The sequence below is a fragment of the Oncorhynchus mykiss genome, chromosome 14 (genome assembly GCF_057628025.1).
Source record: "Oncorhynchus mykiss isolate SJ-2025 chromosome 14, ASM5762802v1, whole genome shotgun sequence".
In the NCBI taxonomy this organism is placed as follows: Eukaryota; Metazoa; Chordata; class Actinopteri; order Salmoniformes; family Salmonidae; genus Oncorhynchus; species Oncorhynchus mykiss.
This window is the reverse complement of record NC_143035.1, coordinates 43466220-43538308: the sequence shown is the minus strand read 5'-3', so window position 1 is coordinate 43538308 and position 72089 is coordinate 43466220. Positions and strand designations below refer to the sequence as shown.

Sequence of the window (72089 nt, the reverse complement as noted above, 5' to 3'; positions counted from 1 at the left end):
AGATTCAATGTGGAGGATATATACAGGGTGTACCGGTACAGAGTCAATGTGTAGGCTATTTACAGGGGGTACTGAGTCAATGTGGAGGCAATATACAGGAGGTACCGGTACAGAGTCAATTTGGAGGCTATATACAGGGTGTACCGGTACAGAGTCAATGTGGAGGCTGTATACAGGGGGTACCGGTACAGAGTCAATGTGGAGGCTATATACAGGGGGTACCGGTACAGAGTCAATGTGAAGGCTATATACAGGATGTTACGGTACAGAGTCAATGTGGAGGCTATATACAGGGGGTATGGGTACAGTGTCTATGTGGAGGCTATATACAGGGTGTTACGGTACAGAGTCAATGTGGAGGCTATATACAGGGGGTACTGAGTCAATGTGGAGGCTATATACAGGGTGAACCGGTACAGAGTCAATGTGGAGGCTATATCTTGGAGGTACCGGTAAAGAGTCAATGTGAAAGCTATATACAGGGTGTACCGGTACAGAGTCAATGTGGAGACTTTATACAGGGTGTACCGGTACAGAGTCAATGTGGAGGCTATATACAGGGGGTACCGGTACAGAGTCAATGTGGAGGCTATATACAGGCGGTACCGGTACAGATTCAATGTGGAGGCTATATACAGAGGGTACCAGTACAGAGTTAATGTGGAGGCTATATACATAGGGTACGGTTACAGAGTCAATGTGGAGGCCATATACAGAGGGTACCGGTACAGAGTCAATGTGGATGCTATATACAGTGGGGAACTGGTACAGAGTCAATGTGGAGGATATATACAGGGGGTACCGGTACGGAGTCAATGTGGAGCTTATATACAGGGGGTACCGGTAGAGAGTCAATGTGGAGGCTATATACAGGGGGTACCGGTAGAGAGTCAATGTGTAGGCTATATACAGGGGGGAACTGATACAGAGGTAATTGAGTTAATATGTACAGTTGAAGTCGGACGTTTGCAGACACTTAGGGTTGGAGTCATTAAAACATGTTTTTCAACCACTCCACAAATGTCTTGTTAACAAACTATGGTTTTGGCAAGTCGGTTAGGACATCTACTTTGTGCACACAAGTAATTTTTCAACAATTGTTTACAGACAGATTATTTCACTTGTAATTCACTGTATCACAATTCCAGTGGGTCAGAAGTTTACATACACTGAATTGACTGTGCCTTTAAAAAGCTTGGAAAACTCCAGAAAATGATGTCACGGCTATAGAAGCTTCTGATAGGCTAATTGACATCATTTGAGTCAATTGGAGGTGTATCTGTGGATGCATTTCAAGGCTTACCTTCAAACTCAGTGCCTCTTTGCTTGAAATAATGGGAAAATCTAAAGAAATCAGCCAAGACCTCAGAAAATAAATTATAGACCTCCAGAGGTCTGGCTCATCCTTGGGAGCAATTTCCAAATGCCTGAAGGTACCACGTTCACCTGTACAAACAATAGTGCGAAAGTATAAACACCATGGGCCCATGCAGCCGTCATACCGCTCAGGAAGGAGACGCGTTCTGTCTCCTTGAGATGAATGTTCTTTGGTGCGAAAAGTGCATATCAATCCCAGAACAACAGCAAAGGACCTTTTGAAGATGCTGGAGGAAACAGGTACAAAAGTATCTATATCCACAGTAAAATAAGTCCTATATCAACATAACCTGAAAGCCCATTCAGCAAGGAAAAAGCCACTGCTCCAAAACCGCCATAAAAAAGCCTGACATCGTTTTGCAACTGCACATGGGGACAAAGATCGTACTTTTTGGGGAAATGTCCTCTGGTCTGATGAAACAAAAATAGAACTGTTTGGCCACAAAGACCATCATCGTGTTTGCCGAAGAACACCATCTCAACCGTGACGCACGGGGATGGCAGCATCATGTTGTGGGGGTGCTTTGCTGCAGGATGGACTGGTGCACTTCACAAAATAGATGGCATCATGAGGTAGGAAAATTATGTGGATATATTGAAGCAACATCTGAAGACATCAGTCAGGAAGTTAAAGCTTGGTTGCAAATGGATCTTCCAAATGGACAATGACCCCAAGCATACTTCCAAAGTTGAGGCAAAATGGCTTTAGGACAACAAAGTCAAGATATTGGAGTGGCCATCACAAAGACCTGATCTCCATCCTATAGAAAATGTGTGGGCAGATCTAAAAAAGCGTGTTCAAGCAAGGAGGCCTACAAACCTGACTCAGTTACACCAGCTCTGTCAGGAGGAATGGGCCAAAATTCACCCAACTTATTGTGGGAAGCTTGTGGAAGGCTACCTGAAACGTTTGACCCAAGTTAAACAACTTAAAGGCACTGCTACCAAATACTAATTGAGTGTATGTAAACTTCTGACCAACTGGGAATGTGATGAAAGAAATAAAAGCTGAAATAAATCACTCTCTTTACTAATATTCTGACATTTCACATTCTTAAAATAAAGTGGTGATCCTAACTGACCTAAGTAAGGGAAATGTTACAAGGATTAAATGTCAGGAATTGTGAAAAACTGAGTTTAAATGTGTTTGGCTACCTGGGGTACATCCTTCTGTAGTGCCTTGCGGTCAGAGGCGGAGCAGTTGCCATAACAGGTAGTGATGCAACCCAACAGGATGCTCTCGTCAGGATGCTGTCGAACCTTTTGACAGCATGACAAATCTTTTCAGTCTTCTGAGGGAGAATAGGTTTTGTCGTGCCCTTTTCATGACTGTCTTGGTGTGCTTGGATCCTGTTAGTTTGTTGGTGATGTGGACAACAAGGTACTTGAAGCTCTCACCCTGCTCCTCTACAGCCCAGTCGATGAGAATGGGGGCGTGCTCGGTCCTCCTTTTCCTGTAGTCCTGATGTGTGACTGATGTGGTGTATTCCTCAATGTCATCGGAAGAATCCCGGAACATGTTCCAGTCTGTGATAGGAAAACAGTCCTGTAGTTTGGCATCTGCTTCATCTGACAACTTTTTTATAGACCGAGTCACTGGTGCTTCCTGCTTTAATTTTTACTTGTAAGCAGGAATCAGGAGGATAGAGCTGTGTTTGGATATACCAAATGGAGGGTGAGGGAGAGCTTTGTACGCGTCTCTGTGAAGTACAGGAGATCTAGAATTATTTTCCCCTCTGGTTGCACATTTAACATGTTGATGGAAATTTAGTAGAGCTGATTTAAGTTTCCCTGCATTAAAGTCTCCGGCCACTAGGAGTGCTGCCTTTGCTTGAGTGGTTTCCTGTTTGCTTATTTCCTTATACAGCTGACTGAGTGCGATCTTTGTGCCAGCATCTGTCTGTGGTGGTACATAAACAGCCATGAAAAGAATAGCTGAAAACTCTCTAGGCAAGTAGTATGGCATGCAATTTATCATAATATACTCTGCTTCAGGCGAGCAAGATCTAGAGACTTCCTTAGATTTCGTGCACCAGCTGTTGTTTACAAATATGCACAGACCTCCCCCCAGAAGCTATTTTTGCCGTAAGATACGGTTGCAGAAACATTATGTACAAAATAAGTTACAAATAACACGAAAAAAACGCATAATAGCACAATTGGTTGGGCGCCCGTAAAACTGCTGCCATTTCTTCTGGTGCCATTTTGTAGCAAGAACAGAGAGAACAGAGAGAGACTACAGACAATAGAGAGACTAGAGAGAGACAAGAGAGAATTGCACGACTGAAATGACTGCAACACTTAACAAAGAGTTAAGTGGAATAAGTTAGTCCTAAATATTTCTAAAACTAAAAGCATTGTATTTGGGACAAATCATTCACTTAACTCCAAACCTTAACTAAATCGTGTGTAATAAATAATGTGGAAATTAAGAAAATTGAGGTGACTAATGGTTGGAGTTACCCTAGATTGCAAACTGTCATGGTCAAAACATATTGATACAACAGTAGCTAAGATGGGGAGAAGTCTGTCCATGATAAGGTGCTGCTCTACCTTTTTAACAGCACAATCAACAAGGCAGGTCCTACAGGCCCTAGTTTCTACCTTCTTAACAGCACTATCAACAAGGCAGGTCTTACAGGCCCTAGTTTCTACCTTCTTAACAACACTATCAACAAGGCAGGTCCTACAGGCCCTAGTTTCTACCTTCTTAACAGCACTATCAACAAGGCAGGTCCTACAGGCCCTAGTTTCTACCTTCTTAACAACACTATCAACAAGGCAGGTCCTACAGGTCCTAGTTTCTACCTTCTTAACAAAATTGCTACATGGAACTCTATTCCACATCAGGTAACTGATGCAGCAGTAAAATTTGAATTTGAAAAACAGATTAAAAAAAACACCTTATGGAACAGCAGGGACTGTGAAGCAACACAAATGTAGGCACAGACACATGTATACACACACACGATAACATATGCACTATACACAAACACATGCAGATGGGTTTAGTGGATTTGGTGGAGTAGGGGCCTGAGGGTATACGGTCTGTAAATCTGCCTTGACAGGAACTAATGGGGATCCATAAGAAACCCCAGGTAGTGTAGCTGCTGGCTTGGCAGAAACTAAGGGGGATCCATAATAAACCCCAAGAAGAGGGCTCTTGCCTTGGCAAGAACTAATGGGGATCCATATTAAACCCCAGGAAGAGTAGCTGCTGGCTTGGCAGAAACTAATGGGGATCGATCATAAACCCCAGGAACAGTGGCTCTTGCCTTGGCAGGAACTAATGGGGATCCATAACAAATACAAATACAGAAACTAGAGACACTGGAGAGAACAGAGAGAATACATAGGCTAGAGAGAACAGAGAGAAACTAGAGAGAATAGAGACACAAGAGAGAATAGAGAGAGACTAGAGAGAATAGAGAGATTTGAGTTATTGGAGAGAGACAAGAAAAAATAGAGACTAGAGAGAGATTAGAGAGAATAGAGAGACTAGAGAGACTAGAGAGAATATAGATAATAGAGAGAGACTATAGAGAATCGAGAGACTAGAGAGAATGGAGAGAATAGAGAGAATAGAGCGAGAGAATATAGATAATAGAGAGAGAATAGAGAGAATAGAGAGAATAGAGACACTAGAGAGAACAGAGAGAAAAGAGAGACTAGAGAGAAAAGAGAGAATAGAGAGAATAGAGAGACTTTAGAGAATAGAGACTAGAGAGTGACTAGAGAGACTAGAGAGCGACGAGAGACTAGAGAGACTAGAGAGAAAAGAGAGACTTGAGAAAATAGAGAGAAAAGAGAGACTAGAGAGACTAGAGCAAGACAAGAGAGAAAATAGAGAATAGAGAGAATAGAGAGAATAGAGTGAGAGAATATAGATAATAGAAAACTATAGAGAACAGAGAGACTAGAGAGAACAGAGAGACTAGAGAGAGACTAGAGAGAATAGAGAGAATAGAGAGAATAGAGAGAAAAGAGAGAATAGAGAGACTAGAGAGACTAGAGAGAATAGAGAGAATGGAGAGACTAGAGAGACTAGAGAGACTAGAGAGAATAGAAAGAATAGAGAGACTAGAGAGAATCGAGAGAATCGAGAGAATAGAGAGAATAGAGAGACTAGAGAGAATAGAGAGAATAGAGAGACTAGAGAGACTAGAGAGACTAGAGGGACTAGAGAGACTAGAGAGGCTAGAGAGACTAGAGGGACTAGAGAATCTAGAGAGAATAGAGAGACTAGAGAGAATAGAGAGAATAGAGAGACTTGAGAGAATAGAGACTAGAGAGAATATAGAGAATATAGAGAATATAGAGACTAGAGAGACTAGAGTGAATAGAGAGAATAGAGAGACAAGAGAGAATAGAGAGACTAGAGAGACTAGAGAGAATAGAGAGACTAAATACAAGAGAGAATAAAGAGACTAGATGGACTAGAGAGAATAGAGAGACTAAAGATAATAGAGAGACTAGAGATAACAGAGAGACTATGGAGAATAGAGAGAATAGAGAGAATAGAGATACTAGAGAGAGACTAGAGAGAATTGAGAGACTAGAGAGAATATAGAGAATAGAGAGACTAGAGAGAATAGAGAGACTAGAGAGAATAGAGAGACTAGAGAGAATAGAGAGAACAGAGAGAATAGAGAGAATAGAGAGACTAGAGAGAATAGAGAGAATAGAGAGACTAGAGAGAGACTAGAGAGAATAGATATACTAGAGAGAGACTAGAGAAAATCGAGAGGCTAGATAGAATAGAGAGAAAAGAGAGACTACAGAGAATAGAGAGACTAGAGAGAATAGAGAGACTAGAGAAAGACAAGAGATAATAAAGACACTAGAGAGCGTAGAGAGAATAGAGAGACTAGAGAGAACAGAGAGACTAGAGAGAGACTAGAGAGAATAGAGATACTAGAGAGAGAATAGAGAGAATTGAGAGACTAGAGAGAATATAGAGAATAGAGAGACTAGAGAGAATAGAGAGACTAGAGAGACTAGAGAGAATAGAGAGAAAAGAGAGACTGGAGAGACTAGAGAGACTAGAGAGAATCAAGAGAATAGAGAGACCAGAGTGAATAGAGAGACTAGAGAGAATCGAGAGAATAGAGAGAATAGACAGACTAGAGAGAATAGAGAGAATAGAGAGAATATAGAGACTAGAGAGACTAGAGAGAATAGAGAGAATAGAGAGGAGAGAGAGAATAGAGAGACTAGAGAGAATAGAGAGAAAAGAGAGACAAGAGAGACTAGAGAGACTAGAGAGGCTAGAGAGACTAGAGAGACTAGAGAATCTAGAGAGAATAGAGAGAATAGAGAGACTCGAGAGACTAGAGGGACTAGAGAGACTAGAGAGGCTAGAGAGACTAGAGGGACTAGAGAATCTAGAGAGAATAGAGAGACTAGAGAGAATAGAGAGAATAGAGAGACTTGAGAGAATAGAGACTAGAGAGAATATAGAGAATATAGAGAATATAGAGACTAGAGAGACTAGAGTGAATAGAGAGAATAGAGAGACAAGAGAGAATAGAGAGACTAGAGAGACTAGAGAGAATAGAGAGACTAGATACAAGAGAGAATAAAGAGACTAGATGGACTAGAGAGAATAGAGAGACTATAGATAATAGAGAGACTAGAGATAACAGAGAGACTATGGAGAATAGAGAGAATAGAGAGAGACTAGAGAGAATAGAGATACTAGAGAGAGACTAGAGAGAATTGAGAGACTAGAGAGAATATAGAGAATAGAGAGACTAGAGAGAATAGAGAGACTAGAGAGAATAGAGAGACTAGAGAGAATAGAGAGAACAGAGAGAATAGAGAGAATAGAGAGACTAGAGAGAATAGAGAGAATAGAGAGACTAGAGAGAGACTAGAGAGAATAGATATACTAGAGAGAGACTAGAGAAAATCGAGAGGCTAGATAGAATAGAGAGAAAAGAGAGACTACAGAGAATAGAGAGACTAGAGAGAATAGAGAGACTAGAGAAATACAAGAGATAATAAAGACACTAGAGAGCGTAGAGAGAATAGAGAGACTAGAGAGAACAGAGAGACTAGAGAGAGACTAGAGAGAATAGAGTGAGAGAATATAGATAATAGAAAACTATAGAGAACAGAGAGACTAGAGAGAACAGAGAGACTAGAGAGAGACTAGAGAGAATAGAGAGAATAGAGAGAATAGAGAGAAAAGAGAGAATAGAGAGACTAGAGAGACTAGAGAGAATAGAGAGAATGGAGAGACTAGAGAGACTAGAGAGACTAGAGAGAATAGAAAGAATAGAGAGACTAGAGAGAATCGAGAGAATCGAGAGAATAGAGAGAATAGAGAGACTAGAGAGAATAGAGAGAATAGAGAGACTAGAGAGACTAGAGAGACTAGAGGGACTAGAGAGACTAGAGAGGCTAGAGAGACTAGAGGGACTAGAGAATCTAGAGAGAATAGAGAGACTAGAGAGAATAGAGAGAATAGAGAGACTTGAGAGAATAGAGACTAGAGAGAATATAGAGAATATAGAGAATATAGAGACTAGAGAGACTAGAGTGAATAGAGAGAATAGAGAGACAAGAGAGAATAGAGAGACTAGAGAGACTAGAGAGAATAGAGAGACTAAATACAAGAGAGAATAAAGAGACTAGATGGACTAGAGAGAATAGAGAGACTAAAGATAATAGAGAGACTAGAGATAACAGAGAGACTATGGAGAATAGAGAGAATAGAGAGAATAGAGATACTAGAGAGAGACTAGAGAGAATTGAGAGACTAGAGAGAATATAGAGAATAGAGAGACTAGAGAGAATAGAGAGACTAGAGAGAATAGAGAGACTAGAGAGAATAGAGAGAACAGAGAGAATAGAGAGAATAGAGAGACTAGAGAGAATAGAGAGAATAGAGAGACTAGAGAGAGACTAGAGAGAATAGATATACTAGAGAGAGACTAGAGAAAATCGAGAGGCTAGATAGAATAGAGAGAAAAGAGAGACTACAGAGAATAGAGAGACTAGAGAGAATAGAGAGACTAGAGAAAGACAAGAGATAATAAAGACACTAGAGAGCGTAGAGAGAATAGAGAGACTAGAGAGAACAGAGAGACTAGAGAGAGACTAGAGAGAATAGAGATACTAGAGAGAGAATAGAGAGAATTGAGAGACTAGAGAGAATATAGAGAATAGAGAGACTAGAGAGAATAGAGAGACTAGAGAGACTAGAGAGAATAGAGAGAAAAGAGAGACTGGAGAGACTAGAGAGACTAGAGAGAATCAAGAGAATAGAGAGACCAGAGTGAATAGAGAGACTAGAGAGAATCGAGAGAATAGAGAGAATAGACAGACTAGAGAGAATAGAGAGAATAGAGAGAATATAGAGACTAGAGAGACTAGAGAGAATAGAGAGAATAGAGAGGAGAGAGAGAATAGAGAGACTAGAGAGAATAGAGAGAAAAGAGAGACAAGAGAGACTAGAGAGACTAGAGAGGCTAGAGAGACTAGAGAGACTAGAGAATCTAGAGAGAATAGAGAGAATAGAGAGACTCGAGAGACTAGAGGGACTAGAGAGACTAGAGAGGCTAGAGAGACTAGAGGGACTAGAGAATCTAGAGAGAATAGAGAGACTAGAGAGAATAGAGAGAATAGAGAGACTTGAGAGAATAGAGACTAGAGAGAATATAGAGAATATAGAGAATATAGAGACTAGAGAGACTAGAGTGAATAGAGAGAATAGAGAGACAAGAGAGAATAGAGAGACTAGAGAGACTAGAGAGAATAGAGAGACTAGATACAAGAGAGAATAAAGAGACTAGATGGACTAGAGAGAATAGAGAGACTATAGATAATAGAGAGACTAGAGATAACAGAGAGACTATGGAGAATAGAGAGAATAGAGAGAGACTAGAGAGAATAGAGATACTAGAGAGAGACTAGAGAGAATTGAGAGACTAGAGAGAATATAGAGAATAGAGAGACTAGAGAGAATAGAGAGACTAGAGAGAATAGAGAGACTAGAGAGAATAGAGAGAACAGAGAGAATAGAGAGAATAGAGAGACTAGAGAGAATAGAGAGAATAGAGAGACTAGAGAGAGACTAGAGAGAATAGATATACTAGAGAGAGACTAGAGAAAATCGAGAGGCTAGATAGAATAGAGAGAAAAGAGAGACTACAGAGAATAGAGAGACTAGAGAGAATAGAGAGACTAGAGAAATACAAGAGATAATAAAGACACTAGAGAGCGTAGAGAGAATAGAGAGACTAGAGAGAACAGAGAGACTAGAGAGAGACTAGAGAGAATAGAGATACTAGAGAGAGAATAGAGAGAATTGAGAGACTAGAGAGAATATAGAGAATAGAGAGAATAGAGAGACTAGAGAGAATAGAAAGAATAGAGAGACCAGAGAGAAGAGAGAGACTAGAGAGAATCGAGAGAATAGAGAGAATAGAGAGAATAGAGAGAATAGAGAGACTAGAGAATGGAGAGATTAGAGAGAATAGAGAGACTCGAGCAATTCAAGAGAGAATACAGAAACTAGAGAGAGACTAGAGAGAATAGAGGGAGACACTAGAGAGAATAGAAAGAATTGAAAGAAACGAGAAACTAGAGAGAGACTGGAGATAATAGAGAGACTATAGAAAATAGAAAGACTAGAGAGAATATAGAGAATAGAGAGAATAGTGGGAATAGAGAGACTAGAGAGAATAGAGAGACTAGAGAAAGACAATATATAATAAAGACACTAGAGAGAATAGAGAGAATAGAGAGACTAGAGAGAACAGAGAGACTAGAGAGAATAGAGCGAAAAGAGAGAATAGAGAGACTAGAGAGAATAGAGAGAATGGAGAGACTTGAGAGACTAGAGAGACTAGAGAGAATATAAAGAATAGAGAGACTAGAGAGAATAGAGAGACTAGAGGGAATCGAGAGAATAGAGAGAATAGAGAGACTGGAGAGAATAGAGAGAATAGAGAGACAAGAGAGACTAGAAAGACTAGAGAGAATAGAGAGAATAGAGAGAGAGAATAGAGAGACTAGAGAGACTAGAGAGAATATAGAGAATAGAGAGGAGAGAGAGAATAGAGAGACTAGAGAGACTAGAGAGAATAGAGAGAATATAGAGACAAGAGAGACTAGAGAGACTAGAGAGGCTAGAGAGACTAGAGAGACTAGAGAATCTAGAGAGAATAGAGAGACTAGAGAGAATAGAGAGACTTGAGAGAATAGAGACTATAGAGAATAGAGAATATAGAGAATATAGAGACTAGAGAGACTAGAGCGAATAGAGAGAATAGAGAGACAAGAGAGACTAGAGAGACTAGAGAGTCTAGAGAGAATGGAGAGACTAGAGAGAATAGAGAGACTCGAGCAATACAAGAGATATCAAAGAGACTAGAGAGACTAGAGAGACTAGAGAGAATAGAGAGACTAGAGATAATAGAGAGACTAGAGATAACAGAGAGACAATAGAGAATAGAAAGACTAGAGAGAATATAGAGAATAGAGAGACTAGAGAGAATAGAGAGAATATAGAGACTAGAGAGATTAGAGAGAATGGAGAGAATAAAGAGAGACTCGAGAGAATATAGATACTAGAGAGAGACTAGAGAGAATAGAGAGACTAGAGAGACTAGATAGAATGGAGAGACTAGAGAGAATAGAGAGACTCGAGCAATACAAGAGATATCAAAGAGACTAGAGAGACTAGAGAGACTAGAGAGAATAGAGAGACTAGAGATAATAGAGAGACTAGAGATAACAGAGAGACAATAGAGAATAGAAAGACTAGAGAGAATATAGAGAATAGAGAGACTAGAGAGAATAGAGAGAATATAGAGACTAGAGAGATTAGAGAGAATGGAGAGAATAAAGAGAGACTCGAGAGAATATAGATACTAGAGAGAGACTAGAGAGAATTGAGAGACTAGAGAGAATATAGAGAATAGAGAGAATTGAGAGAATTGAGAGACTAGAGAGAATAGAGAGACCAGAGAGAATAGAGAGAACAGAGAGATTAGAGAGAATAGAGAGACTAGAGAGAATAGAGAGAATAGAGAGACTAGAGAGATTAGAGAGACTAGAGAGACTAGAGAGACTAGAGAGAATAGAGAAAATAGAGAGACTTGAGAGACTAGAGAGACTAGAGAGACTAGAGAGAATAGAGAGACTATAGAGACTAGAGAGAATAGAGAGACAAGAGAGACTAGAGAGACTAGAGAGACTAGATAGGCTAGAGAGAATAGAGAGAATAGAGAGACTAGAGAGACTAGAGAGACTAGAGAGAATAGAGAGACTAGAGATAATAGAGAGACTAGAGAGAACAGAGAGACAATAGAGAATAGAAAGACTAGAGAGAATATAGAGAATAGAGAGACTAGAGAGAATAGAGAGAATATAGAGACTAGAGAGATTAGAGAGAATGGAGAGAATAAAGAGAGACTCGAGAGAATATAGATACTAGAGAGAGACTAGAGAGAATTGAGAGACTAGAGAGAATATAGAGAATAGAGAGAATAGAGAGAATTGAGAGACTAGAGAGAATAGAGAGACCAGAGAGAATAGAGAGAACAGAGAGATTAGAGAGAATAGAGAGACTAGAGAGAATAGAGAGAATAGAGAGACTAGAGAGATTAGAGAGACTAGAGAGACAAGAGAGACTAGAGAGAATAGAGAAAATAGAGAGACTTGAGAGACTAGAGAGACTAGAGAGACTAGAGAGAATAGAGATAATATAGAGAATAGAGAGACTATAGAGACTAGAGAGAATAGAGAGACAAGAGAGACAAGAGAGACTAGAGAGACTAGATAGGCTAGAGAGAATAGAGAGAATAGAGAGACTAGAGAGACTAGAGAGTATAGAGATAATAGAGAGACTTGAGAGAATAGAGACTAGAGAGAATAGAGAGACTTGAGAGAATAGAGACTAGAGAGAATAGATATAATATAGAGAATATAGAGACTAGAGAGACTAGAGCGAATAGAGAGAATAGAGAGACTAGAGAGAATGGAGAGACTAAAGAGAATAGAGAGACTCGAGCAATACAAGAGAGAATAAAGAGACTAGAGAGACTAGAGATAATATATATATATAGAGAGAGAGAGAGAGACTAGAGAGAATAGAGAGAATAGAAAGAATAGAGAGACTAGAGATAATAGAGAGACTATAGAGAATAGAAAGACTAGAGAGTATATAGAGAATAGAGAGACTAGAGAGAATAGAGAGAATAGAGAGATTAGTGAGAATGGAGAGAATAGAGAGACTTGCATTACAAGAGAGAATACAGAGACTGGAGAGAGACTAGAGAGAATAGACAGAGAGACTAGAGAGACTAGAGAGAATAGAGAGACTATAGAAAAGAGAAACAATAGAGCAGGAGAATAGAGACTAGAGAGAATAGAGATAGTAGAGAGATCCTAGAGAGAATCGAGAGACTAGATAGGATAGAGAGAATAGAGCGAGAGAATATAGAGAATAGAGAGAATAGAGAGAATAGAGAGACTAGAGAGAATAGAGAGAATAGAGCGAGAGAATATAGAGAATAGAGAGACTAGAGAGAATATAGAGAAAATAGAGACTAGAGAGGACAGAGAGACTAGAGAAAGACAAGAGATAATAAAGACACTAGAGAGAATTGAGAGAATTGAGAGACTAGAGAGAATATAGAGAATAGAGCGAGAGAATATAGAGAATAGAGAGACTAGAGAGAATATAGAGAAAATAGAGACTAGAGAGGATAGAGAGACTAGAGAAAGACAAGAGATAATAAAGACACTAGAGAGAATTGAGAGAATTGAGAGACTAGAGAGAATATAGAGAATAGAGAGAATAGAGAGACTCGAGCAATTCAAGACAGAATAGAGAGAATAGAGAGACAAGAGAGAATAGAGAGACTAGAGAGAATAGAGAGAATAGAGCGAGAGAATATAGAGAATAGAGAGACTAGAGAGAATATAGAGAAAATAGAGACTAGAGAGGATAGAGAGACTAGAGAAAGACAAGAGATAATAAAGACACTAGAGAGAATTGAGAGAATTGAGAGACTAGATAGAATAGAGAGACTAGAGAAAATAGAGAGACTAGAGAGACTAGAGAGAATAGAGAGAATAGAGAGACTAGAGAATGGAGAGATTAGAGAGAATAGAGAGACTCGAGCAATTCAAGAGAGAATACAGAAACTAGAGAGAGACTAGAGAGAATATAGAAAATATAAAGACTAGAGAGAATTTAGAGAATAGAGAGACTAGAGAGAATATAGAGAATAGAGAGTCTAGAGAGATTGGAGAGAATGGAGAGAATAGAGAGACTCGAGCAATACAAGAGAGAATAAAGAGACTAGCGAGAGACTAGAGAGAATAGAGGGAGACACTAGAGAGAATAGAAAGAATTGAAAGAAACGAGAAACTAGAGAGAGACTGGTGATAATAGAGAGACTATAGAAAATAGAAAGACTAGAGAGAATATAGAGAATAGAGAGAATAGTGGGAATAGAGAGACTAGAGAGAATAGAGAGAATAGAGAGACTATAGAAAATAGAAAGACTAGAGAGAATATAGAGAATAGAGAGAATAGAGGGAATAGAGAGACTAGAGAGAATAGAGAGACTATAGAAAATAGAAAGACTAGAGAGAATATAGAGAATATAGAGAATAGAGAGACTCAAGAGAATAGAGAGACTATAGAAAATAGAACGAATAGAGCGATAGAATAGAGAGACTAGAGAGAGACTAGAGAGAATAGAGATACTAGGGAGAGACTAGAGAGAATCGGGAGACTAGATAGAATAGAGGTGAATAGAGAGAATAGAGCGAGAGAATATAGAGAATAGAGAGACTAGAGAGAATAGAGAGAATATAGAGACTAGAGAGAATGTAGAGAATAGAGAGACTAGAGAGACTAGAGAGAATAGAGAGAATATAGAGACTAGAGACAATAGATAGAATAGAGAGACTAGAGGGAACAGAGAGACTAGAGAGAATAGAGAGAATAGAGAGAAAGGAGAGACTAGATAGAATAGAGAGACTCAAGTAATACAAGAGAGAATAAAGAGACTAGAGAGACTAGAGAGAAACTAGAGAGAATAGAGAGAGAGACTAGAGAGACTGGAGAGACTATAGAAAATAGAAAGACTAGAGAGAATAGAGAGAATATAGAGACTAGAGAGAATAGAGAGAATAGAGAGACTAGAGAGATTAGAGAGAATGAGAGAATAGAGAGAGACTCGAGAGAATATAGATACTAGAGAGAGACTAGAGAGAATTGAGAGACTAGAGAGAATATAGAGAATGGAGAGAATAGAGAGAATAGAGAGAATAGAGAGAATAGAGAGACTAGAGAGAATAGAGAGAACAGAAAGATTAGAGAGAATAGAGAGACTAGAGAGAATAGAGAGAATAGAGAGACTAGAGAGATTAGAGAGACTAGAGAGACTAGAGAGAATAGAGAGACTAGAGAGACTAGAGAGAATAGAGAAAATAGAGAGACTTGAGAGACTAGAGAGACTAGAGAGACTAGAGAGAATAGAGAGAATATAGAGAATAGAGAGACTAGAGAGAATAGAGAGAATAGAGAGACAAGAGAGACTAGAGAGACTAGATAGGCTAGAGAGAATAGAGAGAATAGAGAGACTAGAGAGAATAGAGATAATAGAGAGACTTGAGAGAATAGAGACTAGAGAGAATAAAGAGACGTGAGAGAATAGAGACTAGATCGAATAGAGAGAATAGAGAGACTAGAGAGAATGGAGAGACTAAAGAGAATAGAAAGACTAGAGAGTATATAGAGAATAGAGAGACTAGAGAGAATAGAGAGAATAGAGAGACTAGAGAGATTAGAGAGAATGGAGAGAATAGAGAGACTAGAGAGATTAGAGAGACTAGAGAGACTAGAGAGAATAGAGAGACTAGAGAGACTAGAGAGAATAGAGAAAATAGAGAGACTTTAGAGACTAGAGAGACTAGAGAGACTAGAGAGAATAGAGAGAATATAGAGAATAGAGAGACTAGAGAGAATAGAGAGAAAAGAGAGACTAGAGAGACTAGAGAGAATAGAGAGAATATAGAGAATAGAGAGACTAGAGAGAATAGAGATAATAGAGAGACTTGAGAGAATAGAGACTAGAGAGAATAAAGAGACTTGAGAGAATAGAGACTAGAGAGAATGGAGAGAATATAGAGAATATAGAGACTAGAGAGACTAGAGCGAATAGAGAGAATAGAGAGACTAGAGAGAATGGAGAGACTAAAGAGAATAGAGAGACTCGAGCAATACAAGAGAGAAGAAAGAGACTAGAGAGAATATATATATATATATAGAGAGAGAGAGACTATAGAGAATAGAGAGAATAGAAAGAATAGAGAGACTAGAGATAATAGAGAGACTATAGAGAATAGAAAGACTAGAGAGTATATAGAGAATTGAGAGACTAGAGAGAATAGAGAGAATAGAGAGACTAGAGAGAATAGAGAGACTAGAGAGACTAGAGATAATAGAGAGAATAGAGAGACTAGAGAGAATAGAGAGAATAGAGAGACTAGAGAGACTAGAGAGAATAGAGAGAATAGAGAGACATTAGAGTCTAGAGAGAATGGAGAGACTAGAGAGAATAGAGAGACTAGAGAGAATATAGAGAATAGAGAGAATAGAGAGACTCGAGCAATTCAAGAGAGAATACAGAGACTAGAGAGAGAATAGAGAGAATAGAGAGACTAGAGAGACTAGAGAGAATAGAGAGAATATAGTGACTAGAGAAAATAGAGAGAATAGAGAGACTAGAGAGAACAGAGAGACTAGAGAGAATAGAGAGAATAGAGAGAATAGAGAGAATGGAGAGACTAGAAGGAATAGAGAGACTCAAGTAATACAAGAGAGAATAAAGAGACTAGAGAGACTAGAGAGAATAGAGAGAATAGAGAGACTAGAGAGAATAGAGAGAATAGAGAGACTAGAGAATGGAGAGATTAGAGAGAATAGAGAGACTCGAGCAATTCAAGAGAGAATACAGAAACTAGAGAGAGACTAGAGAGAATATAGATAATATAAAGACTAGAGAGAATTTAGAGAAGAGAGAAAATAGAGAGACTAGAGAGAATAGAGAGAATAGAGAGACTAGAGAGATTGGAGAGAATGGAGAGAATAGAGAGACTCGAGCAATACAAGAGAGAATAAAGAGACTAGAGAGAGACTAGAGAGAATAGAGGGAGACACTAGAGAGAATAGAAAGAATAGAAAGAAACGAGAAACTAGAGAGAGACTAGTGATAATAGAGAGACTATAGAAAATAGAAAGACTAGAGAGAATATAGAGAATAGAGAGAATAGTGGAAATAGAGAGACTAGAGAGAATAGAGAGAATAGAGAGACTATAGGAAATAGAAAGACTAGAGAGAATTTAGAGAATAGAGAGAATAGAGGGAATAGAGAGACTAGAGAGAATAGAGAGACTATAGAAAATAGAAAGACTAGAGAGAATATAGAGAATATAGAGAATAGAGAGAATAAAGAGACTCAAGAGAATAGAGAGACTATAGAAAATAGAACGAATAGAGCGATAGAATAGAGAGACTAGAGAGAGACTAGAGAGAATAGAGATACTAGGGAGAGACTAGAGAGAATCGGGAGACTAGATAGAATAGAGAGAATAGAGAGAATAGAGCGAGATAATATAGAGAATAGAGAGACTAGAGAGAATAGAGAGAATAGATAGACTAGAGAGAATATAGAGAATAGAGAGACTAGAGAGACTAGAGAGAATAGAGAGAATATAGAGACTAGAGACAATAGAGAGAATAGAGAGACTAGAGAGAACAGAGAGACTAGAGAGAATAGAGAGAATAGAGAGAATGGAGAGACTAGATAGAATAGAGAGACTCAAGTAATACAAGAGAGAATAAAGAGACTAGAGAGACTAGAGAGAGACTAGAGAGAATAGAGAGAGAGACTAGAGAGACTGGAGAGACTATAGAAAATAGAAAGACTAGAGAGAATAGAGAGAATATAGAGAATAGAGAGAATAGAGAGACTAGAGAGAATAGAGAGACTAGAGAGAATAGAGAGACTATAGAAAATAGAAAGAATAGAGAGAATATAGAGAATAGAGAGAATAGAGAGACTAAAGAGAATAGAGATAATAGAGAGACTAGAGTGAATAGAGAGACTATAGAAAATAGAAAGAATAGAAAGAATAGAGAGAATATATTGAGACTAGAGAGAGATAATGGAGAGACTAGAGATAATAGAGAGACTAGAGATAATAGAGAGACTAGATATAATAGAGAGACTAGAGAGAATAGAGAGACTAGAGAGAGATAATAGAGAGACTAGAGATAATAGAGAGACAAGAGCGAATAGAGAGAGATTCGAGAGAATAGAGATACATGAGATAGTGGAGAGAGACTATAGAGAATATAGAGACTAGAGAGAATAGAGAGACTAGAGAGACTAGAGAGAATAGAGAGACTATAGAAAATCGAAAGAATAGATAGAGAGAATAGATAGAGACTAGAGAGAGATAATGGAGAGACTAGAGATAATAGAGAGACTAGATATAATAGAGAGACTATAGAGAATAGAGAGACTAGAGAGAGAAAATAGAGAGACTAGAGATAATAGAGAGACTAGAGAGAATAGATAGATACTAGAGAGAGAGACTAGAGAGAATAGAGAGAGATTCGAGAGAATAGAGAGACTTGAGAGAGACTAGTGAGAATAGAGAGAGACTAGAGAGAATAGAGAGACTAGAGAGAGACTAGAGAGAATAGAGAGACTAGAGCGAGACTAGAGAGACTAGATTGTATAGAGAGAATATAGATAATGGAGAGAGACTAGAGTGAGACTAGAGAGAATAGAGAGAGTATAGATAGACTAGAGAGAATAGAGAGACAGAGAGAGACTAGAGAGACTAGAGGGAATAGAGAGACTGAAAGAATAGAGAGAGACTAAAGAGATTATAGACTAGAGAGAATAGAGATATATGAGATAATGGAGAGAGACTAGAGAGAATAGAGAGACTATAGAAAATCAAAAGAATAGATAGAGAGAATAGATAGAGACTAGAGAGAGATAATGGAGAGACTAGAGATAATAGAGAGACTAGATATAATAGAGAGACTATAGAGAATAGAGAGACTAGAGAGAGAAAATAGAGAGACTAGAGATAATAGAGAGACTAGAGAGAATAGATAGATACTAGAGAGAGAGACTAGAGAGAATAGAGAGAGATTCGAGAGAATAGAGAGACTTGAGAGAGACTAGTGAGAATAGAGAGAGACTAGAGAGAATAGAGAGACTAGAGAGAGACTAGAGAGAATAGAGAGACTAGAGCGAGACTAGAGAGACTAGATTGTATAGAGAGAATATAGATAATGGAGAGAGACTAGAGTGAGACTAGAGAGAATAGAGAGAGTATAGATAGACTAGAGAGAATAGAGAGACAGAGAGAGACTAGAGAGACTAGAGGGAATAGAGAGACTGAAAGAATAGAGAGAGACTAAAGAGATTATAGACTAGAGAGAATAGAGATATATGAGATAATGGAGAGAGACTAGAAGGAATAGAGAGACTAGAAAGAGACTAGAGAGAATAGAGAGACTAAAGAGAATTGAAAGAGACTTGAGAGAGAATAGAGAGACAAGAAAGACTAGAGAGAATAGAGTGAGACTAGGGATAGACTAGAGATTAGAGAGAGACTAAAGAGACTAGATTGTATAGAGAGACAGAGAGCGACTAGAGCAAATAGAGAGACCAGCGAGACTAGAGAGACTTGTGAGAATAGAGAGAAATTAGAGATAAATAAGAGACTTGAGAGAATAGTGAGAGAATGGAGAGAATAGAGAGAGATTAAAGATAAATGAGAGACTAGAGAGAATAGTGAGAGAATAGAGACTCAAGAGAATTGAGAGCGATTGGAGATAAAGGAGAGACTAGAGAGAATAGCGAGAGAATAGAGAGAATAGAGAGAGATTGGTGATAAAGGAGAGACTAGAGTGAATAGAGACACTAGAGAGACTGGAGAGAGACTTGAGATAATAGAGAGACTAGAGAGAATCAAGAGAGACTAGAGATAATAGAGAGACTAGGGAGAGTAGAGACTAGAGATGAATGAGAGACTAGAGAGAATAGAGAGAGATAAAGGAGGCACTAGAGTGAATAGAGACACTAGAGAGAATGAAGAGAGACTTGAGATAATAGAGAGACTAGAGAGAATCAAGAGAGACTAGAGATAATAGAGAGACTACGGAGAGTAGAGACTAGAGATGAATCGGAGACTAGAGATAATAGAGACTTGAGAGAGACTAGATAGAATAGAGAGAGATTAGAGATAAATGAGAGACTAGAGAGAAGAGAGGCTAGAGTGAATAGAGACACTAGAGAGAATAGAGAGACTAGAGAGATTCAAGAGAGACTAGAGATAGTAGAAAGACTATGGAGAATAGAGACTAGAGATGAATGAGAGACAAGAGAAAATAGAGAGACTTGAGACTAGATAGAATAGATAGAGACTAGAGAGAGACTAGAGAGAATAGAGAGAGATTATAGATACTAGAGAGACCAGAGATTACAGAGACACTATAGATATTAGAGAGAGATAATAGAGAGACTGAAATAATAGAGAGACTAAAGAGAATAAAGAGATTATAGACTAGAGCGAATAGAGAGACTAGAGAGAGACTAGAGCGAGTAGAGAGACTAGCGAGACTTGAGAGACTGGAGAGATAACAGAGAAGAGAGAGACTAGAGAGAGACTAGAGAGAGACTGGAGAGAGACTAGAGAGAGACTATATATAGTAGAAAGACTGCAGAGATTAGATAATAGAGAGACTAGAGAGACTGGAGAGATAACAGAGAATAGAGAGACTAGAGAGAGACTAGAGCGAGTAGAGAGACTGGAGAGATAACAGAGAATAGAGAGACTAGAGAGAGACGAGCGACAAGAGAGACTAGCGAGACTTGAGAGACTGGAGAGATAACAGAGAAGAGAGAGACTGGAGAGAGACTAGAGAGAGACTATATATAATAGAAAGACTGCAGAGATTAGATCATAGAGAGACTTGAGAAACTAGAGAAATAACAGAGAATAGAGAGACTTGAGAGAGACTAGAGGGAGACTATATATAATAGAGACTGCAGATATTAGATAATAGAGAGACTAGAGAGCGACTAGAGGTAGCAGAGAGACTGGAGAAATAACAGAGAATAGAGAGACTTGAGAGAGACTAGAGGGAGACTATATATAATAGAGACTGCAGATATTAGATAATAGAGAGACTAGAGAGCGACTAGAGGTAGCAGAGAGACTGGAGAAATAACAGAGAATAGAGAGACTTGAGAGAGACTAGAGGGAGACTATATATAATAGAGACTGCAGATATTAGATAATAGAGAGACTAGAGAGCGACTAGAGGTAGCAGAGAGACTGGATAGAATAGAGAGAGAATAGAGAGAGACTAGAGAGAGAGAATAGAGAGACTGGAGTGAGACTACAGAGACTAGAGAGAGACTAGAGAGAGACTATATTTTAATGATTGACTGCATAGATTAGATAATAGAGAGTCTAGAGAGCGACTAGAGATAATAGAGAGACTGGAGAGAATAGCGAGAGACTAGAGAAAGAGAGAATAGAGAGACTAGAGAGAGAGAGAATAGAGAGACTAGAGAGAGAGAGAATAGAGAGACTAGAGAGAGAGAGAGAATAGAGAGACTGGAGAGAGAGAGAATAGAGAGACTAGAGAGAGAGAGAATGGAGAGACTCGAAAAAATAGAGACTGGAGTGAGACTACAGAGACTAGAGAGACTAGAGAGACTAGAGAGACGAGCGAGACTAGAGAGGCTTGAGTGAAAAGAGTGAGACTAGAGAGTGACTAGAGAGACGAGCGAGACTAGATTGGCTAGAGTGATAAGAGAGAGACTATAGAGAGACTATAGAGAATAAAGAGTTTCGAGAGAGTAGAGAGTCTAGTTAACTTCACTAGGGTAGGGGGCAGCATTCGGAATTTTGGATGAAAAGCGTGCCCAAATTAACCTGCCTGCTCCTCTGGCCTAGAAGCTAGGGTATGCATATAATTAGTAGATTTGGATTGAAAACACTCTAAAGTTTCCAAAACTGTTCAAATAATATCTGTGAGTATTACAGAACTGATATGGCAGGCGAAAACCTGAGGAAAATCCAACCAGGAAGTACTATTATTTTGAAAGGCTGTTTTTCCATTGAAAGCCTATCCACCATACAAAGACTTAGGACCCCGTTCACGATCTCTATGGCTTCCTCTACACGTGACCAGTCTTTAGGCATTGTTTCAGACTTTTACTCTGAAAAATGAGGGAGATACAGCACTTTCAATCAGTGGCCAGTGGAAATTTCCAGACATCAAGACATCAGCCATGCACCTGATCGGGAACGCGCCTTTCTTGTTTCTCTTTTTCTATTGACGAGCTTGTACGGTTGAAATATTATTGATTATTTATGACAAAAACAAGGATTGATTTTAAACATCGTTTGGCATGTTTCTACTAACTTTTACTGTACTTTTTAAAACTTTCCGTCTGGACTTAATGCTATTTCTGACTTGTGAGCCCTCTCCTTAGCTGGAAAATGGCTGTATGGGTTTCTGTGGCTAGGTGCTGACCTAACATAATCGCAAAGTGTGCTTTCGCCGCAAAGCCTTTTTGAAATCTGACACAGCGGATGCATTAAAGAGAAGTTTATCTTTATTTGTATGTTTAAAACTTGTATTGTTTATCAATGTTTATGATGAGTATTTCTGTAATTTAATGTGGCTCTCTGCACTTTCATCGGATATTTGTTTGAGCAATGCATTTCTGAACATAACGCGCCAATGTAAACTGAGACTAAAGAGATTATAGACTGGAGAGACTATAGAGAGACTAGAAGGAATAAAGAAATTAGAGAGTCTAGAGAGAGACTAGAGATTAGAGAGAATAAAGAGATTAGAGAGACTAGAAAGAGACTAGAGAGAATAAAGAGATTTAGAGAGACTAGAAAGAGACTAGAGAGACTAGAGAGAATAAAGAGATTAGAGAGACTAGAAAGAGACTAGAGACTAGAGAGAATAAAGAGATTAGAGAGACTAGAGTGACTAGAAAGAGACTAGAGACTAGAGAGAATAAAGAGATTAGAGAGACTAGAAAGAGACTAGAGAGACTAGAGAGAATAAAGAGATTTAGAGCGACTAGAAAGAGACTAGAGAGACTAGAGAGAATAAAGAGATTAGAGAGACTAGAAAGAGACTAGAGAGACTAGAGAGAATAAAGAGATTTAGAGAGACTAGAAAGAGACTAGAGAGACTAGAGAGAATAAAGAGATTAGAGAGACTAGAAAGAGACTAGAGACTAGAGAGAATAACGAGATTAGAGAGACTAGAGAGACTAGAGCGAATAAAGAGATTAGAGAGACTAGAAAGAGGCTAGAGAGACTAGAGAGAATAAAGAGATTAGAGAGACTAGAAAGAGACTAGAGACGAGAGAGAATAAAGAGATTAGAGAGACTAGAAAGAGACTAGAGAGAATACAAAGATTAGAGAGACTAGGAAGAGACTAGAGAGACTAGAGAGAATAAAGAGATTAGAGAGACTAGAGAGAATAAAGAGATTAGAGAGCCTAGAAAGAGACTAGAGAGACTAGAGAGAATAAACAGATTAGAGAGACTAGAAAGAGACTAGAGAGACTAGAGAGAATAAAGAGATTAGAGAGATACTTGAGAGATTACAGGAAGACGATCCAGTGATTCTGAGAACAGAATTGATGGTTTCTAACAGCCACTATAAACCACACCCCCAAACTCACACAGGAAGTTCTATCTGAGATCAACTTGAGACAGAGAAAGTGAGTGAGAGAGCGAGAGCGAGAGCGAGAGAGAGGCAGACCGAGACAGAGAGCGAGAAAGGTAGAAAGAGGCAGACAGAGGCAGAGAGCGAGAGAGAGAGAGAGCTAGGGAGCGAAAGAGCGAGAGAGAGAAGGCTAGGGAGCGAAAGAGCGAGAGAGAGCCGCACACAGTACACACTGATAGAAACAGAGAGAAAGAGGTTGAAAGTGAGACATTGAGACAGTGTAGTGTTACTGATTGGAAGAAAAGAAGAAGAACGGAGAAACAGACTGACACAAAGTTAGACCAGGAGGGCAGAGAGAGACAGAGAGAGAGACAGATAGAGAGGCAACATGTGTCTGGTGTGATAAGTTCTACTCTTTCCCTCTAAATAGACTGAGAGACGAACCTTGAGGACAGGCTGAGGTGAGATACAACACTAACAACTATACCATTACGTGTGTGTGTGGGGGGGGGGGGGGGGGGAATAACGGACTGCTTTAGCTGTGTAGTCATGTCTCAGGGTGTAGTCAGGTGTAGTCAGGGTGTAGTCAGGTGTAGATAGGGCATAGTCAGGTATGGTCAGGGTGTAGTCAGGGTGTAGTCAGGTGTAGACAGGGTGTGGTCAGGGTGTAGTCAGGTATGGTCAAGGTGTAGTCAGGGTGTGGTCAGGGTGTAGTCAGGTGTAGACAGGGTGTGGTCAGGGTGTAGTCAGGTATGGTCAAGGTGTAGTCAGGGTGTGGTCAGGGTGTAGTCAGGTATAGACAGGGTGTTGTCAAGGTGGAGTCAAGGTGTAGTCAGGTATAGTCAGGTGTAGTCAGGTATAGTCATGCCTCTGGGTGAAGTCAGATATAGTCAGGATGTAGTCAGGTGTCGTAAGGGGGTAGTCAAGGTGTAGTCAGAGTAGTCAGGTGTAGACAGGGTGTTGTCAAGGTGGAGTCAGGGTGTAGTCAGGTAAGGTCAGGGTGTAGTCAGGTATAGTCATGCCTCGGGGTGTAGTCAGGTGTAGTCAGGTATTGTCGGGGTGTAGTCGGGTGTAGGCAGGGTGTAGTCAGGTAAAGTCAAGGTGTAGTCAGGTATAGTCATGTCACAGGGTGTAGTCATGACTCAGGGTGTAGTCAGGTATAGTCAGGGTGTAGTCAGGTATAATCAGGGTGTAGTCAGGTATAGTCATGCCTCAGGGTGTAGTTAGGTATTTTCAGGGTGTAGCCAGGTGTAGTCAGGGTGTAGTCAGGTATAGTCAGGGTGTAGTCAGGTATAGTCATGCCTCAGGGTGTAGTTAGGTATTTTCAGGGTGTAGCCAGGTGTAGTCAGGGTGTAGACATGTATAATCAGGGTGTAGTCAGGTATAGTCATGCCTCAGGATGTAGTACGGTGTAGTCATGCGTCAAGGTGTAGTCAGGTATAGTCAAGGTGTAGTCAGGTGTAGTAATGCCTCAGGGTGTAATCAGGGTGTAATCAGGTGTAGTCAGGTGTAGTCATGCCTCAGGGTGTAATCAGGTATAGTCATGCCTCAGGGTGTAGTCAGGTGTAGTCATGCCTCAGGATGTAGTCAGGATGCAGTCGGGTATAGTTAGGGTGTAGTCAGGTGTACATATGCCTCAGGGTGTAGTTAGGTGCAGTCAGGATGTAGTTAGGTGTAGTCAGGATGCGGTCGGTATAGTCAGGGTGTAGTCGGGTGTAGTTTAGGTGTAGTCAGGATGTAGTCAGGTGTTGTCAGGTGTAGTCATGCCTTAGGGTGTAGTCCGGTGTAGTCATGACTCATCGTGTAGTCAGGGTACAGTCAGGTGTAGTCAGGGTGTAGTCAGGTGTAGTAATGCCTTGATGTATAGTCAGGTGTAGTCAGGGTGTTGTCAGGTGTAGTCATGCCTTAGGGTATAGTCTGGTGTAGTCATGACTCATCTTGTAGTAAGGCTACAGTTAGCTGTAGTCAGGTTGTAGTCAGATTTAGTAATGCCTTGGGGTGTAGTCAGGTGTAGTCATGACTCATCGTGTAGTCAGGGTACAGTCAGTTGTAGTCAGGGTGTAGTCAGGTTTAGTAATACCTTGGGGTGTAGTCAGGTGTAGTCAGGGTGTAGTCAGGTTTAGTCAGGGTGTTGTCAGGTGTAGTCATGACTCAGGGTTTAGGCAGGTGTAGTCAGGGTGTAGTCATGCCTCAAGGTGTAGTCCTGTGTAGTCCGGTAGAGTCAGGGTGTAGTCAGGTGTAGTTATGCCTCAAGGTGTAGTGCTGTGTAGTCAGGTATAGTCATGCCTCAGGGTTTAGTCAGGGGGTGGTTAGGGTGTAGTCAGGGTAGATCTCATGTTTTCCTCACTGGTTGGAATGTCTGATAAGTAGAGGTGTGTGTGTGTGTGTGTGTGTGTGTGTGTGTGTGTGTGTGTGTGTGTGTGTGTGTGTGTGTGTGTGTGTGTGTGTGTGTGTTTGTGTGTGTGTGTGTGTTTAGCATGGTGAAAGAGTTGAACGAGGGGAACTTTAGCAGTGTAGTGTCAGGACATCACTTTTCTGCTTTGAGAATGGGAGGTTGTCCTCTCTCTCTCTCACACACACACACACACACACACACACACACACACACACACACACACACACACACACTTGGCAGTAGTTGGTCCAGGCAGGGCCAGCAGACAGACATCACTAGTCTTCAGAGAGATGAGTCAGGGGGAAGAGTTTCCACTCAGTACAGGGGTGTGTGTGTGTGTGTGTGTGTGTGTGTGTGTGTGTGTGTGTGTGTGTGTGTGTGTGGGTGTGTGTGTGTGTGTGTGTGTGTGTGTGTGTGTGTGTGTGTGTGTGTGTGTGTGTGTGTGTGTGTGTGTGTGTGTGTGTGTGTGTGTGTGTGTGTGCGTGCCAGGTCACCCATGATACAAGTCAGTATTCGACGTCCATCCATGTCTGAGGACGTCAGACGATGAAGTGGAAACCGGCCACTAGGGGAAACAGTGAACGCTGTTACCTTCATGTAGGTTTCGATTTTGCTAGAGTGTTGTGGACAGGGATGACATTTGGGAGAAAGCATTTACCTTTGATTCCAAAAGTTACATGTTTGAATCCCAAGCTGATCTTATAGTTACACTTTGGTATTTGACGTGATTGGACGAAAATGCATTTTGACCCATTAATTCCATGTGGTTACAGAGTTAAAACATAAAAAAATGTAAGGGTTAAGTTAAGGAATTAATTCAGTGGTTAAGTTTAGGTATTAATTCAGACTTAGGTTTAGGTATGAATTCAGAGTGGTTAAGTGAAGGTATTAATTCAGACTTAGGTTTAGGTATGAATTCAGAGTGGTTAAGTGAATGTATTAATTCAGACTTAGGTTTAGCCACTCTGAATTCATACCTAAACCTAAGTCTGAATTAATACCTTCGAGTAACCACTCTGAATTCATACCTAAACCTAAGTCTGAATTAATACCTTCACGTAACCACTCTGAATTCATACCTAAACCTAAGTCTGAATTAATACCTTCACTTAACCACTCTGAATTCATACCTAGTTCATAGTGGTTAAGTTAAGGAATGAATTCAATGGTTAAGTTTAGGTATTAATTCAGACTTAGGTTTAGGTATGAATTCAGAGTGGTTACGTGAAGGTATTAATTCAGACTTAGGTTTAGGTATGAATTCAGAGTGGTTACGTGAAGGTATTAATTCAGACTTAGGTTTAGGTATGAATTCAGAGTGGTTACGTGAAGGTATTAATTCAGACTTAGGTTTAGGCATGAATTCAGAGTGGTTAAGGTTCGCTATTAATTCATAGTGGTTAAGTTAAGGAATTAATTCAATGTTTAAGTTTAGGTATTAATTCAGACTTAGGTTTAGGTATGAATTCAGAGTGGTTACACGAAGGTATTAATTCAGACATAGGTTTAGGTATGAATTCAGAGTGGTTAAGGTTAGCTATTAATTCATAGTGGTTAAGTTAAGGAACGAATTCAATGGTTAAGTTTAGGTATTAATTCAGACTTAGGTTTAGGTATGAATTCAGAGTGGTTACGTGAAGGTATTAATTCAGACTTAGGTTTAGGTATGAATTCAGAGTGGTTACGTGAAGGTATTAATTCAGACTTAGGTTTAGGTATGAATTCAGAGTGGTTACGTGAAGGTATTAATTCAGACTTAGGTTTAGGTATGAATTCAGAGTGGTTAAGGTTCGCTATTAATTCATAGTGGTTAAGTTAAGGAATGAATTCAATGTTTAAGTTTAGGTATTAATTCAGACTTAGGTTTAGGTATGAATTCAGAGTGGTTACACGAAGGTATTAATTCAGACATAGGTTTAGGTGTGAATTCAGAGTGGTTAAGGTTAGCTATTAATTCATAGTGGTTAAGTTAAGGAACGAATTCAATGGTTAAGTTTAGGTATTAATTCAGACTTAGGTTTAGGTATGAATTCAGAGTGGTTACGTGAAGGTATTAATTCAGACTTAGGTTTAGGTATGAATTCAGAGTGGTTACGTGAATGTATTAATGCAGACTTAGGTTTAGGTATGAATTCAGAGTGGTTAAGGTTAGGTATTAAATGAGAGTGGATAAGGTTAGGTATTAATTTAAAGGGTTACGTTTAGTTATTCATTCAGAGTTTGTAAGTTTAGGTATTAATTCAGAGTGGATAAGTTTAGGTATTAAATGAGAGTGGATAAGTTTAGGTATTAAATGAGAGTGGATAAGGTTAGGTATTAATTCAGAGTGGATAAGGTTAGGTATTAATTCAGAGTGGATAAGTTTAGGTATTAAATGAGAGTGGTTAAGGTTAGGTATTAATTCAGAGTGGTTAAGGTTAGGTATTAATTCAGAGTGGATAAGGTTAGGTATTAATTCAGAGTGGTTAAGGTTAGGTATTAATTCAGAGTGGATAAGTTTAGGTATTAAATGAGAGTGGTTAAGGTTAGGTATTAATTCAGAGTGGTTAAGGTTAGGTATTAATTCAGAGTGGATAAGTTTAGGGATTAAATGAGAGTGGTTAGGTTTAGGTATTCATTTTGAGTGGTTAAGGTTAGGGCTATGGTTTGAGGAAAGCATAAACCTAAATATTTTTTTTAAATGTGCTGTTTCCATTCAGTCTCCCTTCTTGCTAGAAATGTGTAAACTGCTGTGTTGCAGTGGACTAAGCAGCATGCTCTTGTTTTGAGCATTGTGGGTTTAAATCCCAGAAACGCTGAATCAGCTCCACCACGCACTGGGTCGAAGGTCACCAGAGGAGAGGAGAGAAAGAGAGAGCGAGAGAGCAGCAGAGAGAGGAGAGAGAGAGAGAGAGAAAGGGAGAAGTGCTCTGAGATGATTAGAGATGTGAGAAGCAGGGAAGAGAGGAGCTGGGACAGGGAACATGGTTAAAGGAGACGGGAGCAGAGTGGACGAGGACAGAGGGGAGTATTTGTGCAAATATTTGAGAAATGTTAATGACTTTATGTGGAGAATAGACAGAGGTCAGACAGACCGATAGACATTGGCTAGAAAACTGGCCAATTATAGAGGGGGAAGAGATGACAGTAGTCTGGACAGTGTTTGTCACGAACGTTTGTATAGACGGACCAAGGCGCAGCGTATGTTGAGTTCCACATAATATTTAATAGTGAAACTTAGCAAAATAAACAATAAACAAACAAACGAAACAACAAATCGTGACAACAGAGGTGCTACATACACTTACTCAAAACATAAACAATATCCCATAACGCACAGGTGGAAAAAATGCTACTTTAGTATGATCTCCAATTAGAGACAACGATAGCCAGCTGCCTGTAATTGTGAATCATACCAAAACCCCAACATATAAAAAACAACCTAGAACCCCACATAGAAAATATAAACTAGACTAACCCCCCAGTCACGCCCTGACCTACTCCACCATAGAAAATAAAGGCTCTCTATGGTCAGGACGTGACAGTAACCCCCCCCCCAAAGGTGCGTACTCCGGCCACAAAACCTGAAACCAAAAGGGAGGGTTAGGGGATGTGTCTAGTGTTGGTGGCGGCTCTGGTGCGGGACAAAGAACCTACTCATCCTGCAGATCCAGCCATGGACCCAGGCTGAACACTGTGCCCGGGCTGAACCTAGGTGCAGAAAAAGACTCCTGCCATGAAGCGGGACTAGACGGCGTGTCTAGACTGGGCATCGGGGCAGAGAAGGGCTCCTGCCATGGAGCTGGACTGGACGCTGTGCCTGGATTGGGCACCTGCGCAGAGGAAGACTCCGGTCTTGGAGCGGGACTGGACGCCGTGCCTGGATTGGGCACCTGTGCAGAGGAAGACTCCGGCCTTGGAGCTGGACTGGACGCCGTGCCTGGACTGGACATCGGCGCAGAGGAAGACTCCTGTCTTGGAGCTGGACTGGACGCCGTGCCTGGATTGGGCAACTGCGCAGAGGAAGACTCCGGCCTTGGAGCTGGACTGGACGCCGTGCCTGGACTGGACATCGGCGCAGAGGAAAGCTCCTGCCATGGGGCAGGAGGTTCTGGACCGTTTATCGTCGCAGTACGTTCCGGACTGTTGACCATCTCTGGAGGTTCAGGACCGTGGACCGTCGTTGGAGGTTCTGGACTGTGAAACGTTGCCGGAAGCTCTTGACTGGGAACTGTCGCCGGAAGCTCTGAACTGGGAACTGTCGATGGAAGCTCTGGACAGGGAACTGTCGCCGGAAGCCCTGGACTGGGGATCGTCGCAGGAAGCCTGGTACGTGGCGCCGGTACTGGTGATACCGGACTGGTGACACGCACCTCAGGGCGAGCACAAGTAGCAGGCACAGGACGCACCGGACTGGGGAGGCGCACTAGAGGCCTGATGCGTGGGCCGGTACAGGTGGCACCGGTCTAGTGACACGCACTTCAGGGGGAGTGCAGGGAGAAGGAACAGGACATACTGGACTGGGGACACGCACTTCATGGAAAGTGCGAGGATCAGGCACAGGACGTACCTGACTGGGAAGACGCACTTGAGAGAGAGTGTGAGGAGCTGGCACAGGACGTACTGGGCTGTGAAGGCGCACTGGAGACCTGGTGCGTATAGCCGGCACACATTGTACCGGAACGATGACACTCTCCTCAAAGCGAGTGCGGAGAGCTGGCACAGGTGGCATCGGATGGCTAACACGCTCCTCAGGGCGACTGTCTTGCCTCTCCAGCCAAACCAACAGCTCTCTCCTCAACTTTCGCCAACCACTCCTCGCTCAATCTATCCCAATATTCCTCCTCGGTCTCTGACTCACCCCTCAGCATCGCCGACCACCCGTGTGCCCCCCCCCTCCCCCCCAAAATGTGGGCTGTCTTTTGGGCTTGCGTCATGGCCGCAAACCCTGGCATCATCGCATGGCGCTACAGAGCGTGATGCAGACAGCCCAGTACATCACTGGGGCCCAGCTCCCTGCCATCCAGGACCTCTATATCAGGTGGTGTGGACAGCCCAGTACATCACTGGGGCCCAGCTCCCTGCCATCCAGGACCTCTATATCAGGTGGTGGTGAGGACAGCACAGTACATCACTGGGGCCCAGCTCCCTGACATCCAGGACCTCTATATTAGGTGGTGGTGAGGACAGCCCAGTACATCACTGGGGCCGAGCTCCCTGACATCCAGGTCCTCTATATCAGGTGGTGGTGAGGACAGCACAGTACATCACTGGGGCCCAGCTCCCTGCCATCCAGGACCTCTGTATCAGAGGGTGGTGAGGACAGCCCAGTACATCACTGAGGCCCAGCTCAACCCTCACGCTCTGTAAGGGACACAACCCTCACTCTCTGTAAGGGACTCAACCCTCACCCTCTGTAAGGGACTAAAACCCTCACCCTCTGTAAGTGACTCAACCCTCGTCTTCTGTAAGGACTCAACCCTCACCCTCTGTACGGGACTCACCCTCTGTAAGGACTCAACCCTCACCCTCTGTAAGGACTCAACCCTCACCCTATGTAAGGACTCAACTCTCACCCTCTGTAAAGGACTCAACCTCACCCTCTGTAAGGAACTCGACTCTCACCCTCTGTAAGGGCCTCAACCCTCACCCTCTGTAAGGGACTCACCCTCTGTAAGGACTCAACTCTCACCCTCTGTAAGGAACTCAACCCCCGCCCTCTGTAAGGAACTCACCTCTCACCCTCTGTAAGGGACTCAACCATCACCCTCTGTAAGGGACTCAAACCTCACCGTCTGTAAGGGACTCAACCTTCACCCTCTGTAAGGGACTTGACCCTCGACCTCTGTAAGGGACTCAACCCTCACCCTCTGTAAGGGACTCAACCATCACCCTCTGTAAGGGACTCAAACATCACCCTATGTAAGGGTCTCAACCTTCACCCTCTGTAAGGGACTCAACCCTCACCCTCTGGATTCGACTCAACCTTCACCCTCTGTAAGGGACTCAACCTCACCCTCTGTAAGGACTCAACCCTCACCCTCTGTAAGGGACTCAACCCTCACCCTCTGGAAGGGACTCAACCCTCACCCTATGTAAGGGACTCAACTCTCACCCTCTGTAAGGGACTCAACCCTCGCCCTCTGTAAGGACTCAACTCTCACCCTCTGTAAGGGACTCAACCCTCACCCTCTGTAAGGGACTCAACACACACCCTCTGTAATGGACTAAAACCCTCACCCTCTGTAAGGGACTCAACCCTCGCCCTCTGTAAGGACTCAAACCTCACCCTCTGTAAGGGACTCAACCGTAACCCTCTACAAGGGACTCCACCCTCACCCTATATAAGGGTCTCAAACCTCACCCTCTATAAGGGTTCTCAACCCTCACCCTGTAAGGGACTCAACACACACCCTCTGTAATGGACTAAAATCCTCACCCTCTGTAAGGGTCTCAACCTTAACCCTCTGTAAGGGACTCAACCCTCAGCCTCTGTAAGGAACTCAACCCCCCTGCCTCTGTAAGGGTCTCAACCCTCAGCCTCTGTAAGGAACTCAACCCTCAGCCTCTGTAAGGGTCTCAACCCTCACGCTCCGTAAGGGTCTCAACCCTCACGCTCTGTAAGGGTCTCAACCCTCACCCTCTGTAAGGGTCTCAACCCTCACCCTCTGTAAGGGACTCAACCTTCACCCTCTGTAAGGGACTCAACCTCACCCTCTGTAAGGGACTCAACCCTCAGCCTCTGTAAGGGACTCAACCCTCAGCCTCTGTAAGGAACTCAACCCTCAGCCTCTGTAAGGGTCTCAACCCTCACGCTCTGTAAGGGTCTCAACCCTCACGCTCTGTAAGGGTCTCAACCCTCACCCTCTGTAAGGGTCTCAACCCTCACCCTCTGTAAGGGACTCAACCTTTACCCTCTGTAAGGGACTCAACCTCACCCTCTGTAAGGGACTCAACCCTCAGCCTCTGTAAGGACGCAACCCTCACCCTCTGTAAGGGACTCAACCCTCACCCTCTGTAAGGACTCAACTCTCACCCTCTGTAAGGAACTCAACCCCCGCCCTCTGTAAGGAACTCACCTCTCACCCTCTGTAAGGGACTCAACCCTCACCCTCTGTAAGGGACTTAACCCTCACCCTCTGTATGGGACTCAACCCTCACTCTCTGTAAGGAACTCGACTCTCACCCTCTGTAAGGACCTCAACCCTCACCCTCTGTAAGGGACTCACCCTCTGTAAGGACTCAACTCTCACCCTCTGTAAGGAACTCAACCCCCGCCCTCTGTAAGGAACTCACCTCTCACCCTCTGTAAGGGACTCAACCATCACCCTCTGTAAGGGACTCAAACCTCACCGTCTGTAAGGGACTCAACCTTCACCCTCTGTAAGGGACTTGACCCTCGACCTCTGTAAGGGACTCAACCATCGCCCTCTGTAAGGACGCAACCCTCACCCTCTGGATTCGACTCAACCTTCACCCTCTGTAAGGGACTCAACCTCACCCTCTGTAAGGACTCAATCCTCACCCTCTGTAAGGGACTCAACCCTCACCCTATGTAAGGGACTCAACTCTCACCCTCTGTAAGGGACTTGACCCTCTATCTCTGTAAGGGACTCAACCCTCACCCTCTGTAAGGGACTCAACCATCACCCTATGTAAGGGTCTCAACCTTCACCCTCTGTAAGGGACTCAACCCTCACCCTCTGTAGGGACTCAACCCTCGACCTCTGTAAGGGACTCAACCCACACCCTTTGTAAGGGACTCAACCATCGCCCTCTGTAAGGACGCAACCCTCACCCTCTGGATTCGACTCAACCTTCACCCTCTGTAAGGGACTCAACCTCACCCTCTGTAAGGACTCAACCCTCACCCTCTGGAAGGGACTCAACCCTCACCCTATGTAAGGGACTCAACTCTCACCCTCTGTAAGGGACTCAACCCTCGCCCTCTGTAAGGGACTTAACCCTCACCCTCTGTATGGAACTCGACTCTCACCCTCTGTAAGGGCCTCAACCCTCACCCTCTGTAAGGGACTCACCCTCTGTAAGGACTCAACTCTCACCCTCTGTAAGGAACTCAACCCCCGCCCTCTGTAAGGAACTCACCTCTCACCCTCTGTAAGGGACTCAACCATCACCCTCTGTAAGGGACTCAAACCTCACCGTCTGTAAGGGACTCAACCTTCACCCTCTGTAAGGGACTTGACCCTCGACCTCTCTAAGGGACTCAACCATCGCCCTCTGTAAGGACGCAACCCTCACCCTCTGGATTCGACTCAACCTTCACCCTCTGTAAGGGACTCAACCTCACCCTCTGTAAGGACTCAATCCTCACCCTCTGTAAGGGACTCAACCCTCACCCTATGTAAGGGACTCAACTCTCACCCTCTGTAAGGGACTTGACCCTCTACCTCTGTAAGGGACTCAACCCTCACCCTCTGTAAGGGACTCAACCATCACCCTATGTAAGGGTCTCAACCTTCACCCTCTGTAAGGGACTCAACCCTCACCCTCTGTAGGGACTCAACCCTCGACCTATGTAAGGGACTCAACCCACACCCTTTGTAAGGGACTCAACCATCGCCCTCTGTAAGGACGCAACCCTCACCCTCTGGATTCGACTCAACCTTCACCCTCTGTAAGGGACTCAACCTCACCCTCTGTAAGGACTCAACCCTCACCCTCTGGAAGGGACTCAACCCTCACCCTATGTAAGGGACTCAACTCTCACCCTCTGTAAGGGACTCAACCCTCGCCCTCTGTAAGGGACTTAACCCTCACCCTCTGTATGGAACTCGACTCTCACCCTCTGTAAGGGCCTCAACTCTCACCCTCTGTAAGGAACTCAACCCCCGCCCTCTGTAAGGAATTCACCTCTCACCCTCTGTAAGGGACTCAACCATCACCCTCTGTAAGGGACTAAAACCTCACCCTCTGTAAGGGACTCAACCTTCACCCTCTGTAAGGGACTTGACCCTCGACCTCTGTAAGGGACTCAACCCTCACCCTCTGTAAGGGACTCAACCATCACCCTCTGTAAGGGACTCAAACATCACCCTATGTAAGGGTCTCAACCTTCACCCTCTGTAAGGGACTCCATCCTCACCCTCTGTAGGGACTCAACCCTCACCCTCTGTAAGGGACTCCATCCTCAGCCCAACCCTTAACCTCCTCATACTGGACTAGCTAGAACAGAAAATACTTAATGGACTAAAATCCTCACCCTCTGTAAGGGTCTCAACCCTCACCCTCTGTAAGGGTCTCAACCCTCACCCTCTGTAAGGGACTCAACCTTCACCCTCTGTAAGGGACTCAACCTCACCCTCTGTAAGGGACTCAACCCTCACCCTCTGTAAGGGACTCAACCCTCAACCTCTGTAAGGGACTCAACCATCACCCTCTGTAAGGGACTCAACCCTCACCCTCTGTAAGGGACTCAACCCTCACCCTCTGTAAGGGACTCAACCCTCACCCTCTGTAAGGGACTCCATCCTCAGCCCAACCCTTAACCTCCTCATACTGGACTAGCTAGAACAGAAAATACTTACCTTTACTTTGGCAGCCCAGTGGAGTCAGAGGTGAATCTCACAGTAAAATAAGACAGCTGGAGACTAGATTTGTGGCGCTCATAACAAGCATTTTTTAAATAAATGGTTGGAGGAACGGGGATGGGAGAAATACAACTGAAAGGCCTCTCAGGTAACTGTTGGGGTAATTTGGGGTAATTAGGGAGAGGTGGGACCAATTCCAGGTGCCAATTGGTTGCAGCACCTGGACACAGGAATTCACCACATATCCTCATTGGGGTATGCTTTTACAGAATCCTGAGTTTTAAGTCTTTACGTTAAGAACTGAGTTATTTACGGAGGGTTTAGTATGTGTGTGTTATTTCAGAAAATCATAGAAAATCACAGAAATCTCCTAGAGCTCCGCAGCACACTTTAAAAAGATTCGTTTGAACACCCTGCAACTGGATCTGTAACCGTTGAAAAAAAAAAACGCCTATTTGTGACCATCACAAAGTTGTCATTGTTCTGTTTCTCTTAAATGACGATAGATAAATGGCTGGTTCTTTTTTTATTGACACCGGAGGCTCCTTGACTTTGACCTGAAGTGGAAAAATAATTTCTCTATTTCCATTTAGGACCTTTAATCCCAGAAAAACGGCCATAACTCAAAAACCGTCGAGGCCAAGACGCCATCTTGTTCGGGGCCAACTGCCCATTATGCCAAACCTACGCTCACCAAGTTTCGGCTTCGAAATATTTTTTGTTTTCGAGATAAGGCCCCGTCGTGATTCGTGATGTTTTGCCAAATTGCCATATGATTCCGTATGCCCTCTTGTGGGAAATTCCGGGATAGCGGAAAAATGGTCCAAAACTTGTTTATTTTATAAAACGGAAACCGAATGTCCGACAAAGTTCATTTGATGACTTCCCGGTAGGTCTGGCCCTACCGCACGGCCCGACGCCGACCGCGAATTTTACAAACGTTTTCGGACGTCTAGTAAGGGACCGTACATTTGCAATATGGACTTTTTCACCGATCATACACGAAATGCCGAAATGTTCCCTTAAGGTATGTAAGGAACTCGACTCTCACCCTCTGTAAGGGCCTCAACCCTCACCCTCTGTAAGGGACTCACCCTCTGTAAGGACTCAACTCTCACCCTCTGTAAGGAACTCAACCCCCGCCCTCTGTAAGGAACTCACCTCTCACCCTCTGTAAGGGACTCAACCATCACCCTCTGTAAGGGACTCAAACCTCACCGTCTGTAAGGGACTCAACCTTCACCCTCTGTAAGGGACTTGACCCTCGACCTCTGTAAGGGACTCAACCCTCACCCTCTGTAAGGGACTCAACCATCACCCTCTGTAAGGGACTCAACCCTCACCCTCTGTAGGGACTCAACCCTCGACCTCTGTAAGGGACTCAACCCACACCCTCTGTAAGGGACTCAACCATCACCCTCTGTAAGGGACTCAACCATCACCCTCTGTAAGGACGCAACCCTCACCCTCTGGATTCGACTCAACCTTCACCCTCTGTAAGGGACTCAACCTCACCCTCTGTAAGGACTCAACCCTCACCCTCTGTAAGGGACTCAACCCTCACCCTCTGGAAGGGACTCAACCCTCACCCTATGTAAGGGACTCAACTCTCACCCTCTGTAAGGGACTCAACCCTCGCCCTCTGTAAGGACTCAACTCTCACCCTCTGTAAGGGACTCAACCCTCACCCTCTGTAAGGGACTCAACACACACCCTCTGTAATGGACTAAAACCCTCACCCTCTGTAAGGGACTCAACCCTCGCCCTCTGTAAGGACTCAAACCTCACCCTCTGTAAGGGACTCAACCGTAACCCTCTACAAGGGACTCCACCCTCACCCTATATAAGGGTCTCAAACCTCACCCTCTATAAGGGTTCTCAACCCTCACCCTGTAAGGGACTCAACACACACCCTCTGTAATGGACTAAAATCCTCACCCTCTGTAAGGGTCTCAACCTTAACCCTCTGTAAGGGACTCAACCCTCAGCCTCTGTAAGGAACTCAACCCTCAGCCTCTGTAAGGGTCTCAACCCTCACGCTCCGTAAGGGTCTCAACCCTCACGCTCTGTAAGGGTCTCAACCCTCACCCTCTGTAAGGGTCTCAACCCTCACCCTTTGTAAGGGACTCAACCTCACCCTCTGTAAGGGACTCAACCTCACCCTCTGTAAGGGACTCAACCCTCAGCCTCTGTAAGGGACTCAACCCTCAGCCTCTGTAAGGAACTCAACCCTCAGCCTCTGTAAGGGTCTCAACCCTCACGCTCCGTAAGGGTCTCAACCCTCACGCTCTGTAAGGGTCTCAACCCTCACCCTCTGTAAGGGTCTCAACCCTCACCCTCTGTAAGGGACTCAACCTTCACCCTCTGTAAGGGACTCAACCTCACCCTCTGTAAGGGACTCAACCCTCAGCCTCTGTAAGGGACTCAACCCTCAGCCTCTGTAAGGAACTCAACCCTCAGCCTCTGTAAGGGTCTCAACCCTCACGCTCTGTAAGGGTCTCAACCCTCACGCTCTGTAAGGGTCTCAACCCTCACCCTCTGTAAGGGTCTCAACCCTCACCCTCTGTAAGGGACTCAACCTTCACCCTCTGTAAGGGACTCAACCTCACCCTCTGTAAGGGACTCAACCCTCAGCCTCTGTAAGGACGCAACCCTCACCCTCTGGATGGGACTCAACCTTCACCCTCTGTAAGGGACTCAACCCTCACCCTCTGTAAGGAACTAAACCCTCACCCTCTGTAAGGAACTAAACCCTCACCCTCTGTAAGGGTCTCAACCCTCACCCTCTGTAAGGGACTTAACCCTCACCCTCTGTAAGGGACTTAACCCTCACCCTCTGTAAGGGACTCAACCCTCACCCTCTGTAAGGACTCAACTCTCACCCTCTGTAACGAACTCAACCCCCGCCCTCTGTAAGGAACTCACCTCTCACCCTCTGTAAGGACTCAAACCTCACCATATGTAAGGGACTCAACTCTCACCCTCTGTAAGGGACTCAACCCTCACCCTCTGTAAGGGACTTAACCCTCACCCTCTGTATGGGACTCAACCCTCACTCTCTGTAAGGAACTCGACTCTCACCCTCTGTAAGGGCCTCAACCCTCACCCTCTGTAAGGGACTCACCCTCTGTAAGGACTCAACTCTCACCCTCTGTAAGGAACTCAACCCCCGCCCTCTGTAAGGAACTCACCTCTCACCCTCTGTAAGGGACTCAACCATCACCCTCTGTAAGGGACTAAAACCTCACCGTCTGTAAGGGACTCAACCTTCACCCTCTGTAAGGGACTTGACCCTCGACCTCTGTAAGGGACTCAACCCTCACCCTCTGTAAGGGACTCAACCATCACCCTCTGTAAGGGACTCAAACATCACCCTATGTAAGGGTCTCAACCTTCACCCTCTGTAAGGGACTCCATCCTCAGCCCAACCCTTAACCTCCTCATACTGGACTAGCTAGAACAGAAAATACTTACCTTTACTTTGGCAGCCCAGTGGAGTCAGAGGTGAATCTCACAGTAAAATAAGACAGCTGGAGACTAGATTTGTGGCGCTCATAACAAGCATTTTTTAAATAAATGGTTGGAGGAACAGGGATGGGAGAAATACAACTGAAAGGCCTCTCAGGTAACTGTTGGGGTAATTTGGGGTAATTAGGCAGAGGTGGGACCAATTCCAGGTGCCAATTGGTTGCAGCACCTGGACTGGGTAGTGTTGGTGTTGAATCACCAGCCCCTGTTGGTGCCTGTAGAGCTGTCCATGGTGCTGACTCACCATGGCCTCTCAAGCCCTATAGAGCTGTCCATGGTCCTGAGTCACCTTGGCCTCTCTAACCCTCTGGAGTTGACGAAGGTCCAGCTCCTGCCTTGGTAGCTCCCTGCTGGACCCCAGGTTGCCACACTTCCCAGAACATGTGTAAAGTCTGATGACGAATCTCAAGTGGATCTCCCTTCTAAATGACCTGCAGAGTATTAAAAATATAAATATTTATTTTATACTTAAGACAAGTCAGTCAGTCTGTTGCCTGTTGAACCTCTCAGCTCTGCCTTGTTACAGAAAACCAACCATTGCGCTATACACTGAGTATACCAAAAATTAAGAACACCTTCCTAATATTGAGCTTGCCCACAGAACAGCCTCAAATCGTTGGGGCACACACTCTACAAGATGTCGAAAGCATTCCACAGGGATGCTGGCCCATGTTGACGCCAATGCTTCCCACAGTTGTCAAGTTGGCTGGATGTCATTTGGGTGTTGGACCATTCTTGATACAGATGGGAAACTGTTGACTGTGAAAAACCCAGCAGAGTTGCAGTTCTTGACACAAACCGGTGCGCCTGGCACTTACTACCATACCCTGTTCAAAGGCACTTTCATCTTGCTCATTCACCCTCTGAATAGAACACGTACACAATCTATGTCTGAAATGTCTCAAGGCTTTAACATCCTTCTTTAACCCATCTCCTCCCCTTCATCTACACTGAAGTGGATTTAACAAGTGGCATCAATAAGGGATCACAGCTTTCACCTGGTCAATCTGTCATGTTCATGATGCTTGTACAGTCGTGGCCAAAAGTTTTGAGAATGACACAAATATTAATTTCCACAAAGTTTGCTGTTTCAGTGTCTTTAGATATTTTTGTCAGATGTTACTATGGAATACCGAAGTATAATTACTAGCATTTCATAAGCGTCAAAGGCTTTTATTGACAAATTGTGAGTGAGCCTACTCCCTTGGCTGAAAAGTAACCCCACACATGAATGGTCTCAGGATGCTTTACTGTTGGCATGACACAGGATGCCCCAAACAATCGGAAAGGGGATTCATCAGAGAAAATGACTTTACCCCAGTCCTCAGCAGTCCAATCCCTGTACCCTTTGCAGAATATCAGTCTGTCCCTGATGTTTCTTCTTGGAGAGAAGTAGCTTCTTTGCTGCCCTTCTTGACACCAGGCCATCCCCCAAAAGTCTTCGCCTCACTATGCGTGCAGATGCACTCACATCTGCCTGCTGCAATTCCTGAGGAAGCTCTGTACTGGTGGTGCCCCAATCCCGCAGCTGAATCAACTTTAGGAGACAGTCCTGGCGCTTGCTGGACTTTCTTGGGCGCCCTGAAGCCTTTTTCACAACAATTGAACTGCTCTCCTTGAAGTTCTTGATGATCCGATAAATTGTTGATTTAGGTGCAATCTTACTGGCAGCAATATCCTTGCCTGTGAAGACCTTTTTGTGCAAAGCAATGATGACGGCACGTGTTTCCTTGCAGGTAACAATGGTTGACAGAGGAAGAACAATGATTCCAAGCACCACCCTCCTTTTGAAGCTTCCAGTCTGTTATTCAAAATCAATCAGCATGACAGAGTGATCTCCAGCCTTGTCCTCGTCATCACTCACACCTGTGTTAACGAGAGAATCACTGACATGATGTCAGCTGGTCCTTTTGAGGCATGGCTGAAATGCAGTGGAAATGTTTTGGGGGGATTCAGTTCATTTGCATGGCAAAGAGGGACTTTGCAATTCATTGCAATTCATCTGATCACTCTTCATAACATTCTGGAGTATATGCATAGTACCATCATACAAACTGAGGCAGCAGACGTTGTGAAAATTTATATTTGTGTCATTCTCAAAACTTTTGGCCACAACTGTACACTCAGTGTATGTTCTGTGGTCCGTTGTAGCTCAGTTAGTAGAACATGGTCCTCTGTAGTTCAGGTAGTAGAACATGGTCCTCTGTAGTTAGTTGAACATGGTCCTCTGTAGTTCCGTTATAAAACATGGTCCTCTGTAGTTAGTAGAACATGGTCCTGTGTAGTTCAGTTAGTAGAACATGGTCCTCTGTAGTTCAGTTAGTAGAACAGAGTCCTCTGTAGTTCAGTTAGTAGAACAGAGTCCTCTGTAGTTAGTAGAACAGAGTCCTCTGTAGCTCAGTTAGTAGAACATGGTCCTCTGTAGTTCAGTTTGTAGAACATGGTCCTATGTAGTTAGTAGAACAGAGTCCTCTGTAGCTCAGTTAGTAGAACATGGTCCTCTGTAGTTCAGTTAGTAGAACATGGTCCTCTGTAGTTCAGTTAGTAGAACATGGTCCTCTGTAGTTCAGTTAGTAGAACAGAGTCCTCTGTAGTTAGTAGAACAGAGTCCTATGTAGCTCAGTTAGTAGAACATGGTCCTCTGTAGTTCAGTTAGTAGAACAGAGTCCTCTGTAGTTAGCAGAACAGAGTACTTTGTAGCTCAGTTAGTAGAACATGGTCCTCTGTAGTTCAGTTAGTAGAATGTGGTCCTCTGTAGTTCAGTTAGTAGAACGTGGTCCTCTGTAGTTCAGTTAGTAGAACGTGGTCCTCTGTAGTTCAGTTAGTAGAACATGGTCCTCTGTAGTACAGTTAGTAGAACATGGTCCTCTGTAGTTCAGTTAGTAGAACGTGGTCCTCTTTAGTTCAGTTAGTAGAACATGGTCCTCTGTAGTTCAGTTAGTAGAACATGGTCCTCTGTAGTTCAGTTAGTAGAACATGGTCCTCTGTAGTTCAGTTAGTAGAATATGGTCCTCTGTAGTTCAGTTAGTAGAACATGGTCCTCTGTAGTTCAGTTAGTAGAACATGGTCCTCTGTAGTTCAGTTAGTAGAACATGGTCCTCTGTAGTTCAGTTAGTAAAACGTGGTCCTCTGTAATTCAGTTAGTAGAACATGGTCCTCTGTAGTTCAGTTAGTAGAACAGAGTCCTCTGTAGTTAGTAGAACAGAGTCCTATGTAGCTCAGTTAGTAGAACATGGTCCTCTGTAGTTCAGTTAGTAGAACAGAGTCCTCTGTAGTTAGCAGAACAGAGTACTTTGTAGCTCAGTTAGTAGAACATGGTCCTCTGTAGTTCAGTTAGTAGAATGTGGTCCTCTGTAGTTCAGTTAGTAGAACGTGGTCCTCTGTAGTTCAGTTAGTAGAACGTGGTCCTCTGTAGTTCAGTTAGTAGAACATGGTCCTCTGTAGTACAGTTAGTAGAACATGGTCCTCTGTAGTTCAGTTAGTAGAACGTGGTCCTCTTTAGTTCAGTTAGTAGAACATGGTCCTCTGTAGTTCAGTTAGTAGAACATGGTCCTCTGTAGTTCAGTTAGTAGAACATGGTCCTCTGTAGTTCAGTTAGTAGAATATGGTCCTCTGTAGTTCAGTTAGTAGAACATGGTCCTCTGTAGTTCAGTTAGTAGAACATGGTCCTCTGTAGTTCAGTTAGTAGAACATGGTCCTCTGTAGTTCAGTTAGTAAAACGTGGTCCTCTGTAATTCAGTTAGTAGAACATGGTCCTCTGTAGTACAGTTAGTAGAACGTGGTCCTCTGTAGTTCAGTTAGTAGAACGTGTTCCTCTGTAGTTCAGTTAGTAGAACGTGGTCCTCTGTAGTTCAGTTAGTAGAACGTGGTCCTCTGTAGTTCAGTTAGTAGAACGTGGTCCTCTGTAGTTCAGTTAGTAGAACATGGTCCTCTGTAGTTCAGTTAGTAGAACGTGGTCCTCTGTAGTTCAGTTAGTAGAACATGGTCCTCTGTAGTTCAGTTAGTAGAACGTGGTCCTCTGTAGTTCAGTTAGTAGAACATGGTCCTCTGTAGTTCAGTTAGTAGAACGTGGTCCTCTTTAGTTCAGTTAGTAGAACATGGTCCTCTGTAGTTCAGTTAGTAGAACATGGTCCTCTGTAGTTCAGTTAGTAGAACATGGTCCTCTGTAGTTCAGTTAGTAGAATATGGTCCTCTGTAGTTCAGTTAGTAGAACATGGTCCTCTGTAGTTCAGTTAGTAGAACATGGTCCTCTGTAGTTCAGTTAGTAGAACATGGTCCTCTGTAGTTCAGTTAGTAAAACGTGGTCCTCTGTAATTCAGTTAGTAGAACATGGTCCTCTGTAGTTCAGTTAGTAGAACAGAGTCCTCTGTAGTTAGTAGAACAGAGTCCTATGTAGCTCAGTTAGTAGAACATGGTCCTCTGTAGTTCAGTTAGTAGAACAGAGTCCTCTGTAGTTAGCAGAACAGAGTACTTTGTAGCTCAGTTAGTAGAACATGGTCCTCTGTAGTTCAGTTAGTAGAATGTGGTCCTCTGTAGTTCAGTTAGTAGAACGTGATCCTCTGTAGTTCAGTTAGTAGAACGTGGTCCTCTGTAGTTCAGTTAGTAGAACATGGTCCTCTGTAGTACAGTTAGTAGAACATGGTCCTCTGTAGTTCAGTTAGTAGAACGTGGTCCTCTTTAGTTCAGTTAGTAGAACATGGTCCTCTGTAGTTCAGTTAGTAGAACATGGTCCTCTGTAGTTCAGTTAGTAGAACATGGTCCTCTGTAGTTCAGTTAGTAGAATATGGTCCTCTGTAGTTCAGTTAGTAGAACATGGTCCTCTGTAGTTCAGTTAGTAGAACATGGTCCTCTGTAGTTCAGTTAGTAGAACATGGTCCTCTGTAGTTCAGTTAGTAAAACGTGGTCCTCTGTAATTCAGTTAGTAGAACATGGTCCTCTGTAGTACAGTTAGTAGAACGTGGTCCTCTGTAGTTCAGTTAGTAGAACGTGTTCCTCTGTAGTTCAGTTAGTAGAACGTGGTCCTCTGTAGTTCAGTTAGTAGAACGTGGTCCTCTGTAGTTCAGTTAGTAGAACGTGGTCCTCTGTAGTTCAGTTAGTAGAACGTGGTCCTCTGTAGTTCAGTTAGTAGAACGTGGTCCTCTGTAGTTCAGTTAGTAGAACATGGTCCTCTGTAGTTCAGTTAGTAGAACGTGGTCCTCTGTAGTTCAGTTAGTAGAACATGGTCCTCTGTAGTTCAGTTAGTAGAACAGAGTCCTCTAGTTAGTAGAACAGAGTCCTCTGTAGCTCAGTTAGTAGAACATAGTCCTCTGTAGTTCAGTTAGTAGAACATGGTCCTCCGTAGTTCAGTTAGTAGAACATGGTCCTCTGTAGCTCAGTTAGTAGAACATGGTCCACTGTAGTTAGTAGAACATGGTCCTCCGTAGTTCAGTTAGTAGAACATGGTCCTCTGTAGCTCAGTTAGTAGAATGTGGTCCTCTGTAGTTCAGTTACTAGAACGTGGTCCTCTGTAGTTCAGTTAGTAGAACATGGTCCTCTGTAGTTCAGTTAGTAGAACGTGGTCCTCTTTAGTTCAGTTAGTAGAACATGGTCCTCTGTAGTTCAGTTAGTAGAACATGGTCCTCTGTAGTTCAGTTAGTAGAACATGGTCCTCTGTAGTACAGTTAGTAGAACGTGGTCCTCTGTAGTTCAGTTAGTAGAACGTGTTCCTCTGTAGTTCAGTTAGTAGAACGTGGTCCTCTGTAGTTCAGTTAGTAGAACGTGGTCCTCTGTAGTTCAGTTAGTAGAACGTGGTCCTCTGTAGTTCAGTTAGTAGAACGTGGTCCTCTGTAGTTCAGTTAGTAGAACGTGGTCCTCTGTAGTTCAGTTAGTAGAACATGGTCCTCTGTAGTTCAGTTAGTAGAACGTGGTCCTCTGTAGTTCAGTTAGTAGAACATGGTCCTCTGTAGTTCAGTTAGTAGAACAGAGTCCTCTAGTTAGTAGAACAGAGTCCTCTGTAGCTCAGTTAGTAGAACATAGTCCTCTGTAGTTCAGTTAGTAGAACATGGTCCTCCGTAGTTCAGTTAGTAGAACATGGTCCTCTGTAGCTCAGTTAGTAGAACATGGTCCACTGTAGTTAGTAGAACATGGTCCTCCGTAGTTCAGTTAGTAGAACATGGTCCTCTGTAGCTCAGTTAGTAGAATGTGGTCCTCTGTAGTTCAGTTACTAGAACGTGGTCCTCTGTAGTTCAGTTAGTAGAACATGGTCCTCTGTAGTTCAGTTAGTAGAACGTGGTCCTCTTTAGTTCAGTTAGTAGAACATGGTCCTCTGTAGTTCAGTTAGTAGAACATGGTCCTCTGTAGTTCAGTTAGTAGAACATGGTCCTCTGTAGTTCAGTTAGTAGAATATGGTCCTCTGTAGTTCAGTTAGTAGAACATGGTCCTCTGTAGTTCAGTTAGTAGAACATGGTCCTCTGTAGTTCAGTTAGTAGAACATGGTCCTCTGTAGTTCAGTTAGTAAAACGTGGTCCTCTGTAATTCAGTTAGTAGAACATGGTCCTCTGTAGTACAGTTAGTAGAACGTGGTCCTCTGTAGTTCAGTTAGTAGAACGTGGTCCTCTGTAGTTCAGTTAGTAGAACGTGGTCCTCTGTAGTTCAGTTAGTAGAACATGGTCCTCTGTAGTACAGTTAGTAGAACGTGGTCCTCTGTAGTTCAGTTAGTAGAACGTGTTCCTCTGTAGTTCAGTTAGTAGAACGTGGTCCTCTGTAGTTCAGTTAGTAGAACGTGGTCCTCTGTAGTTCAGTTAGTAGAACGTGGTCCTCTGTAGTTCAGTTAGTAGAACGTGGTCCTCTGTAGTTCAGTTAGTAGAACGTGGTCCTCTGTAGTTCAGTTAGTAGAACATGGTCCTCTGTAGTTCAGTTAGTAGAACGTGGTCCTCTGTAGTTCAGTTAGTAGAACGTGGTCCTCTGTAGTTCAGTTAGTAGAACGTGGTCCTCTGTAGTTCAGTTAGTAGAACGTGGTCCTCTGTAGTTCAGTTAGTAGAACGTGGTCCTCTGTAGTTCAGTTAGTAGAACATGGTCCTCTGTAGTTCAGTTAGTAGAACGTGGTCCTCTGTAGTTCAGTTAGTAGAACATGGTCCTCTGTAGTTCAGTTAGTAGAACAGAGTCCTCTAGTTAGTAGAACAGAGTCCTCTGTAGCTCAGTTAGTAGAACATAGTCCTCTGTAGTTCAGTTAGTAGAACATGGTCCTCCGTAGTTCAGTTAGTAGAACATGGTCCTCTGTAGCTCAGTTAGTAGAACATGGTCCACTGTAGTTAGTAGAACATGGTCCTCCGTAGTTCAGTTAGTAGAACATGGTCCTCTGTAGCTCAGTTAGTAGAATGTGGTCCTCTGTAGTTCAGTTACTAGAACGTGGTCCTCTGTAGTTCAGTTAGTAGAACATGGTCCTCTGTAGTTTAGTTAGTAGAACGTGGTCCTCTTTAGTTCAGTTAGTAGAACATGGTCCTCTGTAGTTCAGTTAGTAGAACATGGTCCTCTGTAGTTCAGTTAGTAGAACATGGTCCTCTGTAGTTCAGTTAGTAGAATATGGTCCTCTGTAGTTCAGTTAGTAGAACATGGTCCTCTGTAGTTCAGTTAGTAGAACATGGTCCTCTGTAGTTCAGTTAGTAGAACATGGTCCTCTGTAGTTCAGTTAGTAAAACGTGGTCCTCTGTAATTCAGTTAGTAGAACATGGTCCTCTGTAGTACAGTTAGTAGAACGTGGTCCTCTGTAGTTCAGTTAGTAGAACGTGGTCCTCTGTAGTTCAGTTAGTAGAACGTGGTCCTCTGTAGTTCAGTTAGTAGAACGTGGTCCTCTGTAGTTCAGTTAGTAGAACGTGGTCCTCTGTAGTTCAGTTAGTAGAACGTGGTCCTCTGTAGTTCAGTTAGTAGAACGTGGTCCTCTGTAGTTCAGTTAGTAGAACATGGTCCTCTGTAGTTCAGTTAGTAGAACGTGGTCCTCTGTAGTTCAGTTAGTAGAACATGGTCCTCTGTAGCTCAGTTAGTAGAACATGGTCCACTGTAGTTAGTAGAACATGGTCCTCCGTAGTTCAGTTAGTAGAACATGGTCCTCTGTAGCTCAGTTAGTAGAACATGGTCCTCTGTAGTTCAGTTAGTAGAACATGGTCCTCTGTAGTACAGTTAGTAGAACATGGTCCTCTGTAGTTCAGTTAGTAGAACATGGTCCTCTGTAGTTCAGTTAGTAGAACATGGTCCTCTGTAGTTCAGTTAGTAGAACGTGGTCCTCTGTAATTCAGTTAGTAGAACGTGGTCCTCTGTAGTTCAGTTAGTAGAACGTGGTCCTCTGTAGTTCAGTTAGTAGAACGTGGTCCTCTGTAGCTCAGTTAGTAGAACATGGTCCTCTGTAGTTCAGTTACTAGAACATGGTCCTCTGTAGTACAGTTAGTAGAACATGGTCCTCTGTAGTTCAGTTAGTAGAACATGGTCCTCTGTAGTTCAGTTAGTAGAACATGGTCCTCTGTAGTTCAGTTAGTAGAACGTGGTCCTCTGTAATTCAGTTAGTAGAACGTGGTCCTCTGTAGTTCAGTTAGTAGAACGTGGTCCTCTGTAGTTCAGTTAGCAGAACGTGGTCCTCTGTAGTTCAGTTAGTAGAACATGGTCCTCTGTAGTTCAGTTAGTAGAACGTGGTCCTCTGTAGTTCAGTTAGTAGAACATGGTCCTCTGTAGTTCAGTTAGTAGAACGTGGTCCTCTGTAGTTCAGTTAGTAGAACATGGTCCTCTGTAGTTCAGTTAGTAGAACAGAGTCCTCTGTAATTAGTAGAACAGAGTCCTCTGTAGCTCAGTTAGTAGAACATGGTCCTCTGTAGTTCAGTTAGTGGAACATGGTCCTCTGTAGATCAGTTAGTAGAACAGAGTCCTCTGTAGATCAATTAGTAGAACATGGTCCTCCGTAGTTCAGTTAGTAGAACATGAAACCTCTGTAGCTCAGTTAGTAGAACAGAGTCCTCTGTAGTTCAGTTAGTAGAACAGAGTCCTCTGTAGTTCAGTTAGTAGAACATGGTCCTCTGTAGTTCAGTTAGTAGAACATAGTCCTCTGTAGATCAGTTAGTAGAACGTGTTCCTCTGTAGTTCAGTTAGTAGAACGTGGTCCTCTGTAGTTCAGTTAGTAGAACGTGGTCCTCTGTAGTTCAGTTAGTAGAACGTGGTCCTCTGTAGTTCAGTTAGTAGAACATGGTCCTCTGTAGTACAGTTAGTAGAACATGGTCCTCTGTAGTTCAGTTAGTAGAACATGGTCCTCTGTAGTTCAGTTAGTAGAACATGGTCCTCTGTAGTTCAGTTAGTAGAACGTGGTCCTCTGTAATTCAGTTAGTAGAACGTGGTCCTCTGTAGTTCAGTTAGTAGAACGTGGTCCTCTGTAGTTCAGTTAGTAGAACGTGGTCCTCTGTAGCTCAGTTAGTAGAACATGGTCCTCTGTAGTTCAGTTACTAGAACATGGTCCTCTGTAGTACAGTTAGTAGAACATGGTCCTCTGTAGTTCAGTTAGTAGAACATGGTCCTCTGTAGTTCAGTTAGTAGAACATGGTCCTCTGTAGTTCAGTTAGTAGAACGTGGTCCTCTGTAATTCAGTTAGTAGAACGTGGTCCTCTGTAGTTCAGTTAGTAGAACGTGGTCCTCTGTAGTTCAGTTAGTAGAACGTGGTCCTCTGTAGTTCAGTTAGTAGAACATGGTCCTCTGTAGTTCAGTTAGTAGAACATGGTCCTCTGTAGTTCAGTTAGTAGAACATGGTCCTCTGTAGTTCAGTTAGTAGAACGTGGTCCTCTGTAGTTCAGTTAGTAGAACATGGTCCTCTGTAGTTCAGTTAGTAGAACAGAGTCCTCTGTAATTAGTAGAACAGAGTCCTCTGTAGCTCAGTTAGTAGAACATGGTCCTCTGTAGTTCAGTTAGTGGAACATGGTCCTCTGTAGATCAGTTAGTAGAACAGAGTCCTCTGTAGATCAATTAGTAGAACATGGTCCTCCGTAGTTCAGTTAGTAGAACATGAAACCTCTGTAGCTCAGTTAGTAGAACAGAGTCCTCTGTAGTTCAGTTAGTAGAACAGAGTCCTCTGTAGTTCAGTTAGTAGAACATGGTCCTCTGTAGTTCAGTTAGTAGAACATAGTCCTCTGTAGATCAGTTAGTAGAACATAGTCCTCTGTAGTTCAGTTAGTAGAACAGAGTCCTCTGTAGCTCAGTTAGTAGAACAGAGTCCTCTGTAGTTCAGTTAGTAGAACAGAGTCCTCTGTAGTTCAGTTAGTAGAACATGGTCCTCTGTAGTTCAGTTAGTAGAACATGGTCCTCTGTAGTTCAGTTAGTAGAACATGGTCCTCTGTAGCTCAGTTAGTAGAACAGAGTCCTCTGTAGTTCAGTTAGTAGAACATAGTCCTCTGTAGATCAGTTAGTAGAACATGGTCCTCTGTAGTTCAGTTAGTAGAACAGAGTCCTCTGTAGTTCAGTTAGTAGAACATAGTCCTCTGTAGATCAGTTAGTAGAACATGGTCCTCTGTAGTTCAGTTAGTAGAACATGGTCCTCTGTAGTTCAGTTAGTAGAACATAGTCCTCTGTAGTTCAGTTAGTAGAACATGGTCCTCTGTAGTTCAGTTAGTAGAACAGAGTCCTCTGTAGTTCAGTTAGTAGAACATGGTCCTCTGTAGTTCAGTTAGTAGAACATAGTCCTCTGTAGATCAGTTAGGAGAACAGAGTCCTCTGTAGTTCAGTTAGTAGAACAGAGTCCTCTGTAGCTCAGTTAGTAGAACAGAGTCCTCTGTAGTTCAGTTAGTAGAACAGAGTCCTCTGTAGTTCAGTTAGTAGAACATGGTCCTCTGTAGTTCAGTTAGTAGAACATAGTCCTCTGTAGATCAGTTAGGAGAACAGAGTCCTCTGTAGTTCAGTTAGTAGAACAGAGTCCTCTGTAGTTCAGTTAGTAGAACATGGTCCTCTGTAGTTCAGTTAGTAGAACATAGTCCTCTGTAGATCAGTTAGGAGAGCTTGGTCCTCTGTAGATCAGTTAGGAGAGCTTGGTCCTCTGTAGATCAGTTAGGAGAGCTTGGTCCTCTGTAGATCAGTTAGGAGAGCTTGGTCCTCTGTAGATCAGTTAGGAGAGCTTGGTCCTCTGTAGATCAGTTAGGAGAGCTTGGTCCTCTGTAGATCAGTTAGGAGAGCTTGGTCCTCTGTAGATCAGTTAGGAGAGCTTGGTCCTCTGTAGATCAGTTAGGAGAGCTTGGTCCTCTGTAGTTCAGTTAGTAGAACATAGTCCTCTGTAGATCAGTTAGGAGAGCTTGGTCCTCTGTAGATCAGTTAGGAGAGCTTGGTCCTCTGTAGATCAGTTAGGAGAGCTTGGTCCTCTGTAGATCAGTTAGTAGAACATAGTCCTCTGTAGTTCAGTTAGTAGAACATGGTCCTCTGTAGATCAGTTAGTAGAACATGGTCCTCTGTAGATCAGTTAGGAGAACATGGTCCTCTGTAGATCAGTTAGGAGAACATGGTCCTCTGTAGATCAGTTAGGAGAGCTTGGTCCTCTGTAGATCAGTTAGTAGAACATAGTCCTCTGTAGATCAGTTAGGAGAGCTTGGTCCTCTGTAGATCAGTTAGTAGAACATAGTCCTCTGTAGATCAGTTAGGAGAGCTTGGTCCTCTGTGTCTCAGTTGTTGAATAAAATCAAAATCAAATCATTAAATTAAACGTATTTATTTTGCCTTTCTATAACCCAGCCAAAAACCACAAACAGCAAGCAATGCAGGTATAGATGCACGGTGGCTAGAAAAAACTGCCTAGTAAGGCCATTACTTAGGAAGAAACCTAGAGAGGAGCTAGGCTATGAGGGGTGGCCAGTCCTCTTCTGGCTGTGCCGGGTGGAGATTATAACAGAACATGGCCAGGATGTTCAAATGTTCATAAATGACCAGCATGGTCAAATAATAATAATCACAGTAGTTGTCGAGGGTGCAGCAAGTCAGCAGTAAATGAAGGAGTAAATGTAAATGTCAGTTGGCTTTTCATAGCCGATCATTAAGAGTATCTCTACCGCTCCTGCTGTCTCTAGAGAGTTGAAAACAGCAGGTCTGGGACATGTAGCACGTCCGGTGAACAGGTCAGGGTTCCAAAGCCGTAGGCAGAATAGTTTAAACTGGACAGCAGCACGGCCAGGTGGACTGGGGACAGCAAGGAGTCATCATGCTAGGTAGTCCTGAGGCATGGTCCTATGGTTTGATTCCCGTCACTTTGGATAAAAGCGTCTGCTAAATGGAATTTATTATTATTATATTCTAGCTCATTACTGCAGTTTCATACCTTAATACACACGTTCCACAATCAATACATTATTTGTTGCAGCACAGAGAACTAACCTGTGGGGTGGAACATTTGACTGCAGCCTTGTTTGATGCGTGTGAGTGTACATGTATGTGTGTTCCAGGAAGTCACCTGTTATTACCTTTGACAGGACAGGGTTAGGTTTAGGTTAAGGTTGTGAGGTTGGGGACAAACACTGTCCTACTGTACTTGTTGTGAAGTTGGGAACAAACACTGCCCTACTGTACTTTTTGTGAGGTGGGGACAAGCACAGTCCTGCTGTACTTTTTGTGAGGTGGGGACAAGCACAGTCCTATTGTACTCGTTGTGAGGTTGGGGACAAGCACAGTCCTATTGTACTCATTGTGAGTTTGGGGACAAACACTGTCCTGCGGTACTTGCTGTGAGGTTGGGGACAAACACTGTCCAACTGTACTTGCTGTATGGTTGGGGACAAACACTGTCCAACTGTTCTTGTTGTGAGTTGGGGACAAACACTGTCCTACTGTACTTGTTGTGAGTTGGGGACTAACACTGTCCTACTGTTCTTGTTGTGAGTTGGGGACAAAATCTGTCCTACTGTTCTTGTTGTGAGTTGGGGACAAACACTGTCCTACTGCTACTGTGAGGTTGGGGACAAACACTGTCCAACTGTTCTTGTTGTGAGTTGGGGACAAACACTGTCCTACTGTACTTGTTGTGAGTTGGGGACTAACACTGTCCTACTGTTCTTGTTGTGAGTTGGGGACAAACACTGTCCTACTGTTCTTGTTGTGAGTTGGGGACAAACACTGTCCTACTGTTCTTGTTGTGAGTTGGGGACAAACACTGTCCTACTGTTCTTGTTGTGAGTTGGGGACAAACACAGTCCTACTGTTCTTGTTGTGAGTTGGGGACAAACACTGTCCTACTGTTCTTGTTGTGAGTTGGGGACAAACACTGTCCTACTGTACTTGTTGTGAGGTTGGGGACAAACACTGTCCTACTGTTCTTGTTGTGAGTTGGGGACAAACACTGTCCTACTGTTCTTGTTGTGAGTTGGGGACAAACACTGTCCTACTGTACTTGTTGTGAGTTGGGGACAAACACTGTCATACTGTACTTTTTGTGATTTTGAGGACAAACACTGTCCTACTGCTACTGTGAGGTTGGGGACAAACACTGTCCTACTGTTCTTGTTGTGAGGTTGGGGACAAACACTGTCCTACTGTACTTGTTGTGAGGTTGGGGACAAACACTGTCCTACTGCTACTGTGAGGTTGGGGACAAACACTGTCCTACTGTACTTGTTGTGAGGTTGGGGACAAACACGGTCCTACTGTTCTTGTTGTGAGTTGGGGACAAACACTGTCCTACTGTACTTGTTGTGATTTTGAGGACAAACACTGTCCTACTGCTACTGTGAGGTTGGGGACAAGCACAGTCCTGCTGTACTTGTTGTGAGTTGGGGACAAACACTGTCCTACTGTACTTGTTGTGAGTTGGGGACTAACACTGTCCTACTGTTCTTGTTGTGAGTTGGGGACAAAATCTGTCCTACTGTTCTTGTTGTGAGTTGGGGACAAACACTGTCCTACTGCTACTGTGAGGTTGGGGACAAACACTGTCCAACTGTTCTTGTTGTGAGTTGGGGACAAACACTGTCCTACTGTACTTGTTGTGAGTTGGGGACTAACACTGTCCTACTGTTCTTGTTGTGAGTTGGGGACAAACACTGTCCTACTGTTCTTGTTGTGAGTTGGGGACAAACACTGTCCTACTGTTCTTGTTGTGAGTTGGGGACAAACACTGTCCTACTGTTCTTGTTGTGAGTTGGGGACAAACACAGTCCTACTGTTCTTGTTGTGAGTTGGGGACAAACACTGTCCTACTGTTCTTGTTGTGAGTTGGGGACAAACACTGTCCTACTGTTCTTGTTGTGAGTTGGGGACAAACACTGTCCTACTGTTCTTGTTGTGAGTTGGGGACAAACACTGTCCTACTGCTACTGTGAGGTTGGGGACAAACACTGTCCAACTGTTCTTGTTGTGAGTTGGGGACAAACACTGTCCTACTGTACTTGTTGTGAGTTGGGGACTAACACTGTCCTACTGTTCTTGTTGTGAGTTGGGGACAAACACTGTCCTACTGTTCTTGTTGTGAGTTGGGGACAAACACTGTCCTACTGTTCTTGTTGTGAGTTGGGGACAAACACTGTCCTACTGTTCTTGTTGTGAGTTGGGGACAAACACAGTCCTACTGTTCTTGTTGTGAGTTGGGGACAAACACTGTCCTACTGTTCTTGTTGTGAGTTGGGGACAAACACTGTCCTACTGTTCTTGTTGTGAGTTGGGGACAAACACTGTCCTACTGTTCTTGTTGTGAGTTGGGGACAAACACTGTCCTACTGTTCTTGTTGTGAGTTGGGGACAAACACTGTCCTACTGTACTTGTTGTGAGTTGGGGACAAACACTGTCCTACTGTTCTTGTTGTGAGTTGGGGACAAACACTGTCATACTGTACTTTTTGTGATTTTGAGGACAAACACTGTCCTACTGCTACTGTGAGGTTGGGGACAAACACTGTCCTACTGTTCTTGTTGTGAGGTTGGGGACAAACACTGTCCTACTGTACTTGTTGTGAGGTTGGGGACAAACACTGTCCTACTGCTACTGTGAGGTTGGGGACAAACACTGTCCTACTGTACTTGTTGTGAGGTTGGGGACAAACACGGTCCTACTGTTCTTGTTGTGAGTTGGGGACAAACACTGTCCTACTGTACTTGTTGTGATTTTGAGGACAAACACTGTCCTACTGCTACTGTGAGGTTGGGGACAAGCACAGTCCTGCTGTACTTGTTGTGAGGTTGGGGACAAACACTGTCCTACTGTTCTTATTGTGAGTTGGGGACAAACACTGTCCTACTGTACTTGTTGTGATTTTGAGGACAAACACTGTCCTACTGCTACTGTGAGGTTGGGGACAAACACTGTCCTACTGTTCTTGTTGTGAGTTGGGGACAAACACTGTCCTACTGTTCTTGTTGTGAGTTGGGGACAAACACTGTCCTACTGTTCTTGTTGTGAGTTGGGGACAAACACTGTCCTACTGTTCTTGTTGTGAGTTGGGGACAAACACTGTCCTACTGTTTTTGTTGTGAGTTGGGGACAAACACTGTCCTACTGTTCTTGTTGTGAGTTGGGGACAAACACTGTTCTACTGTTCTTGTTGTGATTTTGGGGACAAACACTGTCCTACTGTACTTGTTGTGAGGTTGGGGACAAACACTGTCCTACTGCTACTGTGAGGTTGGGGACAAGCACAGTCCTGCTGTACTTGTTGTGAGGTTGGGGACAAACACAGTCCTACTGTACTTGTTGTGGGGTTGAGGTGTGGCTGTGTGAAGTTGTCTCAAAGTGCCGGCATTCTCTTCTGATATTTTCCTCTGAAAACATTTATATACAGTGCCTTGCGAAAGTATTCGGCCCCCTTGAACTTTGCGACCTTTTGCCACATTTCAGGCTTCAAACATAAAGATATAAAACTGTATTTTTTTGTGAAGAATCAACAACAAGTGGGACACAATCATGAAGTGGAACGACATTTATTGGATATTTAAAACTTTTTTAACAAATCAAAAACTGAAAAATTGGGCGTGCAAAATTATTCAGCCCCCTTAAGTTAATACTTTGTAGCGCCACCTTTTGCTGTGATTACAGCTGTAAGTCGCTTGGGGTATGTCTCTATCAGTTTTGCACATCGAGAGACTGACATTTTTTTCCCATTCCTCCTTGCAAAACAGCTCGAGCTCAGTGAGGTTGGATGGAGAGCATTTGTGAACAGCAGTTTTCAGTTCATTCCACAGATTCTCGATTGGATTCAGGTCTGGACTTTGACTTGGCCATTCTAACACCTGGATATGTTTAATTTTGAACCATTCCATTGTAGATTTTGCTTTATGTTTTGGATCTTGTCTTGTTGGAAGACAAATCTCCGTCCCAGTCTCAGGTCTTTTGCAGACTCCATCAGGTTTTCTTCCAGAATGGTCCTGTATTTGGCTCCATCCATCTTCCCATCAATTTTAACCATCTTCCCTGTCCCTGCTGAAGAAAAGCAGGCCCAAACCATGATGCTGCCACCACCATGTTTGACAGTGGGGATGGTGTGTTCAGCTGTGTTGCTTTTACGCCAAACATAACGTTTTGCATTGTTGCCAAAAAGTTCAATTTTGGTTTCATCTGACCAGAGCACCTTCTTCCACATGTTTGGTGTGTCTCCCAGGTGGCTTGTGGCAAACTTTAAACAACACTTTTTATGGATATCTTTAAGAAATGGCTTTCTTCTTGCCACTCTTCCATAAAGGCCAGATTTGTGCAATATACGACTGATTGTTGTCGTATGGACAGAGTCTCCCACCTCAGCTGTAGATCTCTGCAGTTCATCCAGAGTGATCATGGGCCTCTTGGCTGCATCTCTGATCAGTCTTCTCCTTGTATGAGCTGAAAGTTGAGGGACGGCCAGGTCTTGGTAGATTTGCAGTGGTCTGATACTCCTTCCATTTCAATATTATCGCTTGCACAGTGCTCCTTGGGATGTTTAAAGCTTGGGAAATCTTTTTGTATCCAAATCCGGCTTTAAACTTCTTCACAACAGTATCTCGGACCTGCCTGGTGTGTTCCTTGTTCTTCATGATGCTCTCTGCGCTTTTAACGGACCTCTGAGACTATCACAGTGCAGGTGCATTTATACGGAGACTTGATTACACACAGGTGGATTGTATTTATCATCATTAGTCATTTAGGTCAACATTGGATCATTCAGAGATCCTCACTGAACTTCTGGAGAGAGTTTGCTGCACTGAACGTAAAGGGGCTGAATTATTTTGCACGCCCAATTTTTCAGTTTTTGATTTGTTAAAAAAGTTTGAAATATCCAATGAATGTCGTTCCACTTCATGATTGTGTCCCATTTGTTGTTGATTCTTCACAAAAAAATACAGTTTTATATCTTTATGTTTGAAGCCTGAAATGTGGCAAAAGGTCGCAAAGTTCAAGGGGGCCGAATACTTTCGCAAGGCACTGTATAATATTGTGTTTCTCTGCGCTAGTTGGTTACTTTCCAGGGACCCAGACACTACTGACTACCTTTACTTTACTGTTTGTCTTTCAGGGGCCCTAATACTGAGACTTGGACTGAAAGAAGAGGACAGTCACACACGGACTGACCCTGCTTTTGGTCTGTTAGTGCTGCTCAGGGTGATCTGAGATGGTCAGACTATATACCTTCAGCTATGAAGAACAGTGTGGACACACCTGGGCAGACTTGAATGGACGCACAGACCTGAATACTCCTGGACATATAAATAGACCTGCACTCAGAAGCCTGACCACACTGAGACCTCCACTGCTCTGAACAAGCCTCACCATTGGCCAGCCACATCCTGACCAGTGGCTGTTCCCGGTGGGCAGGGTTAAGATGAGCCTGTCCAATCAAAGCTGTGGTAGTAGCATTGACGACCTGCGGCGCTACCAACATCATGTTTACGCAGTTGTCTACAGCGTCATCTTGGCCCCGGGCCTTCTGGGTAATGTCCTGGCTCTTTGGGTGTTCCAGGCATACGTCAGGGAGACCAAGAGAGGAGTGGTGTTCATGATGAACCTGGCTGTAGCTGATCTCATGCAGGTAACTTTAGGATATACACATCATCATATACACACTACCACTGAAAAGTTTAGGGTCACTTAGAAATGTCCTTGTTTTTGAAAGAAAAGCATTTTTTTTTGTCCATTAAAATAACATCAAATTGATCAGAAATACAGTGTAGACATTGTTAATGTTGTAAATGACTATTGTAGATGTTTTATGTAATATCTACATAGGCGTACAGATGCTCATTATCAGCAACCATCACTCCTATGTTCCAATGGCATGTTGTGTTAGCTTATCCAAGTTTATCATTTAAAAAAGGCGATTTGATCATTAGAAAACCCGATTATGTTCTAAAACACGGACATTTCTAAGTGACCCACATTTTTCAATGGTAGTGTATATATCATATACTGTATATATAGTGTGTGTGTGTATATATGAATATATCGATGCATTCCTGATTTCTGTAACTGTTAGATTACCTGTGTAATATTGACAAACTCAGAACCACTTGTTTTAAAAACATGGTCCTGTTTTATCAATTGCTGTGTTGAACAATGGACAGTTTATTTCCTCTGTCAAAATAATATGTAGCTTAAAGTTATGATTGTACTTACAGTTGAAGTCAGAAGTTTACATACACTTAGTTTGGAGTCATTAAAACTCGTTTTTTCAACCACTCCACAAATTTCTAGTTGACAAACTATAGTTTTGGCAAGTCGGTTAGGACATCTACTTTGTGCATGACACAAGTCATTTTTCTAACAATTGTTTACAGACAGATTATTTCACTTATAATTCACTGGATCACAATTCCAGTGGGTCAGAAGTTTACATACACTAAGTTGACTGTGCCTTTAAACAGCTTGGAAAATTCCAGAAACTGATGTCATGGCTTTAGAAGCTTCTGATAGGCTAATTGACATAATTTGAGTCAATTGGAGGTGAACCTGTGGATGTATTTTAAGGCCTACCTTCAAACTCAGTGCCTCTTTGCTTGACATCATGGGAAAATCAAAAGAAATCAGCCAAGACCTCAGAAGAAAAATTGTGGACCTCCACAAGTCTGGTAAACGCGTGATAGCAATTTCCAAACGCCTGAAGGTACCACGTTCATCTATACAAACAATAGTACGCAAGTATAAACACCACGTCAACAAAACTAAGGAGATGATTGTGGACTTCAGGAAACAGCAGAGGGAACACCCCCCTATCCACATCGATGGAACAGTAGTGGAGAGGGTAGCAAGTTTTAAGTTCCTCGGCATACACATCACAGACAAACTGAATTGGTCCACTCACACAGACAGCATTGTGAAGAAGGCGCAGCAGCGCCTCTTCAACCTCAGGAGGCTGAAGAAATTCGGCTTGTCACCAAAAGCACTCACAAACTTCTACAGATGCACAATCGAGAGCATCCTGGCGGGCTGTATCACCGCCTGGTACGGCAACTGCTCCGCCCTCAACCGTAAGGCTCTCCAGAGGGTAGTGAGGTCTGCACAACGCATCACCGGGGGCAAACTACCTGCCCTCCAGGACACCTACACCACCCGATGTCACAGGAAGGCCATAAAGATCATCAATGACATCAACCACCCGAGCCACTGCCTGTTCGCCCCGCTATCATCCAGAAGGCGAGGTCAGTACAGGTGCATCAAAGCTGGGACCGAGAGACTGAAAAACAGCTTCTATCTCAAGGCCATCAGACTGTTAAACAGCCACCACTAACATTGAGTGGCTGCTGCCAACACACTGACACTGACTCAACTCCAGCCACTTTAATAATGGGAATTGATGGGAAATTATGTAAATATATCACTAGCCACTTTAAACAATGCTACCTTATATAATGTTACTTACCCTACATTATTCATCTCATATGCATACGTATATACTGTACTCTATATCATCGACTGTATCCTTATGTAATACATGTATCACTAGCCACTTTAACTATGCCACTTTGTTTACATACTCATCTCATATGTATATACTGTACTCGATACCATCTACTGTATCTTGCCTATGCTGCTCTGTACCATCACTCATTCATATATCCTTATGTACATATTCTTTATCCCCTTACACTGTGTACAAGACAGTAGTTTTGGAATTGTTAGTTAGATTACTTGTTGGTTATTACTGCATTGTCGGAACTAGAAGCACAAGCATTTCGCTACACTCGCATTAACATCTGCTAACCATGTGTATGTGACAAATAAAATTTGATTTGATTTGAACAAAGACAGAATATTCCAGACAGAGTGGGAGGGTCGTCACACTAGCTACAGTATCTACAGTAGCCTAGGTTTGTTCACATTTATAGATTAACCTCAGCTTGAATACCACCATGTAGCTAGCTATCTACAGTAGGTTTGTTCACACTTCTTCTGACTGGCAGCCTGGAGTAAGCAGCTGTGTTGTTGCCGAGCAACCGACCCGCGGTTAGGACTCTGGGCTTCATCCCAAAACAAAATGGAGCACCTCGTTGTTTCGCAATGGACGTAAATGTTCACATGACAGCGATAAATGATACATTTAATAAAAACTATTGCACCAACGAATTGAGTAAAACCCTGCATTTTTTAAATCCAATGGTCACTTTATGGACGCTATAGTCTCGTTTTAATCCGACATCCAGAATTTGAGTTTGGTAGACGTAGGAAATAATCTTAAAACTAAATAACCACCCTGTTAAAAAATCGGGTAAGTGTGTTGTATACCTTCAATTGATTAGCACATTTTCATAGAGATTGGTGTCATATTGGCTTAGAAATGATAACAGGGACATTTTAATTTAGTAACTGAGCTTCATCCAATCCCTATATAGACGCAACTGACGTCAGGGTGTATGTTCCTCTCTGTATCTACCTGAACCTCACCTGTTTTAACCTCTCCTAACCTGTACATTTTAATACCTGTTGGATATATATATATATATTTAACTACCTGTATGTTCTGTCTCCTCCAGGTCCTCTCCCTACCTCTCCGTATCTACTACTACCTGAACCATACCTGGCCATTCGGCCAGCCTCTCTGCATGTTGTGTTTCTACCTGAAATACGTCAACATGTACGCCTCTATATTCTTCCTGGTGTGTGTGAGTGTGCGGCGCTGTGAGCTCATCATGCACCCGCTGAGGTACCGTTCCAACAGACGACGAGGGGACATGTGTGTATGTGCCGCTGGCTGGTTGCTGGTCTGTCTCGGCTGTCTGCCTTTCCCTCTGCTCCGAAACACCAGCCTGACCCCTGACCTCTACACTCACACTGCCCCCTATGACCTTACCCCTAACCCCTATGCCTCCAGTCCTAGATCATATGCCCCAGCCCCCACCTCTTCCCCAACCCCTACACCTGGCCCTACCTCCCTGGTGGCGGTGTGTTTTGCGGAGCTCCCCATGCGTGAAGTCAGCCCTGCGGCCGGCTGGGCTCTGATGGTGGGGGCGGAGCTGGTTGGCTTCATCCTCCCTCTGATCCTAGTTCTGACCTGCGCCTGTCTGTCAGCCGGCAGCCTGCGAGTCCACAGGGGGGAGGGGGAGGGGGGAGGGGTGAAGGACCATGGGGAGAAGAAGAGGGCGTTGAGGATGGTGTTGAGCTGTGCCGGGGTGTTCCTGCTCTGCTTCTCCCCATACCATGTCACCATGCCACTAGACTTTCTGGCAAAGGCCGATGCCCTGGGGAGCTGTGAGGTCAGAGAGATGGTGCTGCGATGCCATCCTGTCACCCTCTGTCTTGCCAGTCTCAACTCAGGACTGGACCCTCTCATGTATTACTTTACTACAGATGAGTTTAGGAGAAGATTCAGCAGACCAGAAATACCTGAGAGCTTCAGTCTGGCTCCAAGACTATCCTGTACTAGTGGTGGGGGGGAGAAGGACCTGCCTCTGACCCCTGAACCTGACCTATAACCCCTCAGCAGGCCAGCGATACCTGAGAGCTTCAGTCTGGCTCCAATAATCTCCTGTACTAGTGGTGGGGGGAGCAAGGACTTGCCTCTAACCCCTGACCTCTAACCCTGACCCTGGCCCCAAGACTGTCCTGTACTGGTGGAGTCTGTGAGACTGAACCCTGACCTCTAACCCCAAGACTGTCCTGTTCTGCCATGGACAGCAAGGCATGGGGGGAAAGAGAAACAAGGACAAAGACTGAACCCTGACCTCTAACCACAAAACTGTCCTGTTCTGCTATGGACAGTAAGTCATGGGTGAAGAGGGGAAACAAGGACAAAGGGAACAAGGAGAGCGTTTCAAATGTGAACTAAAGACAGTTTATTACTCCAAATGTGGACATCTGCTGGACTGCGTTAGGAACTGCCGGTCTTTGGTAAAAAATGAGCGTTCATCTCAGCCTAGGCTGCCCTTCAGTCCCTAGACTTGTTGGTCCTGGTGGAGATATGAATCACCCCAGTGAACACTGCTACTCCAGTTGCCCTGTCTTTATCTGACTACGTTTTCTCTCATAGTCCAAGAGCATCTGGTCATCACCGTGGTGGCACAGGGCTACTCATTTCTCATAATGGGAGATTTTCTCCTTTCTCCCTCACCTGTCCATCTCCTCATTTGAATTCCATGCTGTCACTGTCACTTGTCAACTAAAGCTTAACATTGTTTTAATCTATCGCCCATCAGGTTCCCTTAGAGAGTTCCTCATTGAGCTTGACACATTGATAACCTCATTTCGTGACAATGGCTCACCGCAATCTCCTTTTCTTTCTCCCTTTCCTCCAACCATAACCACTCAGCCCCTACCTAGATGGTCATGCACTGTCGCAATCTTCTCTCTCTCTCTCCCACTACTCTCTCCTCTTCTATCCTATCTTCTCTCCCTTCTGCTAAATCCTTCTCCCTCCTGTCTCCATATTCTGCCTCTTCGACCCGACTCTCCTCTTTTTCTGCATCCTATGACTCTCACGGTCTCCTTTCCACCGGCCGGCTCCCAACCGGCTCGGGCTTCCCTTCCTGCTCCGTGGCTGAGTGACTCATTACGAGCTTACAGAACAGGGATGCAGGCAGCTGAGTGACTCATTACGAGCTTACGGAACAGGGCTGCAGGCAGCTGAGTGACTCATTAGGAGCTTACAGAACAGGGCTGCATGCAGCTGAATGACTCATTACGAGCTTACAGAACAGGGCTGCATGCAGCTGAATGACTCATTCGGAGTTTACAGAACAGGGCTGCAGGCAGCTGAGTGAAAATGGAGGAAAACTAAATCATTATTTTACTCCCTCTTCTCTACCTTCTGTTCCTCTGTATCTGCTGCTAAAGCCACTTTCTATCACTCTAAATTTAAGATTCTGCCTCTTACCCAAGGAAACTATTTTTCTCGCCTTAATCCCCCTCCCTCCTTCCTCCTCCCTCTCTGCAGACGACATTGTCAACCACTTTGAACAGAAGGTTGACGACATCCACTCCTCATTCACTATTGAATCCACTGGTCGCAGAACTACCCTACACCTGGACTTTTTTCTCGCCAGATGAAATACTGCGACTAGTGATTTCCGTCCGCCCGACAATCTGCCCGCTCAACCCCACACCCTCCTCCCTTCTCCAGACCGTCTCTGGAGACCTTCTCCCATTCCTCACTTCCCTCATCAACTCATCCCTGACCACTGGCTGCATCCCCTCTGACTTCAAAATGGCAGAGTCGCTCCCCTCCTCAAGAAACCAACAATTGACATCAGAAACTAGAGAACGATATTCTAGATCCTAACCAAGACGGGTCACTCAACCCAGACTGCTCTCCTCTGTGTCACGGAGGCTCTCCACACTTCCAAGCTGACTCTCTCTCGGTTCTCATCCTCTTAGATCTATCCGCTGCCTTATCGTGAACCATCAGATCCTCCTCTCCACCCTCTCAGGGCTGGGCGTCTCAGGCTCTGCCTCCTCTCCATCCTCTCAGGGCTGGGCGTCTCAGGCTCTGCCTCCTCTCCATCCTCTCAGGGCTGGGCGTCTCAGGCTCTGCCTCCTCTCCATCCTCTCAGGGCTGGGCGTCTCAGGCTCTGCCTCCTCTCCATCCTCTCAGGGCTGGGCGTCTCAGGCTCTGCCTCCTCTCCACCCTCTCAGGGCTGGGCGTCTCATGTTCTGCACACTATTGAATTGCATCCTACCTGGCAGGCTGCTCCTACCAGGTGATGTGGAGAGATGCTGTGTCTGCACCACGTGCTCTCACTACTGGTGTCCCCAGGGTTCGTTCTAGGCCCTCTCCTCTTCTCTCTATAGACCAAGTCACTCAGCCCCCCCCCCCCCCCCCCCCTTCGGACACACAGTTGTCAACACGCATCTTTGCGTGCCACCTCAACCTCGACAAGACAGAGCTGCTCTTCCTCCCGGAGAAGGCCGGCTGCTACAAGACCTCGCCATCATGATTGACAACATCACAGAGCCTGCCTCCCAGAGTGCAAAGAACCTTGGCATGAATCCAGGCCCTTGTCATCTCCAGTCTGGACTACTGCAACTCACTGTTGGCTGGGCTCCCCGTTTGTGCCATCAAAGCCCTGAAATTTATCCAGAATGCCGCAGCCCACCTGGTGTTCAACCTTGCCAGGTTCTCCCATGTGACACCACTCCTCCGCACACTCCAATGGCTTCCAGTTGAAGCTTGCACCCACTACAAGACCATGGTACTTGCCTACAGAGCAGCAAGAGGAACTGCCCCTCCTTACCTTCAGGCTATGCTGAAACCCTACACCCCAACCCAAGCACTCCACTTTTCCACCTCTGGTCTCTTGGCCCTCCCACCCCTATGGCAACTCCCGCTCAGCCCAGTCCAAGCTCTTCTCTGTCCTGGCACCCCAATGATGGAACCAGTTCCCCCTGAAGCAAGGACAGCAGTCCCATCTTCCCAAAACATCTGAAGCCCTACCTCTTCCAAGAGTATCATAAAATAATCCTACACCCCCCCCCCAAATTAAAATAACCATTTGTGAACTAACACTTACAAGTTTAACCCCCCCCCAAAAAAAAGAAATAACACTGACTTTGCTAATAGCTACATTATTGAGGAATAATCTACTTAGTATGACTGAGATATATGGTTGTCCCACCTAGCTAACCCTATCCCTATCTTGAGATGAATGCACTAACTGTAAGTCACTCTGGATAAGAGCTTAATGACTAAAATGTCAATGTAAATCTGCTGGACACTGAAGTTCAGCTGAATCTGGGGAGAGATGATTCTGTGAATATTAAGCTTGCTAACTGTTAAGTCTCGAAGAAGAGCTTTGGACCGTGCTGAAATGCCTGAGGTTAATTAAAACATATTTTTTCGATCCGTTTCTCTTTCATTTCTTAAATGACCCACCTCACCTACAGATGGAACATACAACACCAGATGAAGTGATAGTTTTCTGGAAGATCTTCCAAACTGAAACCTTTCAGTCAGCCAGTCAGTGGAAAAACACAGTCACATCTAGCACTTCTGTCTCTGCATGGTGTCTCTGCCTACTGATGTCTCAGTCTCTGTGAACCAGATAAAAAGCATGGTGGATTATCGGTGACAGGAAGTCAGAGCCTTTCTGTAGGGACACTGAGGAGTACAGTGCATTCGGAAAGTATTCAGACCCCTTCACTTTCTCCACATTTTGTTACGATACAGCCTTGTTCTAAAATGCATTAAATTAAACATTTCCTCATCAATACCCCATAATGACAAAGCGAAAACAGGTTTTAGACATTTTTGCAAATGTATTCAAATGAAAAAACTTTTTTTACATAAGTATTGAGCTCAGGTGCATCCTGTTTCCATTGATCATTCTTGAGCTGTTTCTACAACTTGATTGGAGTCCACCTGTGATAAATTAAATTGACTGGACATGATGTGGAAATGCACACACCTTTCTATATAAGGTCCCAAAATTGACAGTGCATGTCAGAGCAAAAACCAAGCCATGACGTCGAAGGAAAGATCATCAAGGACAACAACCACCCGAGCCACTGCCTGTTCACCCCGCTATCATCCAGAAGGCGAGGTCAGTACAGGTGCATCAAAGCTGGGACCGAGAGACTGAAAAACAGCTTCTATCTCAAGGCCATCAGACTGTTAAACAGCCACCACTAACATTGAGTGGCTGCTGCCAACACACTGACTCAACTCCAGCCACTTTAATAATGGGAATTGATGGGAAATTATGTAAAATATATCACTAGCCACAAACAATGCTACCTAATATAATGTTTACATACCCTACGTTATTCACGTATATACTGTACTCTATATCATCTACTGCATCTTTATGTAATACATGTATCACTAGCCACTTTAACTATGCCACTTTGTTTACATACTCATCTCATATGTATATACTGTACTCAATACCATCTACTGTATCTTGCCTATGCCGCTCTGTACCATCACTCATTCATATATCTTTATGTACATATTCTTTATCCCCTTACACTTGTGTCTATAAGGTAGTAGTTTTGGAATTGTTAGCTAGATTATTTGTTGGTTATTACTGCATTGTCGGAACTAGAAGCACAAGCATTTCGCTACACTCGCATTAACATCTGCTAACCATGTGTATGTGACCATTAACATCTGCTAACCATGTGTATGTGACCAATAACATCTGCTAACCATGTGACCAATAACATCTGCTAACCATGTGTATGTGACCATTAACATCTGCTAACCATGTGTATGTGACCATTAACATCTGCTAACCATGTGTATGTGACCATTAACATCTGCTAACCATGTGTATGTGACCATTAACATCTGCTAACCATGTGTATGTGACCATTAACATCTGCTAACCATGTGTATGTGACCATTAACATCTGCTAACCATGTGTATGTGACCATTAACATCTGCTAACCATGTGACCAATAACATCTGCTAACCATGTGTATGTGACCATTAAAAGTTGATTTGATTTGAATTGTCCGTAGATTGTGTCGAGGCACAGACCTGGGGAAGGGTGCCCCAAAAATTCTGCAGCATTTTAGGTCCCCAAGAACACAGGGGCCACCTTCATTCTTAAATGTAAAAGGTTTGGAAATACTTGGAATGCCAAGTGTCACGTCTGGACGAAACCAGGCACCAGCATGGTGGTGGCAGATCCTTGAAGAAAACCTGCTCCAGAGTGCTCAGGACCTCAGACTGGGGCAAAGGTTCACCTTCCAACAGGACAGGTCTCTGAATGCCCTTGGGTGGCCCAGCCAGAGCCCTGACTTCAATCCGATCGAACATCTCTGGAGAGACCTGAAATAACTGTGCGGCGAAGCTCCCCATCCAACCTGACAGAGCTTGAGAGGATCTGCATAGAATAACGGGACTAACTCCCCAAATACAGGTGTGCCAAGATTGTAGCGTCATACCCAAAAAGACTTGATGCTGAAATCGCTGCCAAAAGTGCTTCAACAAAGTACTGAGTAAAGGATCTGAAAACTTATGATAATGTGATATATCAAGTTTTTGTATATATTTGCAAACATTTCTAAAAACCTATTTTTGCTTTGTCATAATGGGGTATTGTGTGTAGATTGACGAGAGGAAAAAATGTAATCCATTTTAGAACAAGGCTGTAACGTAATAAATGCGGAAAAAGTCAAAGGGTCTGAATACTTTCCGAATGCACTGTATGCCTGCCAACGTTCTGGTTGGTGTAGGTGTAGAGAAATATCAAACTGTCACACTAGCAAGCTGTGGTTTCCTGTTGCTGCTGTTGTTATCGTTGTAAAAACTACAGCTTACCTCAGTCTAATGTAACTTCAGTATCTCAGTCTATACTAACTTCAGAACCTCAGTCTGACCTTAACTTCAGTATCTAACACACTAACCCTAACTCCAATATCTAACACATAAACACTAACTTCAGTGTCTGACTCCAGTATCTAACACATAAACACTAACTTCAGTATCTGACTCCAATATCTAACACATAAACACTAACTTCAGTATCTGATTTCAGTATCTGACTACAGTATCTAACACATAAACACTAACTTCAGTATCTGACTCCAATATCTAACACATAAACACTAACTTCAGTATCTGACTCCAGTATCTGACTTCAGTATCTGACTCCAGTATCTAAGACACTAACCCTAACTTCAGTATCTGACTTTAGTATCTGACTTCAGTATCTGACTCCAGTATCTGACTCCAGTATCTAAAACACTAACCCCAACTTCAGTATCTGACCCCAGTATCTGACTCCAGTATCTGACTCCAGTATCTAAGACACTAACCCTAACTTCAGTATCTGACTTTAGTATCTGACTTCAGTATCTGACTCCAGTATCTGACTCCAGTATCTAAAACACTAACCCCAACTTCAGTATCTGACCCCAGTATCTGACTCCAGGATCTGACTCCAGTATCTAAGACACTAACCCTAACTTCAGTATCTGACTTCAGTATCTGACTCACTGACAGTTAATTTGTTCATGGATAATTCCAATTTCCTTTAATCTTGACAAGTCCAAACAAGGAAATTAATAGTTTTATAATTATTCTAGTTGAAAATCGTAACTAAAATTGGTTAAACTAATTTTCTTCTTTATGGTTTTCAAATTGGGCCTAACCCTAAACAACAACTGAACAAAATTGGCTTGCACTACCTGCCTAGCTAGCATTAGCCTTGCTAAAGTTATTGCTGACTAGCTAGCAAGCTGGCTAACTAACTAGCTACCTAGCCCTACCTGGCTACTGTATATAGTCATTCTAGCTAGTGAAAGTAAGTTAGTCCCTCATGCTAGCTAGTAGTAGCTAGCTAGTGGAAGCAAGTTAACGTTAGTCCCTCAACCTGCTACAAGATGAAGTGGCCCAGCCAGAGGAATCCCCGAGCTGACAAGGTAAAAATCTGTCGTTCTGCCCGTGAACAAGGCAGTTAACCCACTGTTCCCCTGAACAAGGCAGTTAACACACTGTTCCTAGGCCATCATTGTAAATAAGAATTTGCTCTTAACTGACTTGCCTATTTAAACAAAGATTTTAAAAAAAATTAAATGAATAAAAAAAAAACCTGCTGCAGAAAGGTACGATTTCTACATTACTGTCTGTATCTAACGTTGCTATATCTTCTGTCTGGTTGGTGCTTATTGACTCTGTAGGCTAATAAAGAGCTGCAATTACTGTAATTAGTATTTGATCCTTTGCATAGCTATTTCTTACACATTCAATACAACAATATCCAGTTGCACTTCACACAATTCTGATATTGTGTGTGTGGAGGTTCAGAATGTGCATGGAAAATGAACAGATCATAATGAAGATCACACAGGTACATCAGCCAATAGAGTAAGTTAGACCTTTAAAAAGGTTAACATTCACAAGGCTGTGGGGCCAGACGGATTACCAGGACGTGTACTCTGAGCATGCACTGACCAACTGGCAAGTGTCTTCACTGACATTTTCAACCTCTCCCTGTCTGAGTCTGTGATACCAACATGTTTCAAGCAGACCACCATAGTCCCTGTGCCCAAGAACACTAAGGTAACCTACCAAAATGAATAGCGACCCGATGCACTCAGGTCTGTAGCCATGAAGTGCTTTGAAAGGCTGGTCATGGCTCACATCAACACCATTATCCCAGAAACTCCAGACCCACTCCAATTTGCATACTGCCCCAACAGATCCATAGATGATGCAATCTTTATTGCACTCCACACTGCCCGTTCACACCTGGACAAAAGGAACACCTATGTGAGAATGTTATTCATTCAGTGCCCTCAAAGCTCATCACTAAGCTAAGGACCCTGGAACTATACCTGGATAAACTATAACTGGATCCTGGACTTCCTGATGGGCCGCCCCCAGGTGGTAAGGGTAGGTAACAACACATCCGCCACGCTGATCCTCAACACGGGGGCCCCCAGGGGTGTGTGCTCAGTCCCCTCCTGTACTCCCTGTTGACCCACAACTGCATGGCCAAACACGACTCCAACACCATCATCAAGTTTGCAAACGACACAACAGTGGTAGGCCTGATCACCAGCAACGATGAGACAGCCTACAAGGAGGAGGTCAGAGACCTGGCCTGGTGGTGCTAGAATAACAACCTCTCCCTCAACGTAACTTAGACTAAGGAGATGATTGTGGACTGCGGGAAAAGGAGGACCGAGCACGCCCCCATTCTCATCGACTGTTGTGGAGCAGTTTGAGAGCTTCAAGTTCCTCGGTGTTCACATCACCAACAAACTAGAATGGTCCAAACACACCAAGACAGTTGTGAAGAGGGCACGACAAAGCCTATTCCCCCTCAGGAAACTAAAAAGATTTGGCATGGGTCCTCAGATCCTCAAAAAGTTCTACAGCTGCAACATCAAGAGCATGGTTGCATCACTGCCTGGTACGGCAATTGCTCGGCCTCTGACCGCAAGGCACTACAGAGGGTAGTGCGCACGGCCCAGTACCTCACTGGGGCTAAGCTGCCTGCCATCCAGGACCTCTACACCAGGCGGTGTCAGAGGAAGGCCCTAAAAATTGTCAAAGACCCCTGCCACCCCAGTCATAGACTGTTCTCTCTACTACCGCATGGCAAGCGGTACCGGAGTGCCAAGTCTAGGACAAAAAGGCTTCTCAACAGTTTTTATCCCCAAGCCATAAGACTCCTGAACAGGTAATCAAATGGCTACCTGGACTATTTGCATTGTGTGCCCCCCAACCCCTCTTTTACACTGCTGCTACTCTCTGTTTATCATATATGCATAGTCACTTTAACTATACATTCATGTACATACTACCTCAATTGGGCCGACCAACCAGTGCTCCTGCAGTTGGCTAACTAGGCTATCTGCATTGTGTCCTGCCACCCACCACCTGCCAACCCCTCTTTTACACTACTGCTACTCTCTGTTCATCATATATGCATAGTCACTTTAACCATATATACATGTACATACTTCCTCAAAGACGTGTATATATTACCTCAATCCGCCCGACTAACCGGTGCCTGTATTTAGCTTCACTACTGTATATAGCCTCTCTAATGTATATAGCCTCGCTACTGTTATTTTTCACTGTCTTTTTACTGTTGTTTTTATTTCTTTACTTACCTATTGTTCACCTAATACCTTTTTTGCACTGCTGGTTAGAGCCGGTAAGTAAGCATTTCACTGTAACCTGCTGTATTCGGAGCATGTGACAAATAAACTGATTTGATTTGATCATTAAGTTTGCCGATGACACAACAGTGGTAGGCCTGATCACCGACAATGATGAGACAGCTTATAAGGAGGAGGTCAGAGACCTGGTCTGGTGGTGCCAGGACAAAAACATATCCTTCAACGTGATAAGACAAAGGTGATTATTGTGGACTACAGGAAAATGAGGACCGAGCACACTCCCATTCTCATAAACGGGGCTGTAGTGGAGAGGAATGAGAGTTTCAAGTTCCTTGGTGTCCACAACACTACCCTAAAAATTGGACAACTCTAAAAATGGTCAAATACTCCAGCCACCCTAGTCATAGACTGTTCTCTCTGCTACGTTCTCTCTGCTACGGGCAGTGGTAACGGAGTACCAAGTCTAGGTCCAAGAGGCTTCTAAACAGCTTCAAACCCCAAGACTCTTGAACATCTAATCAAATGGCTACCCAGACTATTTGCATTGCCCCCCTCTTTTACACTGCTGCTACTCTCTGTTTATTATCAATGCAAAGTCAATTGAATAACTCTACCTAGATGTACATATTACCTCGACTAACCGGTGCCCCCACTCCTCTTTCTATTCTGGTTAGAGCCAGTTTGCGCTGTTCTGTGAAAGGAGTTTTACACAGCGTTGTATGAGATCTTCAGTTTCTTGTCAATTTCTCACATAGAATAGCCTTCATTTCTCAGAACTTGAATAGACTGACGAGTCATCCCTAAAGCCAACACCTCATTTGGCTGCCTTTCCTTCCAGTTCTCTGCTGCCTGTGACTGGAACGAATTGCAAAAATCGCTGAAGTTGGAGACTTTTATCTCCCTCACCAACTTTAAACATCTGCTATCTGAGCAGCTAACTGATCACTGCAGCTGTACATAGTCCATCGGTAAATAGCCCACCCAATTTACCTACCTCATCCCCATACTGTTTATATTTATTTACTTTTCTGCTCTTTTGCACACCAGTATCTCTACCTGCACATGACCATCTGATCATTTATCACTCCAGTGTTAATCTGCTAAATTGTAATTATTCGCCTACCTCCTCATGCCTTTTGCACACAATGTATATAGACTCTTTTTTTCTACTGTGTTATTGACTTGTTTATTGTTTACTCCATGTGTAACTCTGTGTTGTTGTCTGTTCACACTGCTATGCTTTATCTTGGCCAGGTCGCAGTTGTAAATGTGAACTTGTTCTCAACTAGCCTACCTGGTTAAATAAAGGTAAAATAAATCAAATTGGTCTGCTCAGTTACTGAAGGTGCATTACTGCCACCTGCTGGATCACAAAAATACTGCCGCTGTAATTCATTACATTACCCCTCTTATATTCCTACTGTTGATCTCAACCATCAAAGAAACAATGCAAATTAAGGGCATTTAATTAAGTTGGACATTAAGGGTGTCATTTCCAATGCTATCAAGTTGCCAACACTGAAAGGAAGGTGAGTGTTGAGCCAATATCTTCTCTGTATCTATCTGCAGATCCAGAGGCATCAGGATCCTCTGTCATTTTGAGCCTGTAATTATTTAGGCAGGTTACTTTCGCTTCCTTGGGCACAGGGACTATGGTGGTCTGCATGAAACATGTAGGTATTACAGACTCGGTCAGGGACAGGTTGAAAATGTCAGTGAAGACACTTGACAGTTGGTCCGCCCATGCTTTGAGTACACGTCCTGGTAATCCGTCTGGCCCCACTGATTTGTGAATGTTGACCTGTTTAAAGGTTTTGCTTTCATCGGCTACCGAGAGCATTATCACATAGCTGGTGCTCTCGTGCATGCTTCAGTGTTGCTTGCCTTGAAGCGAGCATAAAAGGCATTTAGCTCGTCTGGTAGGCTCACGTCACTGGGAAGCTCACATCTGGGTTTCCCTTTGTAGTCCATAATAGTTTGCAAGCCCTGCCACATCCGACAAGCGTAGTAGGATTCAATCTTAATCCTGTGGTGAAGCTTTGCTTGTTTGATGGTTCGTCTGATGGCATAGCAGGATTTCTTATAAGCGTCTGGATTAGTCTCCTGCTCCTTGAAAGCAGCAGCTCTAGCCTTTAGCTCGATGCGCATGTTGCCTGTAATCCATCGCTTCTGGTTGGGATATGTACGTACATTCAATGTGGGGACGATGTCATCAATGTTGTTGAAAATGTCAGTAAAGACACCTGCCAGTTAGTCAGCACATGCCCGGAACACACGTCCTGGTAATCCGTCTGGCCCCACAGCCTTGTGTATATTGACCTGTTTAAAGGTCTAACTCGCGTTGGCTACGGAGAGCGTGATCACACAGTCGTCCGGAACAGCTGATGCTCTCATGCATGCCTCAGTGTTGCTTCCCTCGAAGCGAGCATGGAAGTGATTTAGCTCATCTGGTGGGCTCATGTCACTGGGCAGCTCACAGCTGTGCTTCCCTTTGTAGTCTGTAATAGTTTGCAAGCCCTGCCACATAAGACGAGCGTCGGGGCCCGTGTAG

The 72089-nt window shown here is 43.6% G+C and overlaps 1 protein-coding gene across 2 annotated transcripts; it reads left to right on the top strand.

The window, feature by feature from the left end:
- Positions 1-23163: 23163 nt before the first annotated feature.
- On the top strand, positions 23164-63797 carry gpr174 (G protein-coupled receptor 174). 2 transcript variants are annotated; one of them, XM_090198958.1, is made up of 4 exons: positions 23164-23605; positions 56048-56560; positions 59499-59668; positions 61895-63797. In XM_090198958.1, exons 2-4 carry the CDS (start codon positions 56354-56356, stop codon positions 61914-61916), a joined length of 399 nt encoding a protein of 132 aa, XP_090055084.1. In that variant the 5' UTR covers positions 23164-23605; positions 56048-56353; the 3' UTR covers positions 61917-63797. The 2 variants fall into 2 exon arrangements, with proteins under 2 accessions (XP_090055084.1, XP_090055085.1); XM_090198959.1 differs by having other exon boundaries at positions 59499-59761; positions 59879-63496.
- The last annotated feature ends 8292 nt before the right edge of the window (positions 63798-72089 follow it).

Bases quoted from the DNA above. Each gene is read 5' to 3' on its own strand.
- gpr174 (XM_090198959.1), top strand. From the start codon at position 56,354: ATGAGCCTGTCCAATCAAAGCTGTGGTAGTAGCATTGACGACCTGCGG. The intron at 56,561-59,498 runs GTAACTTTAGGA...TGTCTCCTCCAG, and splicing joins CTGTAGCTGATCTCATGCAG to GTCCTCTCCCTACCTCTCCG. The intron at 59,762-59,878 runs AAACACCAGCCT...TTCCCCAACCCC, and splicing joins CTGCCTTTCCCTCTGCTCCG to TACACCTGGCCCTACCTCCC.